The following is a 69,450-nucleotide window of genomic DNA, read 5'->3' on the forward strand; positions in this document are numbered from 1 at the left end:
TGCCCCCTTCCGGCTCTGGCTGCCTGTCACCGGAGGGGGAAGGTCTGCAGCCGGCTATCTCTGTTCAGTCCTTTGTTTCGTGCGCGGGCCTGGCGGTCTTAGGTTAGGGCTGGCTTTTCGCGTGGTAGGTATCCCACAGTCTGGTTTGCTAGCCCAAATTATTTCACTCAGATAGCGCTCAGGGTATTCAGGCCAGATTCTTACTCTCAGCGATGCAGCCCACGCCGCGCCTCCCTGCCCAGCCCCGGCTTGCTAATGGCGGATGCAGGCGTCTGCGCTGCTTCTCTGCTGGGGGAGTTACTGTAGGGCTCGCAATCTGTGAGTTTTAAATTGTTTATTTATTTCTTCTCCCTGTTATGTTGCCCTCTGTGCTTCCAAAGCTCGGCACAGATTCGGCAGTGAGAAGGTTTCCTGATGTTTGGAAACTTCTCTCTTTTTAAGATTCCCTTCCCGGGACGGAACTCTGTCCCTCCCTCTTTTGTCTCTTTTTTTTTGTTTTTAATATTTTTTCCTACCTCCTTTCGAAGAGTTGGGTTGCTTTTCTGGGTGCCTGATGTCCTCTGCCGGCATTCAGAAGTTGTTTTGTGGAATTTACTCGACGTTTAAATGCTCTTTTGATGAATTTGTGGGGGAGAAAGTGTTCTCCCCGTCCTACTCCTCCGCCATCTTGGCTCCTCCCCACCTTTAGATGTATTTTAACCAATCCCCTGACATCTACTGTCAATTTATTCATCAGAGTTTTTTTCTCTGAAACTGAATATTTATTTGAGGCACCAGAGTCTCAGAAAAGGATGAGAAAATGCTAAAAATTGAGGTTAGAGAGAATAGAAAAAACAAATAAACAAAAAAGCATAGAATTTGGCCCCAAAGCTAATTGGTATAAATATAATATATTTATGGATTTGCATGGTCACAATTAAAGATAAATTCTCAGATAATAAAAAATTTTCCTTTAGACCTGAAACAGAATTATTCTGGGCTTAATGATATTCCAGTTAATTTTCCCTGGTATAATTATTCCTGCTACTGCTAAGTTGCTGCTAAGTCACGTCAGTTGTGTCCGACTCTGTGAGACCCCATAGATGGCAGCCCACCAGGCTCCCGTCCCTGGGATTCTCCAGGCAACAGTACTGGAGTGGGTTGCCATTTTCTTCTCCAGTGCATGAAAGTGAAAAGTGAAAGTGAAGTCACTCAGTCGAATCCGACTCTTTGCGACCCCATGGACTGTAGCCTACCAGGCTCTCTGTCCATGGGATTTCCCAGGCAAGAGTACTGGAGTGGGTTGCCATTGCCTTCTCCTTAATTATTCCTAAAAATATATAATTAATACTGACATATCAGGGAACATACACTTTTCAAAATTACAGTCTAGTTTTGGCTGTTGTTGAATCTCAGCAGCTGTGCCTTCTACCATGCTTTGTCAAGTCCATGGCCCACTTTTCTTTGGCAGTAATGTCTGGAAAGTGTTCTCTCCTCAGATCAGACTCCAAAAGTTACAGAACTTTGTAGCTCATAAAACAAGAAAAGAACTTAGTCATAACATTATGGACAAGGAACTTTGATCCTACATTTCTGCCATGTCCTAGTTAAAGTGTAAGAGGCAGAGAAAAACTGAGACTCAGATTTTCATCTTCCTTATACAAAGCTCTTTGCTTCCCTCATGACCAAGATGCCATCTTATCTAGATGGATAGATTACACACAAATTCCTTTTCTGGGTGAGTGTTCTTGCTCACTGATACGGAAAACTGAATGATTGACTTTTATTAAGAGAAAGTTTATGGTAGCTTTGCCAGTGGTGACCACAGTGAAGTTTTGGATGTTGTTGTTGGTTTTTTTTTTTTTTTTTTTTTATTGCTTCTAATGATTCTGTGAACCAAGAAAAAAGCTCACATATATTGTTAGAAGAAGAAAAACTGGACTTCATTTATTTCATTACTATCTTTAGGTGTCATCATTTCCTGGGAAGAAAGCTACATTAGATGTTGGAGAAACTTTTTGCTATTTCAGATTCAGTCTCTGAGCTGTTAGGATAACTTCAGAAATATGTGTTCAGATTTTAAAATTTTCTTTAACATTCCCCCAATCCATTGGTAAACAATGAAAAAAAAAGCCTTAGAACTATTAAAGTGAATTAGAATATTTACAATACTTGAATCAAGCAGATATTTTTTTAACTTGTGAAGATACTTTCTCTTTTCTCAGTGTTCTCACATTCACTCTGGGTCCCAAACCACAGCCTCCTCTCCAATCTCCTTCTTAACCATTGACATTTATTAGAAAAGGCAGAGAAACCAGATCAAATTGCCAACATCTTTGGATCATAGAAAAAGCAAGATAATTCCACAAAAACCTCTACTTCTGCTTCATTGACTATACTAAAAGCCTTTGACTGTGTGGATCACAACAAACTCTGGAAAACTCTTAAAGAGATGGGAATACCAGACCACCTGACCTGCCTCTTGAGAAATCTATATGCAGGTCAGGAAGCAACAGTTAGAACCAGACATAGAACAATGGACTGGTTCAAAATTGGGAAAGGAGTACGTCAAGGCTATATATTGTCACCCTGCTTATTTAACTTATACACGAGTACATCATGCAAAATGCCAGGGTGGATGAAGCACAAGTTGGAATCAAGATTGCTGGGTGAAACCAATAACCCTTGATATGCAGTCGATACCATCTTTATGGCAGATGCTGAAACTGAAGCTCCAATACTTTGGCCACCTGATGGGAAGAGCTGACTCATTAGAAAAGACCCTGATGCTTTGAAAGATTGAAGGCAGGAGGAGAAGTGGGTGACAGAGGACAAGACGGTCAGATTGCATCACCAAATCACTGGACATGAGTTTGAGCAAGCTCCAGGAGATGGTGAAGGACAGGGAAGCCTTGCTGCTACAGTCCATGGAGTCCCAGAGCTGGACACGACTGAGTGACTGAACAACATAGCAAATGTGAAGTAGGTTAATGACCTCACTTGTTACTACAAGAATATAAGAGACCTGGGTTCGACTCCTGGTTTGGGAAGCTCCCCTGGAGAAAGGCATGGCAACTCACTCCAGTATTCTTGCCTGGAGAGTCCCATGGACAGAGGAGTCTGACTGGCTATAGTCTATAGGGTCTCAAAGAGTCAGACACTACTGAAGCGACTTAGCATTCACACAAGCACATGAGAAATAAACTAGATTTGCTATAAGGATATTGAAGTTTGCTGCTGCTGCCGCCAAGTTGCTTCAGTCATGGCCGACTCTATGTGACCCCATAGACGGCAGCCTACCAGGCTCCCCTGTCCCTGGGATTCTCCAGGCAAGAACACTGGAGTGGGTTGCCATGTCCTTCCCCAATGCGTGAAAGTGAAAATTGAAAGTGAAGTCACTCAATCGTGTCCGACTCTCAGCGACCCCATGGACTGCAGCCTAGCAGGCTGCTCCATCCATGGGATTTTCCAGGCAAGAGTACTGGAATGGGGTGCCATAGCCTTCTCCTATATTGATGTATACTTTTTAAAAATTTATTTTCAGTGGAGTATAGTTGATTCTGTTTTATTGACTATGCCAAAGCCTTTGACTGTGGATCACAACAAACTGTAGAAAATTCTTAAAGAAATGGGAATACCAGACCACCTGACCTGCCTTTTGAGAAATCTGTATGCAGGTCAGGAAGCAACAGTTAGAACTGGACATGGAACAACAGACTGTCCAAATAGGGAAAGGAGTACGTCAAGGCTGTATATTGTCACCCTGCTTATTTAACTTATATGCAGAGTACATCATGAGAAACGCTGGGCTGGAAGAAGCACAAGCTGAAATCAAGATTGTGGGAGAAATATCAATAACTTCAGATGTGCAGATGGCACCACCCTTATGGCAGAAAGTGAAGAGGAACTCAAAAGCCTCTTGATGAAAGTGAAAGTGGAGAGTGAAAAAGTTGGCTTAAAGCTCAACATTCAGAAAACGAAGATCATGGCATCTGGTTCCATCACTTCATGGCAAATAGGGAAACAGTGGCTGACTTTATTTTTTTGGGCTCCAAAATCACTGCGGATGGTGATTGCAGCCATGAAATTACAAGATGCTTTCTCTCTGGAAGAAAAGCTATGACCAACCTAGGCAGCATATTCAAAAGCAGAGACATTACTTTGCCAACAAAGGTCCGTCTAGTCAAAGCTATGTTTTTTCCAGTAGTCATATATGGATGTGAGTGTTGGGCTATAAAGAAGGTTGAGAGCCAAAGAATTGATGCTAATGAACTGTGGTGTTGGAGAAGATTCTTGAGAGTCCCTTGGACTGCAAGGAGATCCAATCAGTCTATCCTAAAGGAAATCAGTCCTGAATATTCATTGGAGGGACTGATGCTGAAGCTGAAACTCCAATACTTTGGCCACCTGATGCGAAGAACTGACTCATTTGAAAAGACCCTGATACTAGGAAAGATTGAAGGCAGGAGGAGAAGGGGATGACAGAGGATGAAATGGTTGATGGCATCACCAACTCAAGGGACGTGAATTTGAGTAAACCCTGGGAGTTGGTGATGGACAGGAAGGCCTGCTGTGCTGCACTCCATGGGGTTGCAAAGAGTCGGACACTACTGAGTGACTGAACTGAACTGAATAGTTTCTTTACCATGTTGTCTTTATTGCCATTAATGCCTGCTACTGCTAAGTTGCTTCAGTCGTGTCTGACTCTGTGAGACCCACCAGGCTCCCCATCCCTGGGATTCTCCATGCAAGAACACTGGAGTGGGTTGCCATTTCCTTCTCCAATGCATGAAAGTGAAAAGTGAAAGTCAAGTCGCTCAGTCGTGTCCGACCTTCAGCGACCCCATGGACTGCAGCCTACTAGGCTCCTCCGTCCATGGGATTTTCCAGGCAAGAGTACTGGAGTGGGGTGCCTTTGCCTTCTCTGCATTAATGCATGCTTATGTTCAATTCTTAAAAGATACCTGTATGGCCTATGGGCTTGTACTCAGACGCACTCTAGTCTCACTGGTGTCCACCAATTGCTTTCACAGGATATAATAAAATTCCTATGCAGGCTAGCGGAAGCTTTAACCACAGCAGAGCCTTCAGAAATGTCTTTTACAATCACTCCTGTATGCTTTTCACCCTTATTGATATGTGTACTCCAGACCTCATTCTGCTAATGGAAAATTTACATAAACCATGCTCATTATAAAATAAGTGTGACTGCACCAAATCATCGAATTGTTCTCTCCCTCTCCTGCTCCTACCCTGGAGGATATCTTAACATCCTAAGTATTTCAGGTCCATCAGCCTCAAGGGATGTATGATATCACAGGTGTAAATTGCCTGACCTGAAAAATAATATCTAATTAATTAACTATACTGAAGGAGACCTTAACAGCTGGGAAATACGACATATGGCTACTATCAGAGGTATATATTCTTATAGCTTATTCCTGCCGAGGTAGAGAAAATCCTATTATTTACCCCTTGAAACCTGAAAGTTTCAGCTAGTCCTTTTCTGACCCTCAAAAACAGATGCAGGTACAGGTGCAGGTACTCTAAATCTGCAGTATGGAATTTTAGTATTCATAAAATGTTTCTTAATCCTTTCAGATGGAAAAGCTTCATACTCTGTATATGCATACGCAGGTAATTGATGGCATGGAACAATTAAATTGAAGAGACTTTTGAGGGACTTTTTCTGTGTACAAGGATACACTCTAAAATCTGTGAGAAAACGACAATAAATAGTCCATGTGCATAATTCACATTTACTACAAAAACAGGATAAATGAGATACCACTTTATCTTGAATCTTAATTGATACTCAAATTGAGATACCCCATAGAATTGCCATTTAAAAAAAATAATCTTAACTAGTAACAAAAACTATGATTGTCTTTGAAGAGAAGAATGAAAAGTTTCTCTCTTCATTTTTCTTGTTTCATTTAAGACATTTTACATTTAATAACCTCATTTATTCCTTATTTCCATTGTAATGGAAATCACACAGGCAGGCTTTGTGATTCACACCTGGCTAGATGCAAAGATAGCAATAGGTTCGCCTGCAGAAGTGTCACAGTACTTCTATAAACATTTAACAGATTCCCTCTTAAGACAAAAGACAGGTTTTTCTTCAAACCCTGGAAGCATTTCCTATAAACAACAAATCTTAAGCATCCATTTAGGCAAAACCCATACAATTTTGATAGCAGGACAGATACTGAGGAATGCTCAGGATTCAATAGATTTGTGGTTTTCTCTCTTTTTTTTCTTCTTAATAATGGTATTAGTTATTCCTCTTACTGCTCCCTTATCCTATCCTCATTTTAATCAGTAATTATTTACCATTTTTTAATAATTCTGAGGAGTCACAGAAATACAGATAATTTCTGTGAATATGAATTGTTTCAGTGGGCTCCAACAAAAATAAAACTAGTTTCCTCAATTTTCCTGAATGATTTCTATACTCCTAATTTCAAGAAAATAAATAGTGCTACTTTGGGGGGGACTGTATAACCAACATTCTTGGTGTGTTTTTCTTGTTTTTTTTAGATAAAGATGTTATTCATAATATGGATTATTTGTTACTAGTTCCCTCTACAAAATCAATGACTATGTATCTTTACTACATGTAAGAATGCTGGCTCTGTAATTAAAGTCCTTAGTGGTCATGGACTTGATTTTAACAGAGACATTTCTTTTTTAGTTTCTAAAACTTCCCATTATAAGATCCAGTCTATTAACTTTCTGACACCACATGACTTAGACCTTTGTGGTATTCACAATGCTGATGATGATTTTGGAAAAAGAAAGTGCAACAGGGAAAGGAAGAACAAACTGTAATGAATCTGTGTATTTGTCTTGGCTTTGTTACTGAATATCAAATTATGCAACTATTTTTAACCTCTTAATTCATTAATGGTGGTAATAATAACTCTCATGTTTTCTGAGAGGACTATTTTACAAAATAAGTGAGATAATATGTAAAAATGATTTTTTTTAATTGTTAAAGGATACACAGATATAAAATGGCTTCATGATTCTGTATTTCCATAAGAGACAAAGTACATATAGTTTGACTAAACATTCACATGTTCAGGAAAAGTTGGGTCTTAAATTATTGAAGTGCAGTCAAACAGGTCGGACTCTGTTAAGCTGCATAATAAACTCAAACCACAGAGATTGAAAACAAAAGGTTTATTTTTCTCTCAAGGTACATGTCTTTTGAGAATTGTCTGGGAGCCCCAGGGCAGTCAGCACAGCTACCTTCTGGAACACTATATGATCAGGTCAAAAGGAAAGAGGACAACAGAGAACCTTCTATGCTCTGACTTAAAATTGGCACACACAATTGATATTCACATTTCTTGGCCAAAACTAGTCATATGATTCATTCAGCTAGTATCATCACAGGACATACACTCCTATGAAAAGCCTAGAAACTAGACAGCAGGAAATATTTACCTCTAGTAATTATCTTAGGGTCTTTCCTGCTGGCTCAGCAGTAAAGAATCTGCCTGCATTGCAAGAGTGGTTGATCTCTGGGTCAGGAAGATCCTCTGGAGAAGGAAATGACAACCCACTTCAGTATTCTTGCCTTGGAAATCCCATGGACAGAGGAGCCTGGTGGGCTACAGTCCATGGGGTCACAAGGGTTGGACATGACTTATAATAACATAAACACACAGGATGATAGAAATCTGTTAATTAATTCTTACTCTCTGCTCTTAGGAATCTGGGAATTTTTTGAAGGGGTATTTTTAAGCAAGTTAGTTTCCCCTTCACAGCTCAGTTCAGTTCAATTCAGTTGCTCAGTGGTCTCCGACTCTTTGCAACCCCATGGACTGCAGCACGCCAGGCTTCCCTGTTCATCACCAACTCCCAGAGTCTACTCAAATTCATGTCCATTGTATTAGTGATGCCATTCAACCATCTCATCCTCTGTCATCCCCCTCTCCTCCTGCCTTCAATCTTTCCTAGTATCAGGGTCTTTTCAAATGAGTCAGTCCTTTGCATCAGGTGGCCAAAGTATTGGAGTTTCAGCTTCAGCATCAGTCCCTCCAATGAATATTCAGGACTGATTTCCTTTGGGATGGACTGATTGGATCTCCTCGCAGTCCAAGGGACTCTCAAGAATCTTCTCCAACTCTACAGTTCATAAGCATCAATTCTTTGGCACTCAGCTTTCTTTATAGTCCAACTCTCACATCCATACATGACTACTGGAAAAAACATAGCTTTGACTAGATGGACCTTTGTTGGCAAAGTAATGTCTTTGCTTTTTAATATGCTGTCTAGTTTAGTCATAGCTTTTCTTCCAAGGAGCAGATGTCTTTTAATTTCATGCCTGCAGTCACCATCTGCAGTGATTTTGTTGAAGCCCAAAAGAATAAAGTCTGTCACTGTTTCCACTGTTTCCCCATCTATTTACCATGAAGTGATGGGATGAAAGTGAAAGAGGAGAGTGAAAAAGTTGGCTTAAAGCTCAACATTCAGAAAATGAAGATCATGGCATCCAGTCACATCACTTCATGGGAAATAGATGGGGAAACAGTGGAAACAGTGTCAGACTTTATTTTGGGGGGCTCCAAAATCACTGCAGATGGTGATTGATGCCATGAAATTAAAAGACGCTTACTCCTTGGAAGGAAAGTTATGACCAACCTAGATAGCATATTCAAAAGCAGAGACATTACTTTGCCAACAAAGGTTCATCTAGTCAAGGCTATGGTTTTTCCAGTGGTCATGTATGGATGTGACAGTTGGACTGTGAAGAAGGCTGGGCACCAAAGAATTGATTCTTTTGAACTGTGGTGTTGGAGAAGACTCTTGAGAGTCCCTTGGACTGCAAGGAGATCCAACCAGTCCATTCTGAAGGAGATCAGCCCTGGGTGTTCTTTGGAAGGAATGATGCTAAAGCTGAAATTCCAGTACTTTGGCCACTTCATGCAAAGAGTTGACTCATTGGAAAAGACTCTGATGCTGGGAGGGATTGGGTGCAGAAGGAGAAGGAGACGCCAGAGGATGAGATGGCTGGATGGCATCACTGACTCGATGGACGTGAGTCTGAGTGAACTCCGGGAGTTGGTGATGGACAGGGAGGCCTGGCGTGCTGAAATTCATGGGGTCACAAAGAGTCGGACACGACTGAGCAACTGAACTGAACTGACTGATGGGACCAGATGCCATGATCTTCATTTTCTGAATGTTGAGCTTTAAGCCAACCTTTTCACTCTCCTCTTTCACTTTCATCAAGAGACTCTTTAGTTCTCTTTCTGCCTTAATGGTGGTGTCATCTGCACATCTGAGGTTATTGATATTTCTCCCGGCAATCTTGATTCCAGCTTGTGCTTCATCCATCCTGGCATTTCGCATGATGTACTCTGCATATAAGTTAAATAAGCAGGGTGACAATAAACAACCTTGACATACTCCTTTTCCTATTTGGAACCAATCTGTTGTTCCATGTCTAGTTCTAACTGTTGGTTCCTGACCTGCATGCAGATGTCTCAGAATACAGTCAAGTCGTCTGGTATTCCCATCTCTTTAAGAATTTTCTAGTTTGTTGTGACCCATACAAAGGCTTTGGCGTAGTCACAGTTCAGGTCACAACAATTAGTTTGCCCCTTTATGAAACAGGATGTTCAAATAGATGTGTTCAATTTTCATCATTATTTAAAAAATTGAACAGCACTACTCCGTGGATTTGTGAAGGGGTCCAGGGGTACTATTCTGACTGAGAGCTTGGAGGCTACCATTTCAGGGAGTCAATTAAAATACTGACTTAATAGAATAAGAAGGTAAAGTGAAACAAAGCTACTGTTTTCATTCATTTGCTCTTGTTTCAGCTATTGTTTAGCCAGATGGTTCACCTAAAGTGTTGTGGTTTTTTTTTTTTTTTTTTCTTTTTTTGGAAAATAGACTTTTTTCTTTTACTGTTTTATTTAAAAATAGTGTACACTTGATAGTCTCTTCAAAAACATAAGCATGTAATATCAATTTGTTTCATAATAAACAACCTCTTTCACTCTTTATAAACTTTTGTGATTTTTCAAAGTTGAACATAAACAATCTAAGCACAAATAATATTTGTAGAAAATTGTTCAAGATGAAGAATGATTATTTTTTATCCCAAGTAATATGTAATATGGCAAGAGTCTCCCTACTTCCTTGGAAGCAATGGCAGTTGATTGGTATACAGGACGGTAGTCTCCAGTTCTCTAATAGCCTATCAGATAACAATTTAAGAGAACACACAGTTTTACAGGACTAGGGCAAGTGAAGGCAAAAGTTCACAAGTTAAACATGATATGTAATATTTTTAGGTAAGTTGGGAGTGTAGGGGTGGGACAAATATTATGACTCAATGAACATACATGACAGACACAATAGAAAATGTTTAAAACGAAGTCTCTCTGCTCCTAAATAGCAAATCAAACAAGGATAACAAGTGTTCACCTCTAGCTTCTATTTTCAAAGTCTAGCTTCTCGTTTCATATTAGTTCAATATGTAAGTTTGCATTTAATTTTTTAAAAAAAGTTTTTAATTGAAGTATAGTCAATTTACAATGTCGTATTAGTTTCAGGTATACAGTAAAGTGATTCAGATATCTATCTATTCTTTTTTCAGGTTCTTTCCCATTATAGGTTCTTATAAGATGTTGAGTAGAGTCCCCTATACAGTAGGTCCTTGTTGTTTATCTATTTCACATATAGTAGTGTGTATCTGTTAATCCCAAACTCCTAATTCATTCCTACTTCCCTCCCCTTTGGTAGCTAAGAATTTGTTTTCTATATCTGTGAGTCTATTTCTGCTTTGTAAATAAGTTCATTTGTATCTTTTTTCTAGATTCCATATGTAAGTGATATCAAATGATATTTTTTCTCTATATGACATACTTCACTCAGCATGATAATCTCTAAGTCCACCCATGTTACTGCAAATGGCATTATTTCATTCTTTTTATGGCTGAGCAATAAACAATATGTTACTGGTAAAAAAACAGACATATAAATCAGTGCAGCAGGAGAAAATCCCAGAAATAAATCCACTTATCACTAGTTAATGTATAACAAAAGAGGAAAGAATATACAATTGAGAAAAGACAGCTACATATAAAATAATGAAATTAGAACACTCCCTAACACCATACACAAAAATAAACTCAAAATGGATTAAAAATCTAAATGTAAGACCAGACACTATAAAACTCCTAGATGAAAACATAGACAGAACCCTCTCACATAAATCAAAGTGTTTAAAAATTAATAGGATTGCTTTTAATCAAGATACATCTATGTTTAATTATTTATATACAATTTTCAAATTTCTTAAATGTCTAAGTTTAGCATAATGCCAAAAAGTTTGTAAAGAGAAGAGCTCTCATTTTTACAGTAAATTATTTATTTTATTGTTATTAGTATTGAGTACTGCATTACTCTTTCAGGTTTATAGATCCCTAGGAGCTCTGTGCCAACCTGATGTTTTATTTAAAGTACTTTTGTTTGCTTTATGGTGAATAATTTAAAAATTAATATAAGCATACTCTATCATATCAGAAGACACCTAATGACAAAGTTCATGTCTATCATCTTGAGAAGTTAAATTTAAATTATCACAACATAGAAATGATTAGCTTTTATGACTAATGAGGTAGGCAGAGGTAAAGTCAAAGGATGCTTCCTTGGGAAAGAAAAAAAAAAAGTGATAGCCAAAGGGGATAAAAAAACATGCTGTTTCTCATTCCAAACTCCAACGAATTAACTCACTACTTCTCCTGGGGGAAGAGTTAATGTGAAGATAGAGAAAGGCTAGTAGTGTTATTACTCAATATAGTTTCCTCCAAACGACAAAAAAAAAAAGGAAAAATAACACATACAGCAAAAAAGCATTAACCACCACCACATTCAAACTTCATATTAAAAATGAAAAAGAAAACACCAATTTGAACAATTTTTTGTGCATGAAAATATCTTACCAAGACCTATGAATACAGGTAAGGGATTATACCACCTGAGTGAAGCATAGCAATAAGAGAAGATGTACTGATGAAGGTGGGAAAGGTAGTTTAGCCCCACCATCCCTCCTCCAAGCCCAGGCAGCCTAGTGCAGAAGCAGACATTCTCCCGACGGGAGGAGAGTGAAATGGAAACCCAACTTCACCACAGGCTAGCCAGGGACTAGCAGAGGTGGACTGTTTTAGAAAACAGTATGAAGTTTCCTCAAGAAAGTAAAAATAAAATTATGATAGAATCCAGCAATCCTACTTCTGGGCATATAAAATAAATAAAATTACTACCTTGAAGAGGTATGTGAACCCCCATGTTCGCTGTAACATTACTCACTGTAGCCAAGATATGGAAGGAACTTTAATGACATTCAAGAGAAGCTGGATAAAAAGTATGGGGTATATATCCAATGGAATATTATTCAGTCATAAACGTGAAGGAAACCCTGCCTTTTATGACAAAATGAATGGACCTTAAGGGCATTGTACTAAGTGAAAAAGTCAGAGAGAGAAAGAAAAATATTCTATGATCTCACAGATATGTAAAATCTAAAAAATCCAGACTCATAGAAAGAGCAACCAGAGGAAGGAGGTGTGTGGATGGGGACAGGTTGGTCAAAAATTACAAACTTCTAATTCTAAGATAAATAAATTCTAGGGACTTGAAGTACACTTTGGGGACTTTAGTTAACAATATTGTACTACATACTTGAAAGTTGCTAAAAGAGTATATCTAAAATGTTATCACTATAAAAAATTGTAATTACATGAGGTGATAGAAGAGGTTTAACCATATTAAAATAATAATTCTGCAATATACATATGAATGAAATGATCACACTGCCTACCTTAAACTTATATGTATATGCTATATGTCCATCAGTTCAGCTCAGTCACTCAGTCATGCCCAACTCTTTTGTAACCCCATGGACTGCAGCACACCAGGCTTCCTTAACCATCACCAATTCCTGGAGCTCACTCAAACTCATGTCCATTGAGTCGGTGATGCCATCCAACCATGCCATCCTCTGTTGTCCCTGTTTTCTCTGGCCTTTGATCTTTCCCAGCATCAGGGTCTTTTCCAATGAGTCAGCTCTTCACATCAGGTGGCCAAAGTATTGGAGTTTCAGCTTCAGCATCTGTCCTTCCAATGAATGTTCAGGACTGATTTCCTTTAAGATGGACTGGTTGGATCTCCTTGCAATCCAAGGGACTCTCAAAAATCTTTCTCCAACTCCACAGTCCATAATCATCAACTCTTTGGCACTCAACCTTCTTTATGGTCCAACTCTCACACTCATACATGACTACTGGAAAAAACATAGCTTTGAATAGGCAGGCCCTTGTTGGCAAAGTAATGTCTCTGCTTTACTGTCTAGTAATGCTGTCTAGGTTGGTCATAGCTTTTCTTCCAAGGAGCAAGTGTCTTTTAACTTCATGGCTGCAGTCGCCATCTGCAGTGATTTTGTTGAAGCCCAAAAGAATAAAGTCTGTTACTGTTTCCACTGTTTCCCCATCTATTTGTCATGAAGTGATGGGACCAGATGCCATGATCTTAGTTTTCTGAATGTTGAGTTTTAAGCCAACTTTTTTCACTCTCCTCTTTTATTTTCATCAAGAGGCTCTTTAGTTTTTCTTCACTTTCTGTCATAAGGGTACTATCGTCTGTGTTTCTGAGGTTATTGATATTTCTCCCAGCAATCTTGATTCCAGCTTGTGCTTCATCCAGCCCAGCATTTCGCATGATGTACTCTGCATAGAAGTTAAATAAGCAGGGTGACAATATACAGCCTTGACATACTCCTTTCCCTATTTGGAACTAGTCTATTGTTCCATGTCCAGTTTTAACTGTTGCTTCTTGAACTGCATACAGATTTCTCAGGAGGCAGGTCAGGTGGTCTGGTATTCCCATCTCTTTCAGGATTTTCCACAATTTGTTGTAATCTACACAGTCAAAGGATTTGGCATAGGCAATAAAGCAGATATAGATGATTTTCTGGAATTTCTTGCTTTTTCAATGATCCATTGGATGTTGGCAAATCGATCTCTGGTTGCTCTGGCTTTTCTAAATCCAACTTGAACATGTGGAAGCTCACAGTAAACATATTGTTGAAGCCTTCCTTGGAGAATTTTGAGCATTACTGTGCTAGCATGTGAGATGAGTGCAATTGTACGGTAGTCTGAATATTCTTTGGCATTGCCTTTCTTTGGGATTGGAATGAAAACTGACCTTTTCCAGTCCTGTGGCCACTGCTGCATTTTCCAAATTTGCTGGCATATTGAGTGCAGCACTTTCACAGCATCATCTTTTAGGATTTGAAATAGCTCAACTGGAATTCCATCACCTCCATGAGCTTTGTTCGTAGTGATGCTTTCTAAGGCCCACTTGACTTCCTATTCCAGGATGTCTGGCTCTATGCGAGTGATCACACTATTGTGATTATCTTGGTCATGAAGATCATTTTTGTATAGTTCTTCTTTGTATTCTTGCCACCTCTTCTTAATATCTTCTGCTTCTGTTAGGTCCATATGATTTTTGTCCTTTATTGTGCCTATCTTTGCATGAAATGTTGCCTTGATATCTCTAATTTTCTTGAAGAAATCTCTAGTCTTTCCCATTCTACTGTTTTCCTCTATTTCTTCACACTGATAACTGAGGAAGGCTTTCTTATCTCTCCTTGCCATTCTTTGGAAGTCTGTATTCAAATGGGTCCCATCATTTCAAATGCATACAAAAGCAAATTCAAATTCAAGATTCAAAGAAAATCTTTCCTTTTCTCCTTTGCCTTTTGCTTAGCCTCTTTTCTCAGCTATTTGTAATGCCTTCTTAGACAACCTTTTGCCTTTTTGCATTTTTTTTCTTTAGGATGGTCTTGACCACTGCCTCCTCTACAGTGTCTTCAACCTCTGTCCATAGTTCTTCAGGGACTCTATCTGTCAGATCTAATCCCTTGAATCTATTTGTCACTTCCACTGTATAATCGAAAGGGATTTGATTTAGTTCATACCTGAATGGTCTAGTGGTTTTCTGTTTCTTCAACTGAAGTCTGAATTCATGATCTGAGCCACAGTCAGCTCCTGTTCTTGTTTTTGCTGAATGTATAGAGCTTCTCCATCTTTGGCTGCAAGGAATATAATCAATCTGATTTAAGTATTGACCCTGTGGTGATGTCCATATGTAGAATCTTCTCTTATGTTGTTGGAAGAGGGTGTTTGCAATGACCAGTGCATTCTCTTGGGGAAACTCTGTTAGCCTTTGCTCTCCTTCATTTTGTATGCCAAAGCCAAATTTGCCTGTTACTCCAGGTATCCCCTGACTTCCTACCTTTGTATTCCAGTCCCCTATAATGAAAAGGACATGTTTTTTGGTTGTTAGTTCTAGAAGGTCTGTAGGTCTTCATAAAACCAGCTTCTTCAGCATTACTGGTTGGGGCATAGACTTGGATTACTGTAATATTTAATGGTTCCTTAGAAACAAACCTCAGATATGCAGATGACACCACCCTTATGGCAGAAAGTGAAGAGGAACTAAAAAGCCTCTTGATGAAAGTGAAAGAGGAGAGCGAAAAAGTTGGCTTAAAGCTCAACATTCAGAAAACTAAGATCATGGCATCTGGCCCCATCACTTCATGGCAAATAGATGGGGAAACAGTGGAAACAGTGTCAGACTTTACTTTTTTGGGCTCCAAAATCACTGCAGATGGTGATTGCATCCATGAAACTAAAAGATGCATACTTCCTGGAAGGACGGTTATGATCAATCTAGAGAGCATATTCAAAAGCAGAGACATTACTTTGCCAACAAAGGTCTCTCAAGTCAAGGCTATGGTTTTTCCAGTGGTCATGTATCGATGTGAGAGTTGGACTGAGAAGAAAGCTGAGCGCTGAGGAATTGATGGTTTTGAACTGTGGTGTTGGAGAAGACTCTTGAGAGTCCCATGGACTGCAGGGAGATCCAACCAGTCCATTCTAAAGGAGATCAGTCCTGGGTGTTCTTTGGAAGGAATGATGCTGAAGCTGAAACTCCAATTCTTCGGTCACCTCATGCGAAGAGTTGACTCATTGGAAAAGACTCTGATGCTGGGAGGGATTGGGGGCAGGAGGAGAAGGGGACGACAGAGGATGAGATGGCTGGATGGCATCACCGACTCAATGGACACGAGTTCGGGTGAACTCCAGGAGTTGGTGATGGACAGGGAGGCCTGGCGTGCTGCAATTCATGGGGTCACAAAGAGTCGGACACGACTGAGCAACTGAACTGACTGAACTGACTGTATGGAAACAAACAGAGATCATTCGTTGTCTTTGAGATTGACCCTAAGAACTGCATTTCAGGTTCTTTTGTTGACTATGATGGCTGCTCCATTTCGTCTAAGAGACTCTTGTCCACAGAAGTAGATAAAATGGTCATCTGAGTTAAATTCACCCATTCCAGTCCATTATAATTCACTGATTCCTAATATCTTGATGTTCACCCTTATCATCTCCTATTTGACCACTTACAAGTTACCTTGATTCATGGATCTAACATTTCAGATTCCTGCACAAAATTGTTCTTTACAGCATTGGACTTCCATCACCAGTCACATCAACAACTGGGCAGGTTGTTTTCACTTTTGCTCTGTCTCTTCATCTTTTCTGGAGTTATTTTTCTACTCTTCTCCAGTAGCATATTGGGCACCTATGGATCTGGGGAGTTCATCTTTCAGTGTCCTATCTTTTTGCCTTTTCATACTGTTCATGGGGTTTTCATGAACAGTAGGGGAATGTAATGCAAAAGCAGGAAGTCAAGAAACACCTGGAGTAACAGGCAAATTTGGCATTGGAGTACAGAATGAAGCAGGGCAAAGGCTAATAGAGTTCTGCCAAGAGAATGCACTGGTCATAGCAAATAACCTCTTCCAACAACACAAGAGAAGACTCTGCACGTAAATATCAGGAGACGGTCAACACCAAAATATGATTGATTATATTCCTTGCAGCTAAAGATGGAGAAGCTCTATACAGTCAGCAAAAACAAGACCAGGAGCTGACTGTGGCTCAGATCATGAACTCCTATTGCCAAATTCAGACTTAGATTGAAGAAAGTGGGGGAAAACCACTAGACCATTCAGGTATGACCTAAATCAAGTCCCTTATGATTATACAGTGGAAGTGAGAAGTAGATTTCAGAGACCAAATCTGATAGACAAAGTGCCTGATAAACTATGGTTGGAGATTCATGAGAGTGTACAGGAGACAGGGAGCAAGACCATCCCCCCAAAAGAGAAATGCAAAAAGCAAAATGGCTATCTGAGGAGGTCTTACAAATAGCTGTGAAAAGAAAAGAAGTGAAAAGCAAAAGAGAAAAAGAAAGATATACCCATTTCAATGCAGAGTTCCAAAGAATAGCAAGGAGAGATAAGAAAACCTTCCTCAGTGATCAATGCAAAGAAATAGAGGAAAACAATAGAATGGGAAAGACTAGAGATCTCTTCAAGAAAATTAGAGATACCAAGGCAACATTTCATGCAAAGATGGGCTCAATAAAGGCCAGAAATGGTATAGAAGATATTAAGAAGAGGTGGCAAGAATACACAGAAGAACTGTACAAAAAATATCTTCATGACCCAGATAATCACGATGGTGTGATCACTCACCCAGAGCCAAACATCCTGGAATGTGAAGTCAAGTGGGCCTTAGAAAGCATCACTAGGAACAAAGCTAGTGGAGGTGATGGAATTTCAAATCCTGGAAGATGATGCTGTGAAAGTGCTGCACTCAATATACCAGCAAATTTGGAAAACTCAGCAGTGGTCACAGGACTGGAAAAGGTTGTTCATTCCAATCCCAAAGAAAAGCAATGCCAAAGAATGTGCAAAATACCATCCAATTGCACTCATCTTCAGTTTAGTTCAGTCGCTCAGTTGTGTCCGACTCTTGAATTGCAGCACGCCAGGCTTCCCTGTCCATCACCAACTCCTGGAGTTCACCCGAACTCGTGTCCATTGAGTCGGTGATGCCATCCAGCCATCTCATCCTCTGTCGTCCCCTTCTCCTCCTGCCCCCAATCCCTCCCAGCATCAGTCTTTTCCAATGAGTCAACTCTTCACATGAGGTGGCCGAAGAACTGGAGTTTGAGCTTCAGCATCATTCCTTCCAAAGAACACCCAGGACTGATCTCCTTTAGAATGGACTGGTTGGATCTCCCTGCAGTCCATGGGACTCTCAAGAGTCTTCTCCAACACCACAGTTCAAAACCATCAATTCCTCAGCGCTCAGCTTTCTTCACAGTCCAACTCTCACATCCATACATGACCACTGGAAAAACCATAGCCTTGACTTGAGAGACCTTTGTTGGCAAAGTAATGTCTCTGCTTTTGAATATGCTCTCTAGATTGGTCATAACCGTCCTTCCAGGGAGTAAGCATCTTTTAATTTCATGGATGCAATCACCATCTGCAGTGATTTTGGAGCCCAAAAAAGTAAAGTCTGACACTGTTTCCACTGTTTCCCCATCTATTTGCCATGAAGTGATGGGGCCAGATGCCATGATCTTAGTTTTCTGAATGTTGAGCTTTAAGCCAACTTTTTCGCTCTCCTCTTTCACTTTCATCAAGAGGCTTTTTAGTTCCTCTTCACTTTCTGCCATAAGGGTGGTGTCATCTACATATCTGAGGTTATTGATATTTCTCCCGGCAATCTTGATTCCAGCTTGTGCTTCTTCCAGCCCAGCGTTTCTCATGATGTACTCTGCATAGAAGTTAAATAAGCAGGGTGACAATATACAGCCTTGACAAACTCCTTTTCCTATTTGGAACCACTCATCTTACACGCTAGTAAAGTAATGGTCAAAATTCTCCAAACCAGGCTTCAACAATATGTGAACTCTGAACTTCCAGATGTTGAAGCTTGTTTTAGAAAGGGCAGAGGAACCAGAGATAAACTGCCAACATCTGCTGGATCATGGAAAAAGCAAGAGAGTTCCAGAAAAACATCTACATATGCTTTATTGCCTGTGCCAAATGTTTTGACTGTGTGGATCACAACAAACTGTGGGAAATTCTGAAAGAGATGGGAATTCGAGACCACCTGACCTGCCTCTTGAGAAATCTGTATGCAGGTCAGGAAGCAACAATCAGAACTGGGCATGGAACAAGAGACTGGTTCCAAATAGGGAAAGGAGTACGTCAAGGCTGTATATTGTCACCCTGTTTATTTAACTTATATGCAGAGTACATTATGAGAAACTCTGGGCTGGATGAAGCACAAGCTGGAATCAAGATTGCTGGGAGAAATATCAATAACCTCAGATACACAGATGATACCACCCTTATGGCAGAAAGCAATGAAGAACTGAAGAGCCTCTTGATGAAAATGAAAGTGGAGATTGAAAAAGTTGGCTTAAAGTTCAACATTCAAAAAACTAAGATCATAGCATCCAGTCCCATCACTTCATGGCAAATAGATGGAGAAACAGTGGAAACAGTGGCAGACTTTATTTTTCTGGGCTCCAAAATCACTGCAGATGGTAACTGCAGCCATGAAATTAAAAGACGCTTGCTCCTTGGAAGAAAAGGTATGAGCAACCTAGACCGCATATTAAAATGCAGAGACATTACTTTGCCACCAAAGTCCGTCTAGTCAAGGCTATGTTTTTTCCAGTAGTCATGAATGGTTGTGAGAGTTGGAGTATAAAGAAAGCTGAGCGCCGCCGAAGAATTGATGCTTTTGAACTGTGGTGTTAGAGAAGACTCTTGAGAGTTCCTTGGACTGCCTGGAGTTCCAACCAGTCCACCCTAAAGGAAATCAGTCCTGAATTTATTGGAGGGACTGATGTTGAAGCTCCAATACATTCACCACTTGATTCAAAGAGCTGACTCATTGGAAAAGACGCTGATGTTGGGAAAGATTGAAGGCAGGAGGAGAAGGGGATGACAGAGATGGTTGGATGGCATCTCTGACTCAGTGGACATGAGTTTGAGTAAACTCCTGGTGTTGGTGATAGACAGGGAGGCCTGGCGTGCTGCAGTCCATGGGGTTGCAAAGAGTTGGACACGACTGAATGGGGTTTTCAAGGCAAGAATACTGAAGTGGTTTGCCATTCCCTTCTCCAGTGAACCATATTTAGTCAGAACTTTCCACCATGACCTGTCTGTCTTGGCTAGCCCTACAGGGCATGGCTCATAGTTTCTTCCAGTTAGACAATGCTATGTTCCATGTGATCACTTTGATTAGTTGTCTGTGATTTTGGTTTTCATTCTGTCCACCCTCTGAGATAAGAATAAAAAGCTTATGGAAGCTTCCTGATGGTAGAAACTGACTGTGGGGGAAATTGGTTCTTGTTCTGATGGTCAGGCCATGCTGAGTAAATCTTTAATCCTGTTCTCTGTCGGGAGGGGCTTGTTTCCTCCCTGTTGTTTGACCAAACTATGGTGGAGGTAATGAAGATAATGGTGACCTCCTTCAAAATATCCTGTGCATGCACTGCAGCACTCAGTGCCCCCAACCCTGCAGCAGGCTGATCGATGCCTCCGCCGGAGACTCCTGGATACTTACAGGCATTCTGGGTCAGTCTCTTGGGTCACTGCTCCTTTCTCCTGGGTCCTGGTGCACACAAGGTTTTGTTTGTGCCCTCCAAGGGTCTGTTTCCCCAGTCCTGTGTAAGTTCTGGGGGCTCTATGGTGGGGTTAATGGCGACCTCCTCCAAGAGGGCTTATGCCACCTCCAGGTCTATTGCACTCAGATCCCCTGCTCCTGTTGCCAGCCACTTCTGTCCACAGGAGACACTCAAATACTCAAAGGTAGGTCTGACTCAGTCTCTCTGGCTCAGTCTGGATATATGTTCATTATTTGTCAATAAAGTTGGAGGAAAAGAATTTCCTGCACTTACGTATTACATTCTAATGAGGTAATTTTTTCCAGTGACTAAAATATTTGTGTGTGTTGTTCTGTGGTTTTCCTTCCCAGTGCAAAGGTACTAGGAATTCTAAGTTGGTAATCAAAATGTTGCTTTGTGAATATTGTCTGAAAAAACAAAGAGAGATGATGCTAAAATTCATTTCATTTAAGCTATGGGTAAAGTCTAAGAAATTATGTATTCTCTAGAACAAGTGTACTCCCTAATGATTAGTTTAATGATGTCCTTTAGGTTTAAGATTTCACTATCTTGGTCATTGCTGGATAAAAAAGTATAGCCAAATCCTTGCAGATCCCTCTGTTTGGGACCCAGCTGAACCATTTCAGTTTTAAGATCCTTTATTTTTTCCTTTATAGCATTATAACAATTGTAATTATTTATTTGTGTTACAAATTGTTTAGTATCCAGCTCTTCCACTTAACTCTGTGGACCATGAGGATGAAGACTGTCTTTTTTGAATTGTATACTCAGCACCTGGCTCAGTTCTTGACACCTAGTAAGTTTATATTTAATTATTCTCAAAATAGTAATTGAGTGAATTTATCTCTCACCCAGCTTTGGGGAGAAAATATGTAGTAGGCAGTGCTAACAGGCCTCCTTGTATCAATCTCAAATTTCTAAAGAAAGATGAAAAAATATTTTTCATAGGTAAGTCAGATGTCATTTGTATATTTGAGGCAATATGTAAATTAACCACAATAACTTTCCTAGAACTCGAACAGAAATTGCACATATTACCTGAATTATAGCTTTCAAATATATGTCTTGTACACTCCTGATTTCAGTTACCAGAAAATTTCTTTTATTCCTAGGAAGTTGGAATAATATGTTCTCTTCTATGCTGTCAGAAGGGGCTGATTTTGACAATGGAATGTAAAGAATCTATTTTTATTCTTCCAGAGCTTATTTCTAACCTCTGGCAATACAGCTAGCTTTAAAAAAGAATGTTAAGCCTTGGTAATAGTGTTTCCAAGGAGCACATCTAAACTGTTTAACAGAACAAAATCTAAAGATGTTATTAATAATTAATAAGTCATGATAAATGAGAAAGTGTATAAATCATTCCCTTTTATCTGTTGTTAGTGCTTCTTTGGACATTAGATATCATTTTGTTAACCTATTTTTATATCTATGTGAGCACAATAAAACCATAATTCTTTATAATATTTTTTGTGATTCAAAATTCCATCAGTTTACTGTTATTCCTCTTTCACTAGTGCAAATTAGTAAAATTTTACTGTAATTTTGCTACTAATTAAGGGCAAAATAATAATGATAATTTTATTTCTGTATTTATTATATCATGGGATTATTAAAGACAATAATAACTATGATTAGATTATTGAGAAACTTATATTAAACATAGGCTTCATAAAAATCAATAGATCAAATATACATATAGTTTAGAATTAAATTATTTAAATTGGATTTTAATTAATAAGCTGATATTTTTTATAGTATTTGCTATTAGCCAACATTTTATTTTAATGTACATATATACATAAGTGTATATATATAATATACAGACTAAATATTAATTAAAACATCAACTGGTTATATGTCCCGTTAAAAATTCTCTAGTAGGACTTTTGTGTCTTTCTATGTCAGATCATCAAAACAGACATTTTCAATTTTTCATGACTATATTAAATAAATGAGGTTCACACTAATTTGTTCCATGTAGTCAATTAGCCTAGTTAAATTTCTCATGGATGATAACATGAGTTTTATTGGAATGTTCTAAAAGATGCGTATAGGGTTGCACATAAGAACATTCTTAAGTTTTTGCCCTACTTGATCATGCTAGTGACAGATGTAATAGTTTAGAAGTCAGGGCTTTGTGGCAAAAAAAATAAGACTATATATTATAATCTAGTTGAAATTGTAAAATTGTTAGTTTCCTCTGATTAAAAAATTGTAAGCTTGTTTCAGCTATGGGGAGGTAAATGTTGCTCAAGTCAAGAATAGCAATCCATGAAAGTATAATAAATTTTCTAGACACAAATAAATTATCCTTATGAGGAAACATTCTTTTCATTGTTTCTATTTATTATTTCAGTTTGTAATGAGTACTATAGTCAATTTGCTTGCAATGTAATGAAGTTTTATAATACCAGTGAAAAGGATACAGGCACAGTTTTTAAAAATGTAGTTTTACATAAAATCTTTTATTGTCTAGAAATAAGAAACAATTTTTTAGCTCTAGAATTTATCACAAATCTCTAGAAATTTAGCCTTTTCCACCTTTCAAAATACATATGCAAGTCTGCATCTTGTTGGGTGTTATAGTATTAAAATGTTTGCAGTGTTTGCAAGGTACCACTGTCACCTGCTAAAACATTAATGCTAAGTAAATATACAGAAGAGTAAAAGCACCGAGTCATTGAATTATGGTTGTAAATATGCCTTTCACAGGGGAGATATGGTCAAGAAAGCTGCTGAGATTGAATATGTTCTTATTAAATCTATGTGGAATGAAAAAATGAATACTATGATTGGGTTAGCTTGAACTGTGTCTTAGTCCTTTTGAACTGCTATTACAGCCCAAAATATCTTAGACTGTGTGTCTGATTAACAAAAAACCATGTATTTCCCACAGTTTTGAATGCTGAAAGTCCAAGATCAGGGTGTCAGCATGGTCAAGTTCTGTAAGAGCTCTCTTGCTAGTTAACAGACTTCGGTCTTCTTGTGTTCTCAAGTGGCATAGAGAGATGGACAGAGAGAGAGAGAGAGAGAGAGAGAGAGAGAGAGAGAGAGAGAGAATAAGCCCTCTAGTGTCTCTTCTCATAAGGGCACTAATCCCATCATGGGTGCCACAGCCTCATGACCTGATTTAACCCTAATTACCTCCCCAAAGACCATCTCCAAAAACCACCACAGGTGGCTTCAACATTAAATTTTGAAAGGCATAAACATCCATCCCATAATAGTGATATAGTCCAAGGAAATTGTTTTAGCAAATGACATGTGTCATTTAGAGAAAGAGAGAGGGATTGAGAAATGGATCTTTGCCTTTTATAATGAAGGATGATTCTATTTGCAAGCAATTAATACCTCTCATCAATAACAATGCAATGTCAGGTGATGCTAGATATATATGTTTCCTGCCTGATAGAAAAGGTACTGAGATTTACTAAAGAGGAAATTCACAAACTTGTATCAGCTGTACCATGTAAAGGGACGTCATTAGTATTTTAAAATAACCAAATTTTTTTTTACATTTTTAAAACAATATTTCTAAATTAAGTATCTACTCCATGGATTACTAGCAGCAACACTCCTTAACAAGATCTTAAGACCTTTTTATCCTAGCTTTTAAAGTGACTGGAAATAAATATAACAACATTTTTTAATAGAATTTTGAACTAGAATGACTTTATTATCTAGCAGGAAGTTAAGACTTTCGTATACACTTGAAGATGTTAATTATGCTTTCCAAGAGTCTTTTCTTGTTAAAGAAGTAGGGAAAATAGAGCAGTGAAAAATAGCCCATGGAAGAAAAGAGATCAATTGGTAATAAAGAGGAAAACAGGCAAATGCCAAGAGAAAGAACTTTCCCATAAATTATAATCTTTTTCTTGTCTGAAAACTAAATAAAATCAACTTGTGTCTTTAGATTCTTTGCCTTAATTTCTAAGAAAATATTAGAATTCTGAATAGGCATCTGGTCAAGTGTATTTGGCAAGATTATTATAAATTATATTATTACTTAATGGAATTTAGTGTTCATTTAGTGTTCATTTAATTTAGTGTTTCAATATGTAATTTTCTTATAAATCAAAAAGTAGCAACGTTATGCAGTTTTATTAAATGAGCTTGTCTTATGTTGACCCATGTTTGTTTCTCTCAGGTTCAGAATAAATTCTGTTCACATATGGATTTGCTATATTGGAGACAATACGTGGTAATCTATAGCTTTACTTTCCAACATTATTATATTCTGGTTTATAAAATGGTAGACTTTATGTGACTGGAGATCAACTAAATGAAATTCAACAAATTTAAAACAAAGATAGAATTCTCGTAATTATATTGTAGAAGACATAGTAATTATTAGTAATAGCAGGACTGTAATGTAACTTTTCAGTTTTCATTTAAAAGTGTAGAAAAATTAGGAATATTGGACAGCTTCCCTAAAGAATTAGTATGGTCATATTTCCAGAATTGAGTACTATATTTTAAGATAAAATATTTAGAATGAGACAAAGAAGAGAAGCATTCCAGCTGTGATTTTTATGTCTCCTGTAGCTGTGGCCCACCTGCCCCAAGCATCAGTGGTTCAAACAATGGGCTTTCTTGGCTCTGTAATATATTTGTTGGAAAAAGCTGAAGCAATTAGCAGAGGCAATTTCAAATGAGAAGACTCAAGAGAATTATGTCAGTGAGGCTATTGAATAAAACATATCTTCGGTTATATTTTCTGTATAATATTAGCACAGTTAAAAGAACTTGCTCAGTTTTGCCTGGAGTGGGCTATCTTTAGTCCCTCAATCTCTATCCCAATAGTTAATTATCATTATTAATATTTCCATAACAATATATGCTTTTTAACATAAGTGCTTTCTAAAAAGTTTTTTAAGAAATTTCTCTTCTCTGTGGTTGATGAGGCAAAAGTTAATTCAAGTAAGATTCACAGGAAAACAACAAATTATATGGATCCTATGTCTCAGGTGGAAACCACCTGCAGTTAGCTTTGACACAAGTCAACAGATTGCAGTTCATGCTGATTGAAGGGAAAGGTAACTAATTTATGGAAGGTCACCTCTCGGAGTGAGCCAAAAATCCAACACAAACCTCTGTCCTTATTCTCCATGATCTTGTGCCCCCCAAATAATATTATAAAGATTTAGAATCCAATTGGCAATAAAACCGTAATGTGAACACATACAACTGAATGTAGCATTAAAACTGCCAGCTATCACTATTCTTTCTTAATGTGCGGCAGCCAGGACACAATGAGAAGTGAGATATGATCCCCAAAGGTCCTGAGCTTTAGCTCCAGGATTGAATAATGTCCTATTGAGGATTGACTTTCTGTTACCTGAGTCAGGTTAGATTGTTAAAAGCAACAGACTGCGTCTCTGGTGGGATTTCTAATACAAATTTGAAATAGCAATAATCAACATACATACATGCCAATGGCTGTTTAAAAGTCAAGCTCGTTCAATTAAAAAAAAAGTCTCACAACTTAGAAATGTGACTTAAAAATCTCGAGGGCAATTCCTTCCCACACTCACAACTATTTGCTCTCCCCTATCAACTTCTCTCTTTTATCTTTACTTCTCAGAAGCTTTCGGGGTGCTAAGTGTTTCCTGAATCATACGCTCTCCCAAAAGACCTACTTTGGCTCTCTTTTTTCTCTCACTTTACATCAGTAGGAAAGATTTGCCTATATACATAGGATAAATCTTTAATCTCTTTCCTTTGCTTTTCACTTTAATGAGAAACACTGGGAGACTAGGAATTACATAGTGATATTCTAGCTGTTATTTTCTCACTGAAAAATACAATTTTGGAAATCATTTAATTTTTCTTTGTTTTCATACAAAATGCCCCATTTCTGGAGGAGAAATGTGCTCTATCTAGGAAGCAAAATGTGCTGAGTAGAGCAGAAAGTAAGGTATCTGGGCTTGGCGTGTACTAATATCACCCCCTGTTCTAGTCACTAAAAACTGAAAACATTTAAAGATTCCCACTCTCATAATTTTCTAATGGATTATTGTAAAAGATACTAATACAATCCATACTAAAATGGGAAAAAAGGGAGGAAAGAAAGATGGAAGATAAGCTAGTATAAAATATTCAAGCCCACAATCATTTTAAAAAGCTGAATTCAGCAAAGGGCTGTTGACCCATGAGACATGAATCTGTTTTCAAAGACATCTTTCATGTCCCACACCTTAAATTCTCAGCTGCCATTAACACTTGGCCTATTGTTTTACCCATCTTTACACCTTTTGTCTAAAATACAAAGAAAAGTTTCCAATTTGACAGAGGATTGCCAAACGCACGTAGAAAGTAGTCAAAGACGGTGAATTTCTTTGAGTTCAAGGCCTCCTGACAGAATCTCCAGGACCAGTCCTCTGCTTCAGAACCCCGAGCAGGTGTTTGCATACAAGCTTCTGTTGGTCCTAAACATACCCCAGTAATGACCACTGTTCTCCTGAACTGCTTCCTTAATTCTCTTTAGTACCAATCAGACACAATACCCAGAACAACCAAGGAAAATGCTTGTGTATGTGCATAGTTCTCCCAAATCCTAGTGTCCTCTTCCTTTTTACAATGATAAGGTTGAGTTCTACTGCTGCATTTCCACTTTGGTCTCTATTTCTAAGTTTTCACTAATTTCACTCATGATGCCTCCCTCGCTTTGAGGGACTGGAACTCTGTTTAGGTCTAATGATTGAGAACTCCTGTTTCCTGCTTCTCACCAGGTCTGGAGAGTGAGGTGTTACCAAGTCCCCTACCTGGGACCTTGACAAATGGATAGACTTTCTAAATGGAAATACCTGCCACTGAAATTCTGCTGAGACTCTTGTTATTATTAATTATTATAGTATTATATAGTATATTATAGTATATTTCAGAATCACTATTCCAGGTGAATTGTCTCATAAATAAGATAGCTCTCTGATTCCCTCATCTGATTTGACACAGTCTAGACTGTAAAATTCTTGAAATAGAGAATATAGCGTTCATTCTTTTTTATACTCCAGAGCCTGGCATAGTTAATACTGTAGCTAGAGGCAAGAATGAATTAATTCCTCTACACAGCAGGCTGAATCATGATTCTCCAAAGTTGCCCCTGTTCTAATCCCTGGAACCTGTGAATATATGATGTTACATAGAAAAGGAGGAGTTTGCAGATGTCATTGAGGCTATGGACCTTAAAATAAGGAGAGTAATTTAGATTATCCAGGTGGGCCCAGTCTAGCCACATGATCCCTTAAAAGCAGCAACATTCTCTGGCTGGAGTAAACAGATACAGTGAAACGAGGAAGGCAGAATAGGAGCAGCAACAGGTAAAGTCAGAGAAGGATCTGGTATAGGTGGCTGTTTGTATGAACTATATAGGGGCTTCTAGGAGCAACCTCCAGGAACTGAATTTGGCCAACAACATGAATGAACCTGGAAGTGGATTCCTCTGCAGAACATGCAGTAAGAAATGCTACTCTTGTGAACTTCTTGATTTTAGCCCACGAAGAGCCATGTGAGAACTTTGATCTATAGAAGTTGTGAAATAATTAAGCTGTGACCTTAAGCTTATGGTTATTTTTTTATAAATCCATAGAAAACTAATACACCTCTACATTCATAAGTTTCTCTGGTGTAGTTCCCTGGTGTGGATCATGTCTCACATCTATTCTCCTCCATATGTTCTTGAATACCATGCCTAGGAGGAATTGCTATTAGAGCAATTAAAGATTTCCCCAATGCAGGCCAATTTAATATAAAATATTTCTTTCCTTTGAACATACTCATAGCAGATGAAACTCAGATTCTCTAAATACATCAAATTCTTAAAGCATTCACTCCTTGATGCTTTAATTCCAGCAGTTGTCAAAGTTTTAAGTATACAAGAACCACCTAGAGGGCTTGTTAATATAGGAATTGCTGGGCCCCAATCCCAGTGTTTCTGATTCAGTAGGTCTGGAACCAGAGATGTTTATTTCTAAAATAAGCTCCCAGGTGATGCTGTGCTGCTAGTTAGATGAATATCCTTTGAGGACCACCATTTACTAAAGTCAAGTGATTTCTTCTGTTCATAAGATATTAATTTATTTTATTCATGATCCTTCTTAAACCTATTTATATACATAGGAAATATTCATCTCATCTAGGTATGAATGTCTTATTCTCTTCCATAGGAGAGTAGAAAAGTTCAAATCAGCAAATTTTTCTGATGACAAAGTAGATTATTGAGGTCCCTGGTTAAAGTAGGGACCAGGGACTTGGTGGGTTAAAGTAGGTTAAGAAACCCATCTACCAATGCAGGAGACACTGGTTCTGTCCCTGGTCGGGGAAGATCCCACATGCCTTTGAGCAGCTAATCCACAGTGACACAACTATTCAGCCTGTGCTCTAGAGCCCTGGAACTGCAATTTCTGAGCCCATGGACTACAACTACTGAAGCCTGTATGCCTAGAGTTGTTGCTTCACAGCAAGAGAAGGCACCACGAGAAACCCACACACCACATCTAGAGAGTAATCCCTGCTTGCCGCAACTAGGGAAAGCCTGCAAACAGCAACAAAAACCTGCGCAGCCAAAAAATGGGTTACTGAAATTTGAAGATTACTTATGCCAGTGTTTCCGAAGAGAGAGGCTATTGGTATGTAAGTTAGGATAATTCTTCACTGTGTCAAATTTTACTGAAGTCCAATGTACTACTTCTGGTTCTTGTCCATATATTGCCCATAGCATTCCCTGGTCATTGTGATAACCAACAATGTTTCCACACATTTCCAAATGTCCCTGTAGAGGATGTACAGCACAAACTGAGAACTATAAATCTATGTTATTAACATTTACATGCTATTCTTCCCTAATACTAGTAAGGATTTTCAAATTTTATTCTGTTTTATTCATAAGTACTGGTTATTCTAGATACTTTAATTAATAGAATATATTACTATGTTAACTCCCTGAGGCCAAAACCAAGAAAAATATGTGGCTGGTACCATGAATTGGCTCACACAAAAACCATATTCCTTTCACTTGTAAGGATGCAGAGGCCGGAAAGTACAGGCAACCATTTACCAGAGTTCCTGAAGTTTCGCTGTGTGATTTAAATTCCACCAATCATTGGATCCTCTTGACCTGGAATCAGGAAAAAGACATCTATGAAGAGGAACTAAGCAAGAAGCATCTATTTTAGTCATATACATTATAGTAATAGTGATATATTTTGAAGTCAGAAACTGCAGCAATAGCTTCCAAATTTACTAGTCAACTTCCTGACTCCACAGATTCCCACCATTTTCAAGCTAGTAGATTCCTGAACTATCCAGTTCTACTGCATAGCTTTAGGACACTTTCCTGGAAGCTATGACTTTAGGACTCAAACCTCAAAGTTCAGCCATAACTCAATTTCTTTAGCATTCCCCCAAATTCCGTAAGCCGTATCATAGTAAGGAATAAATCCTCTTATATTCAAACTAGCTAGCAAGGGGGTGTTCTCTCTATCATAAAATACAGATAAAATCTCTACTCAATACAGAATACAATTAGAAGTAAATAATAATCAGAATAAAATGGTTTTTTGTTTGTTTGCTTTAAAATCTAGAATAAAAGTAATTCAGAAGTAATTCTTCCCAGATGTATGAATGAAACAAAAAGGTTATAGTAGGTACATAATACTTTTGCTGGATGGAAATCTAGTGGCAGTTCAAGAAGGCAAAAATAAAAGATATCTGACTATTAATGGTGTTTGAATTACAGATAAACAAAGTAGTTTTTATCCTGGTAACTTCTCTTTATTCTCTCTCTACTTCAAGCTGTCAAAGTGGAACATATTTTGTCATTTTATGATCTATTTGGCTTTTCTCAAATTTTTCATTCAAAATGCAGTTGTATAGAATTTAAAGACTACCAGGTAGAATTTACCACTTTTTACCAGTGTCCCATATGGAAGAAAAGAGTTGCATGTATGGATTAATAGAAGATGCTGAACTAGATCACTGATAGTGAAAGTTGGGTGCAAAGGTAACTATGAGAGCTTATACAGCCCCACTTGCCTCAGCTTAAAGCAGACACACATCCACAGCCACAACTGCTGGCCTCAGGGGAGGCAGAGACATTCTGGTGACATTATTGAACATTCTAAATATTGTAAAACTGATTTATCAGCCAATCTATCTAGTGTTTAATGGCCAGGCTTATGCCATAGTGGTGTCTGGTTTTCCTTTCTTAATCAAACCCAAAATTTAATGCTGGCTTTCCCATAGGGAGCCAGCACCAGGGAAGCATTATATTATATATATATTTTTAATGTTTAACTTAGTTACTTCTTCAATTTTTCATTTGATGTTCCTCATGTTTTACTAGTATTCAAAATTCATCATTTAAAATATACACATCTATCCATGTCTAGCTATTCCTTTGTTTCCAATTTACAGACTCAAACATATGGCACCCCGCTCCAGTACTCTTGCTTGGAAAATCTCATGGATGGAGAAGCCTGGTAGGCTGTAGTTGATGGGGTGGCTAAGAGTTGGACACGACTGAGCGACTTCTCTTTCACTTTTCATTTTCATGCATTGGAGAAGGAAATGGCAACCCACTCCAGTGTTCTTGCCTGGAGAATCCCAGGGACAGGGGAGCCTGTTGGCTTCTGTCTATGGGGTCGCACAGAGTCAGACACGACTGAAGCGACTTAGCAGTAGCAGTAGCAGTAAACCACAGTTAGCTCACAGAAATCCTTTCTGTGAATAAGAGATCACAAAAGATGTGGAGCTTGAAAATTTTGTATTACATTATTGCAGTACAAATGAAATTGAATATTAAATATAATTTCTTAAAATTTCTACAGGTATTTCCAAAACTCATGCTTTCAGTTCAGTTCAGTTCAGTCACTCAGTCATGTCCGACTCTTTGAGACCCCATGAATCGCAGCACACCAGGCCTCCCTGTCCATCACCAACTCCCAGAGTTCACTCAAACTCATGTCCATCGAGTTGGTGATGCCATCCAGCCATCTGATTCTGTGTCATCCCCTTCTGCTCCTGCCCCCAATCCCTCCCAGCATCAGGGTCTTTTCCAATGAGTCAAATCTTCGCATGAGGTGGCCAAAGTATTGGAGTTTCAGCTTTAGCATCAGTCCTTCCAATGAACATCCAGGACTGATCTCCTTTAGAATGGACTGGTTGGATCTCCTTACATTCCAAGGGACTCTCAAGAGTCTTCTCTAGCACCACAGTTCAAAAGCATCAATTCTTTGGTGCTCAGCTTTCTTCACAGTCCAACTCACATCCGTACATGACCACTGGAAAAACCATAGCCTTGAGTAGACAGACCTTTGTTGGCAAAGCAATGTCTCTGCTTTTGAATATGCTATCTAGGTTGGTCATAACTTTCCTTCCAAGGAGTAAGTGTCTTTTAATTTCATGGCATCAATCACCATCTGCAGTGATTTTCGAGCCCCCAAAAATAAAGTCTGACACTGTTTCCACTGTTTCCCCATCTATTTCCCATGAAGTGGTGGGACCAGATGCCATGATCTTCGTTTTCTGAATATTGAGCTTTAAGCCAACTTTTTCACTCTCCTCTTTCACTTTCATCAAGAGGCTTTTTAGTTCCTCTTCACTTTCTGCCATAAGGGTGGTGTCATCTGCATATCTGAGGTTATTGATATTTTTCCTGGTAATCTTGATTTCAGCTTGTGTTTCTTCCAGTCCAGCGTTTCTCATGATGTTCTCTGCATATAAGTTAAATAAGCAGGGTGACAATATACAGCCTTGACGTACTCCTTTTCCTATTTGGAACCAGTCTTTTGTTCCATGTCCAGGTCTAACTGTTGCTTTCTGACCTGCATATAGGTTTCTCAGGAGGCAGGTCAGGTGGTCTGGTATTCCCATCTCTTTTAGAATTTTCCACAGTTTGTTGTGATCCACACAGTCAAAGGCTTTGGCATAGTCAATAAAGCAGAAATAGATGTTTTTCTGGAACTCTCTTGCTTTTCTGATGATCCAGCGGATGTTGGCAATTTGATCTCTGGTTCCTCTGCCTTTTCTAAAACCAGCTTGAACATCTGGAAGTTCACAGTTCACATATTGCTGAAGCCTGGCTTGGAGAATTTTGAGCATTACTTTACTAGTGTGTGAGATGAGTGCAGTTGTGTGGTAGTTTGAGCATTCTTTGGCATTGCCTTTCTTTGGGATTGGAATGAAAACTGACCTTTTCCAGTCCTGCGGCCACTGCTGAGTTTTCCAAATTTGCTGGCATATTGAGTGCAGCACTTTCACAGCATTATCTTTAAGAATTTGAAATAGCTCAACTGGAATTCCATCACCTTCACTAGCTTTGTTCCTAGTGATGCTTTCTAAGGCCCACTTGACTTCACATTCCAGGATGTCTGGCTCTAGGTGAGTGATCACACCATCATGATTATCTGGGTCGTGAAGATCTTTTTTGTACAGTTCTTTTGTGTATTCTTGCTACCTCTTCTTAATATCTTCTGTTTCTGTTAGGTCCATACCATTTCTATCCTTTATCAAGCCTCCCACCATTCTGTTTGACTTTCTTGTTAACTCTTTTGCTGTCGTTCTGCTGTTGCTCTGGTTCTCCTTCCATCTTTCTCTCTTTCTATATCATTCTTCCTTTTCCCCCCTCCTTTTTTCTTCAGTGTTCCTTCCCTTTCTTCTCTGCCTCACTCAGAGCCCTCTCCCCCTAAACCAAACACTAACCATAAATCCTTACTTTTCTTACTTATGCGTTCACTTTGGTTCCTACTCTTAAATTCGGCAGACTCTGAATATTTTAAGAGTGTATCTAAAGAATTCCAAGGTCTTCATCTTGTATTCTTTGATATTTGGGGTTGGGAGGTTGGAGGGTTGGAGGGCTGTGGGTGCTGTAGAAAGATTTAAAGAACATGTCATGTTTTCTGGTTACATAGAGATTTATATTTCAGTTATTGGTGTTGGAATAAAATAAATATTAGTAATTGCTTGGTGAGATTAAAGTGAAAGTGAAAGTTGCTCAGTCATGTCTGACTCTTTGCAAACCCATGGACTATAGAGTCCATGGAATTCTCCAGGCCAGAATACTGGAGTGGGTAGCCGTTCCCTTCTCCAGGGGATCCTCCCAACCCAGGGATTAAACCCTGGTCTCCTGCATTGCAGGCAGATTCTTTACCAGCTGAGTCACCAGGGAATAAATATTTCAAATTAGAGAATTTGGGGGAAGATATATAATTATAAGCTTTATATTTCCAAGGCATCAAATTAATTTTAGCTGATATTGGTTGACTGATTTCTTCCATCATATATCTTTCCATTAGCAGCTGAAATTAAATCTTGATAACTGTATGTATATGTTTTGAATACATGTTTTTATATCAAGTAAATTCTAAAAGGATATTAAAATCTTAATTTATTATTCTAATACTCTAATGCTTTTTACCTGCTTTATAAAGTTTAGTTTTTTCTTTTTTCTAGCTTCTTGCTTCACTGTATCTATTGCTGTCCTATAATTTCTCATGACTTACATTATTGCCAAAATCATTTTCTGTTTCCTAATCACACAGCTTGACAGTGCTGTCACTCTTCCTCCCTTCAATACTCCATTCCAGCTGCATTTGGAATCCTCACAGATAATAAACATGAACTTAATAGACATGCTCCTCAAGACTGGTAATGAGAAGGAAAAATGAAACTATCTCATTCAGGAGCTGAAATTATTAACTCTGAATTTCCTCATTTGTCTCATTTAATGTGGTAATTCATGTGCTAGCACATTTAAAACTATACAGTGTTATGCAAATATTGGTTATTATTTACAATAATAATAAAAACAAAATACTTTCTCTTCCCTACCTCCGTAGTCTTCAGAAGCTAGTTCAAAGCATAAATGTTATGAACTGTGATTTCACTCACTAAAGGCTGGTCAGAAAAGAGGCTAACAAAAGCTTAGTTTTGACAGTAAAATGTAGTAGAAAATGCATCTATGGATGACAGCCATTTACAAGGATTTTTGAGATCCTGGAAGATACTTCCCAGATGAAGATGTAAACATAAACAAATCATAAGATGGCTACTCAATGAGAAGATTTGCTTTAGGCTTACATGAAAGAACTAGTTGCCATAACTCATTTAGATGGAGTCATAACACAGAATTTACAGTAGTAGACACATTTGACTTTTATTGTATTTTCAGAGGAAAAAAAAAAACCTATTTTATCGGTGAAGTGAAGCAGGGAAAAAGTAAGTTGGTATAGAAAGCAAGCAAATATTTATCTGAAAACCTTCAAAGTTGCCCCCAAACCTAGAGGTGTCTGGTAGGGTCATTGGCAAGGGGTTGGTAGGAAGGGCAGAAGGCTTGGGAGAGGAAGTTTGCCAAGAAACTCACAAAAATGTCAGGGAGAAGTGTCAAAGCATCGTTTTCCATCTCCTGGGACTCACCAAAAGTCAAGATAGCACACTGGCAAAGTATGGTGAAAACAAACAAATAATCAATCAAAAAGTCTTCATGATACATTTCTTTTCCTAAAATAGAACAGTTAATATCTATAAAATAACTTAAAGTATTTCAGAAAGACCATAATATGTCTGATCATTCCTTAATTCATTAATTCTCTAGGCAGGGCTTTCACTTCATTTCTGGTACACGCATAAAAGTAGAGCCAAATACAAAGACTATGGGCAAAACAGCAATAAGAACAACAACAGTAAGATAACATGGCTGAAAGGTAACAATCTGGCCAGTATTCCACCTAAAAGATCTTTGTGACTCTGAATGGGCAGTTTATTGACAGTTGGATTTTTCCCCTCTCTTGTTGATTTTCCTCTCTACTGTTTTGTCAATATGTTACTTCAGTTTCAATATGAATTTTAGGTACATGTTATATCCTGAAATCTACTGTTTGACTCCCCTCAGTCCTTAAATCTCCTTTAGAATGTTATTAAAGCTATTTAATATGATTATTTCGGATCTAAACACCTACAGCATACAAGCTTTTTATGATCTACTCAGGTATAGCTACGCCCTGGTCTTTTAAATATAAATTGACTTCAGTTGCATAAAAAGTTATAACATAAAAAGATTAAGGCAATCAATAGAAATAAACATAGCTAGATCAGGGAAGAGAATCAAGAAAGGGGAGGCTCATAGATACATGCAGGAAGTAACAAATTAACAAGGATTTTTATAATGGCATAATTAATGAACTGCAATTTTACATTAGTCTTCAGCAAAAGAAATATGGAGAAGGAGTAAGGGTAATTATGCATTAATGAAGACTATGATAATAGAGTAGCAATATTGGAGAGCTGTAATGGAATTCAATTTTGTAAAGGAAAATTCCAGAAAGACAGTTGATAAAGCAACATATTGATATGAGCTGGTCAATTGTTCTCAGAAAATTACTTTCTAACTTAACTACAGTATTAAAATTTCAATTTTACTTATAAAAGTACAAAGAAAAAGAGAATGTTATCATAATATAAATATATTAGTCATTTCTATGTATAATTTAATTTTTGTTATTCTTTTAAAGGCTTTTATTTTTATTTAAAAAAAAATAAGTATTTATCCCAAAACAACTATGAAAAGAGTTACAAAGCTAGAGGCTCAGAGGAATTAAATAATTTTATAAATGTGCACTCATCTATTAAATAGAACCAAAGCCACAGATAGCACCTGGAGTGTTTCTCTTGATGCTAACTTGTTCTCCTACATCACCACCTAACCTCAGCCCTGGGTGTTAACCTGAATAATATCTTTCTATTTACACTTTCTTTTTAATTGTATTTAAGATGAATTTATTCCAACATTGCCAGACTTTCTACTTTATGCCATGCTGAAAAAAATTCACTTTTAAATACAATTTATTTGTCATTAGAAATGAAGTCAATAAAGATGATTTACTCTAGTACTGCCTTTGGGTATTTCTCTTTTTCTATTTCTAGAAGTAAATAAATCATCACTTTTTGAAGGAGGTAAATTGTAACTAGAAGGAAGTCAGTGATACATGACTGGTTCTTTCAGTAATACAGTGGCCACTCTTCACATATATTCCTACTTGTACTAACATAGTTTCTCTCTTTATAGGCAAGGATCGTAATATGAAGTTTGTTGGCTTTTGGGAGTTTGCTTTGGTAAAATAAAAATATAGAATAGAAGAATAAAATTTAGAAAAATGAGATACAGTTAGCTAAGCAGATGAGGCCATTTGCTGTTTTAATTATCAATTCAGTTCAGTCCAATTGCTCAATTGTGTCCAACTCTTTGCGACCCCACCGACTGCAGCATGCCAGGCTTCCTTGTCCGTCAACAACTCCGGGAGCTTGCTCAATTAATTATCAAAAGTTTTCAAAATAAAATTGCATTTTAAAATGAGCTAATGATACAACTTCTCTGTACAACTGTTTTCTTGATTAAGATTTTATAGTAAGTAATAAATGAGAAAATTCAAGAATATGATGTATTGTTATTGAAACATACAGGAATTAGAATTTGAAATGGGTCTTTAATAAGTGATTATTTTTCATCATACAGGCTCCCTGAGGTAAATGGTTTATATATTAAACTAGAAAAGTAATGAAAAAGAAAAGCTATTGTTTTTCTCATGCAATCAAAAAGAAATAAAATTTAACAATATGGACTTTTCTCTTAGGTACTTACAATAAAAGACCTTGACTGTCAAAATGTCATTATCATTGAAAGGAAGACATTAGTCAAAAGAAACAATAATATTTGAGCAAGTTATTTCTTAGCCTCTGTGACTACTTCTGTAAGCATTTTAATTTTTGGATTAGCTTTTCTCCAAAGACTTTAAGACAACATATATAAAAGTAAACAGACCTTAAGCATTATAAAATATAAAATATTGAAACAAAAAAGGGAAATAGGGAAGAAGGAAAGTGAGAAAAAAGCAACCAGTATGAGACATAGTAGTCAAGAACCCTACTAACCTGGTAAAGATCAGTAAATAAAGCAATACTACCGTCTATTTCCTGAGTGAATATGTTTTATGTGAATATTGCTTTCAGGTTCCTCTCAGGAAAAAGGGTGGGTGAGAGACTCAAATTATATACTGCCCTGTGCCCAGTAGCTTCAGTCATGTCCGACTCTTTGGGACCTTGTGTACTGTAGCCTGCTAGGTTTCTCTGTCCATGGGATTCTCCAAGTAAGAATACTAGAGTGGGTTGTCCTTCCCTCCTACAGAGGACCTTCCTGACCCAGGAATCAAACCCCTGGCTCCTGCATTGCAGGCAGATTCTTTACCACTAAGCCACTGGGGAAGCCCCACTTTAACTCTCTTTGAAAATGAATTGGTCAATACAATCCTCCTTTGTTTATTAGGAAGAAGGGAAGAGGTCAGGCCATTGAGCAGAAACAAAAGCAGATGGTAGAGTCAACAATTCCCTTTCCTCCCCTCATCCCCTTAAAGAAGATTTAGGAAAGGTGAGGAACGTATGAGTTCTCTTGATTTCAAATAGTTTCTATATCAGGAGAAACTGGTGTAAAGACGCTTTATAAATGTTACAGGTGTTTGCATTCAAGTGTGATCACACAGATGCTGGCTGTGTTGGGTTGCAAGTCATCCTCAGAAGTAACATGTCACAGATTTTCCCTAAATCCCCAAGCCGAACATCAGCTGTGGCTAAGTTTTGCATTTTCCTTCCTGGATATGAAGATCTCTCAGCTCATGCCCATGATTATCACTTTGTTACTTGAATCAATTTAAAGTAAAGCTGGAAAAAATAAACATCATCAGAAACTGATTTACTGTGAATAAGACTTGTCATACTGTGGACAAAGAGATAACCAGTTCTATCAGGCCTATTTCCACTGGCTTAATCGCCTTAGAATTTGGGGCCTCCAAGTCCACTCAAAACAGTTCTGCCAAGTGCAGCCTAAGGGAAGACCTATATCTGCCTTAATCCAGACAATTTTTATGCTAAGTATTTCTTCATTTCTTCAGCATAAACACAGTGTGCAAGAGACTATTAATGCCCATTTCTTGCGGATCCCAAAATGGAAAGCCAACTACTCTCTGACCACCCTGCATCTTCCTCTGGATTTTTCTCATATGTTTTATTTCTGGGGCAACTGCTCCAAGAAAACGTAAATTTCAAAACATATAAAATCTTCATCTGCTGCTGCTACTGCTGCTAAGTCGCTTCAGTCGTATCCGACTCTATGCGACCCCATAGACGCAGCCCACCAGGCTCCCCCGTCCCTGGGATTCTCCAGGCAAGAACACTGGAGTGGGTTGCCATTTCCTTCTCCAATCTCCATCAGTATACTCTAAATTCCATGTTGAAATATTTAGGTAGGCTTTACTAATATTTATCAGTTAGTAGAATTCTTGAATACTGTGTCCTGTACTGGGTCCTTTTTTTTCTCTGACACTTTTTGGGCTCCCTATGTGTGCATTCATATTAATTTTAATAGTAACTAGGTGGAGTACCTATTATTAGCTGTATTTTTTTTTTTTTCTGAGATGAGGGTTATTTTATTTACTTGAGGTCACAGAGCTAAGAAATGAGGAAACCAAGTTAAGACCACATTGTCTGACTCCAAGGCTAGGCTGTTTCCTATAATTAGGTTGCCATCCAGAAATTTGGGCTACAGTTTCCATAAGCACTGATTATAAAGAACTTAATAACTGGATAGAGATTGGGAAAGTGAATTTGTTAAGGAAATATGGTTAGATGGTGTTCATGAATTTAAATTCAAATCAGTTGTCAGGACTGCATGTATCCAAGGAAACCATTTCACAAAATCGTATGCACTTGATATCTTATAGCGTCTACTAGAAAAAAAGGTCCTTAGTACAACTAAATAGATGTATTATATAATCGGCATGACCTTAATATTTTAATTGTATAACTAGCATGCATGGTGCTATTCCTTTCAGTTCCATTCCCTACCTCAAAAAGACATGTTATCTGTCCATATTCACCACTTATGACACAACTGAGGAATTCCTCTCTGTTCCCTCATATCTTCATTACATGTAGGTCCACCCTGTGCTAACTTATCTGTATCTAACTCTCTGAATAATTGTAAAACCTAAAATTTCTATCCCAATGTAAAACTTGTTAAAAACAGATCATAAGGCATTGGCTTAACAGATCCATTTCCTGGTTCAGAGCAGATACTCTGAGGAGTGGCTTTGGGGCCTGAGGTGACCTGGCCCAATCAGACTGCTAGGAAAGGGAAGATGAATTTAATTCAATACTTAAAGGTAAATTTTTTATCCTAGTCAGTCAGATAATTGTGTTCAGGAAAAGTTATTTGGGTGCACTATTCAAATTATTTCACCAATGTTTAAAAAGAAGAGAAAAAATACAGCAAAGGAGAAGATGTAATAAAACCACCTCAGTAAAAACTGAGACATTACAGTATGTGACAACTGACCAAAATAATATAAATTGGTTAGTGACAGAGGCAACTTAAAATCATTTCCTCAGAATGACAAAATGATATTTGCAATTTCAAGGCAAATATTTTTGTATATATTTTATATGGCTATATAATTGCTATTGCTTTTTCCATAAAATAGACTTGCAGTTGATCATGTTTGGGTAATATTTATAAATTCTAAAATCATTAGTTTAATCTAAGATTAGGTTTTCAAACTGTTCATTCCTCAGAGTCCTATGGTCCTGAGGAAAGGAACAACTAACTACAAGACGGCAATGTGGGGATGGACATCAGACTCTATAGTCGTATGTCTCAACAGTGTCCCACATAGAAATCTATCCAAAGAAGGTTATAAAACACAATCTTTCTGCTAGTATTTTAATCTAATTATGCAGGTTATTTTTCCATTAAAATGTTACTCAAATATTCTTAAACACTTAGTGAATTGTAATCCTCTTACAGATTTAAAGACCTTTTGAGTTGTTCAGTTAGTGGAATATTTAATAAAATACTTAATAACTTTGTAATAATATTTAGTGATTCAAATTTAGAATTATATTTCTGAAAATATTACATAGTTCATGAATAAACTAGCATATTCAACATTTTCTATATCTTGTAGCTTAATAGATTGTAGCATTAGTTCTGCATCAAGCTATATGTTGCATATGACAATTACAATTGAACATGATGGTTAACAGCTCAGACTCTGTAGAGTCAGTTACTTAGGGGACTTTGATTGTGATGATTGATTTTATGTATCAACGTGATGGGCCAAGGAGTACTCAAGTTAAACATTATTTCTGGGTGTGCTTGTGAAGGTATTTTTGGATAAGATTAGCAGGTCAGTCAGTGGACTCAGTAAATTGCCCTCTCCAATGTGGGTTGGCATCATCCAATCTGTTGAGGGCCTGAATAGAACAAAAAGTAAAGAAAGAAGAAAAATTACCCCTTATTTTTCTGCCTCACTGCATTACTCGGAACATCTCATCTTTTACCCTTGGACAGGGATTTGTACCATTGGCTCCCCTGGTTCTCAGGCCTTTGGACTTCAACTGAGTTACATACCCCCTTTCCTAGGTCTCCAGCTTGAAGACAACAGATTGTGAGACTTCTCAGCTTCCATAATCGTGTGAGCCAATTCCTCATAATAAATCTCCATATATTTATGTTTCCTATTAGTTCTGTTTCCCTAAAGAACCTTGACTATTATCTTGGTTAAGTTACTTAACCTCTCTATGTCTTAGTTTACTCATCTATAAAATGGTACTCAAAAAACACTTTCCATGTAGAGTTATTGAAGGATTTCAATAAGAAATTTTATGTAAATCATTCTTATAAATTAATAGATGACTCAGAACAGTATCTTGCAAGTATAATAACAGTCACTTTGGGAGTGTTTGCTATGTGAAAGGAAGGTAAATGTTAGCTGTTTATCATTACGTATTTATTTATTCAAAAGAAAATGATGACACTGTGATCATTTCCTTGTCAATAATCATTGGCAGCAGTGTATTAAACAGTGCTAGAGCAATCAGGCACACGGGAGATTACAAGTAGTAATGCAATAATGTCTTCTTGTGATAAGGAATGCTTAGCTGAAGGTTTGTAGTTAGCCGTTAAATAACTTTGCATGTGCTTTGGTTCTAATTTACTTTATCTTTTAAGAAAATTAAATATATTATATAGGAAATTACTCTTCAAAATAAAAGTATACCTTTGTGTGAAACTGGAGGAAATTTTTAGATGATAGTTCAGTTGTCTTGCATTGAGTTGAACAAAGATGATCTTGCCTTATAGCACAAACATTTTACTTTCCATTATGGTAAGTGACATGGGATTTGTTGGACATCTATTTCAACCTTAGAATCATATTATTACCTCCTTAATATTCATGGTCCCTTTGAGAAAGTCAATATTATTAACTTTTACAATGGGGAAATCATGTGGCAAAAAGTCTTAGTAATTTATCCATTGTTTTGTGTTGTTTTGAATCAAAGAGAAAGGCAGACTTCCCTGGTGGCTCAGAGGTAAAGCATCTGTCTACAATGTGAGAGACTTGGGTTCCATCCCCGGGTTGGGAAGATTCCCTGGAGAAGGAAATGACAACCCACTCCAGTACTCTTGCCTTGAAAATTCCATGGACAGAGGAGCTAGGTACAGGCTACTATCCATGGGGTGGCAAAGAGTCGGGCACGACTGAACGACTTCACTTTCTTTTCTTTCTTTGCATTGTTTTGAATCAAAGAGAAAGGCAGACACTTTAACTTCAACAAAGTGGTTATACTCAGTATTATCACCTTACAAGTAGTACAAACTAATAGTTATCTTTCTTCTTAGAAACTAATATAGATATATGTGTAGGTCATCAATAAGAAACCTCTAAATTGTTTTCCTTTTTTTATTGCAGGACATTTGGCTATGACTGACCATACTACATTCTACCTACCCACCTGCCTATCTATATATGTTTATCTATTTTTCTATCCTTCTATTACCAATATTTTCATTTTTTTACTTATGAAAAATCTAAATATGTTAAGAATTTTTTATTTCTTATTTTTTATTTTTATGCAATTTTTATTTTATGCAATATTTTATTTCTTCTTTGCCTTTTCCAAAAACAAATAATATTTTTGGTCTACTTTTATTTGCTTAGTTTCATATTCAACACAACTTCAAATCATTCCATGGAGTAATTTTCTAAATTATTGCAAATATGTTAAAATTTCTGTCTTACTATATCTTGTATAAAACTTCCTTCTGTCAAGAAATAAGGGGTTTTCATCTTTCCCTTTACAAACTGTATTTCTCCTTTCATATACAGAGATACGTTCTTAGGTAAATTTTTTGTTGGCATACTCATCAGCAAAAGCTTCATTCAGTTGGATGGATATTAAGATGGGAATTATTTCTGAGTAGTCTCTAATTAAGGTTACTAGGAAGACTTAGAGTGTCTTTGGGTGCATATGAAGCCAAGGACAAAGATATAAATGCATTATCATGAACACCCTGAAGGACCAATGAGATGTGGACAATTAGGCCAATATATTTTTATACCTCTTTTGCCATCCTACCCTTTCCCCCACCCTTTAGAAGCTAAAAATGAATGAGTAACGGATAAAGCAAAGCACAATGTTCTACTTAATTTAAACAGGATTTTCCCAGGATAATGAAATTACAGCTTTCTCATTATGTCACATGAACCATTAAGAGCTATCAGACACTTGAATTTGTGTTAAGAATTCCAGATCACTCATCAAGGATGTTTCTAAAACACAACCTCTGTTATTTATTGCTACATTACTAGAGAATAGGAACTCTGGCTGCTTTGCTCAGATATTATAAACTCATGTCATTGCCATTCAAAGAGGTTTTTCATGATGGTGATGACATATTCTCTTCTTTATGTGTCTCATGCTTGTAGTATCCAGTTTCGTGCCTTCCTCCCCTTCAAAGAAATACGTGGTGCTGAAAACTGTTACTGAAATACCTAAACACACCTGACCAATCCTCTTAACACAAAAGAGTGTCTTTAAATGAAGACTATATAGTTAATAATAAATAAAGATAGAAAACAGAAAACTGCTGCTTTATTGGCTGTGTGTATTCATGTGCGTAACTATATATGAATGAGAGCAGGAAACACCATTGTTTTTCTTTTTGATTAAACAAGAACAAATATCCTTAAATTTTCTGTCTCTTGCAAGCACTTTTTCCTGGTTCACCAAATGGAGGGAAAGGTAATAGTATAACATACCCTGTGTATGGGTTACTTTGATTGTCTAAATTTTATGTAATTCATAAGTTTCTAGTTTTAAATCGAATATAAATTTATTATGTAATTGTTATTTATTATAGTGTTTAATTCAGGCACATATCCTGATAAATACTTATTAATTTTGTACTTCTAGGATTTTACATTTTAATATATATTCAAACAATTCCTTGCTGTTTTGCACATTTAACTGGAACCTGGGCATGAAATAAAAATGTTTGCTAAATTGTTGGGAAAAAACCTTAGAAATTATAGTCATGTAAACATTTTAATAAAAATATTAAAATTATCTTAATATGTTCTAGAATCAACTAGAATTGTATATTTGATTATTTAGTTAAAGAAAGTCAATCCAAAAAAATCTCATGAGGAAGATAACATTTTAGACTTTCATGCTGACATGTATATATATATATATATAGTTTACTTATTGACAGGATAAACCTGATAAAAGCAAATTGGAAAATGCAAATGACATTCAATGAAAGATGAGATCTCAAGACTTTGAAACTGGAGTGGCAATGAGATATTTGGTTTTAAAATTTTGTTTTCAGACTTCTTTATCATAAAGTTTTGTCATAATAATTCCAATTGATTTTTGACCAAGGAGAAAACCAACACAATGGATAACAGGTAGTCTTTTAACAAGTGAAGTTGGAGCAACTAGACATACACATCCAAAAAAAAAAAAAAAAGAATCTCTTTGGAACATACTTGACTATCAGTTAAGTATTTGCATCTACTTAGTAAAAATTAATAACAAAAAAACCTGTGGCCATATGTCCTACATGTTATACTCAAGATTTTAAAGAATCTGCTTGCAATGTAGAAGACACGAGTTCAATCTCTGGGTCGGGAAGATCCGCAGGAGAAGGGAATGGCTACCCTCTCCAGTATTCTTTCTTGGAGAATTCCATGGACAGAGGAGCTTGGTGGGCTACAATCCATGGGGTCACAAAGAGTCAGACATTATTGAGTGACTAACAGTTTCATTTTTCACACACATGTGTGTGCTCAGTCATGTCCGACTTTTGTGGTCCCATGGACTGTAGCCGAACAGGTTCCTTTGTCCATGGGATTTCCCAGGCAAGAATACTGAAGTGGGTTGCCAAGTCCTACTCCAGGGGATCTTTTAGACCCAGGGATCGAACTTCATCTCTTGTAGGCAGATTCTTACCACTAGCACCACATAGGACACAAATATACAAACATACATACATATGTACATATATATATATACACACACACACATATATATATACACTATAAAGTCTTTGAAAGCACAACCTCCAAAGCTAATGAGAGTAATAATCATAATCCCAATCATAAGCCTAGTAACACAGGGGTGATTAAATGTCACTCTCTGGGGAAGAAATAGATTGATTCTGTTTCATATGTGGTGGGGGGGAACCTACATCTTCCTCAACTATGGCATTAAATATATATATATGTATGTGTATATATATATATATATATATATATACTCCTATGGTATCTTGCTAGAGCCAGCATCATGGGCATATGACCTATGCAGTCTCTTTTTGTTTAATACATATCTGTCTCTATCTTAAAATTCTTAGTTTTTGAACAAGGAACTTCTTAGTTTCATTTCTCACTGGGCACCACAAATTAATGTAGCTGACAGTGTATGTTTGCCCTATATTATATTATCCCAAAACAATGGAACATGTGTGTATGTGTGTGTGTATGTTGTTTTTTGAACAAATAAATGACTTTTAAAATTAATTACCAAAGAAAACATAGCAAATAGTTAAATTATGCTAGCAGTGAATGTTTCAGTGTTTGTGTTTATTTTGGATTGGTTTATTATAATTTCAGATCTTCTTTTAAAAAGCAGAAATAGGAAAAACTAAATTTAGATAGAGAATGGAAGAGGGTAGATTCATTTTCAAAAGTAAAAACAGTAAAGTTCTGGAGTTATACTACTGATGTCCAAAGACAGGATAAATCATTTATAATCTGTGTGACTTTGGGTAAATCCTCTGTGTCTCAATTTTCCCACCAATGAATAGAGATAATAGTAATACTTACTTTCTGAGGTTATTTAAGAAAAAATGAGATATAAAACACTTAGTGCAATGTTTGCCAAAGAGTAAGGGCTTACTACTGAGATGTTTTTATTCCCAGATGCCTAAATTCACTAGTACAGTGCTTTGTAGGTGATAAAATAAATATTAATTGAATTGTCAAAAAAAAAATCCTAAAAGACATGAAAGAAAAACTTTTTACTGACAGAATTAAATAATGCATTTTCTACTATGTTTTATTTGATACATTAGTCTTTCAATAGTGACTCAGTTAAATAGGGAGGCTGAGATGATCAGATAGCATCACTGACTCAATGGATAAGAATTTGAGCAAACTCCGGGAGATGGTGAAGGACAGAGGAGGCTGTCGTGCTGCAGTCCAAGTGTTTGCAAAGAGTTGGACATAACTTAGTGATGGAACACAATAGGAATCTTAGAATATTGATATTTTTATTACATATAAAGCTCTTGGATTTCCTTTAAGTATACATAAATTCTTAGACATCAGACAATATTATTTATCCCTTTCAAGTAATTTTCATCCATTTTTAAAGCATATAAAATTAAGAGGATATTTCAAAAACCAACAATCTTGACCAAAGTGTTATTTTTAGATATCAAATGTATGATGTTGATTCAGATGTACAATTAAAATTTAAATGTGTTTGTGTGTGGCCTGCATCTATTCCATATAGAATAAAAACAACTTAAAACCATGCACTAGGAAATATTAAGAAGTTTGTTCAGGGGCCACTTGATAAAGCATGCTGGAGAACTGGTGATCAGTGGACATCTCTGTGTGGGTATGTGATTTGCTATAAAGTCTTTGAAAGCACAAAGCCTCCAAAGCTAATGAGAATAATAATCATAATCCCAATCATAAGCCTAGTAACACAGGGGTGATTAAATGTCACTCTCTGGGGAAGAAATAGATTGATTCTGTTTCATATGTGGTGGGGGCAACCTACATCTTCCTCAACTATGGCATTAAATATATGGCTGAAGTTGGATTTCAAGCGGAGACTAGTAAATTGAAGAGAGATAATTAACTGCTTCTGTGAGGTATAAGCACTTACCACATGCGGTCGTGGTTATATTGACTAAGCATCTAATTTGGTATTAATACATTTTAGTTTCTGCAAGTGATCTTCCTTTTGTTTCCAACCTTCTAGCAACCACCTAATTAGATTCTATCATCACACCTCTGATCATTACTGCTAAAAATGCCCTTCTATCAGCCTCAAGGTATACTTTCCATCTTTTAAATAACAGACCTTTTAAATAACAGACCTAATAATAAGGAACCTGCAACCTTCCGTTGGCCAGGAGAAAGTTCACCTGTAGCTGGGGACCTCCATAATGCTTTCTCTGCCTTCAGCCAGCTCTATTTCTTTAACTTTAATAAACTGATTTAAAAAAAAAATTGGCAAAGATGCAATACTTCCTCTTCCATACAGAGTACTTTGTGTATGCAAAGTACTCTGGAATTCAGTATTTATTTACATAACTATCATAAACCAATTCTAACCTATATTTTCTCATTTGACCATTTTTAGAAAGGAAAGTATTAAACTAATTTTATTAATTCATGTTATCTCTTTAAACATTTTATCACACTGTAACTATAACACATATATTGTACTGTTTAATCATTAACACAAAGTAATTCCCATAGAGGTAACTGAATACCCACTTCTGTATAACAGGTTTAGTTTTCATCAAGGCAGATTTGAGATAGGACAGAAATAGATATGTGTCCACAGTATTCACCCTCTTCTGAAAGGAACAATACCTCAAAATAATATGAATAATAAAAAAACTTTCCAGTTAACTAAAGACAATATTCTTTTTTTTAGCTCTTTCAGGTGAAGGTATTAATTAACTTGAGTTATCCACTTAGGATTGTGGTTGGTTCATACAACCTGAGAGGTTAAAAACAAAATGTGAACAATAATAATTTAAAAACAAATTTATTGGTTAGAATGATAAATGCATTTGTTTAATTGGGGCAGTATCAATGTTTATGTTCTAGTTCTCTTTCTTTATTTCACAATGAATCACGTAATGGAAAACCCCAGCATGTTCATACCTTAAGGACTCACCACAAGTTTCAGTTTCTTCCCACTTCCTTATTGATAAAGGAGAAGTCAATTGCTGCACATTTGAAATGTGTACAAATTTTAAATAATTTATATTTACAGTGTCAATTTAAGCATGTTGTAGAAATATGAAGCATACTTTGTTGTTCTGTTCTTTTGCTTCAGTAACAAAGTAAACAGACTTTTAAAAGAAAGATGATTGGTTGGTCCACCTGCATAGTGTAAATTACAAAAAACTAGGAGAATTGAGTTCTGGTCTGATACCTCTTCCATTAGGCCTTAGTGCCTCATGGATGCCATTGTATTAGCATATTAATTTTCCATGATACAGTTCAGATTTTAAAGTAAAATGAATGACACCTAAGATATTAGCTGTAAATTTAGCAAACTATGATACTATAATCCAGCTTAGCAAAAGGAGAAAGAAAAAAAGACAGGAAAAAGTAGAAAGAAATGAGGACACAGAGAGAAAAAACAATGGCACCAGAGAAGCGTTGTTTTGAACTGGATATTTGTTAGCTCTAAAGGAAACAATGCATATGTACTCATGGTGTGTACAATCTGTTTCTTTGTGAGGCACTTAACCTTTCTGATTATTCTGTGTTCTTACAGTTTATTTCTCTCTTTTATACTCAGCATTCCAGTTTCTGTATGTCAGACAGATTCAATGTTTTAAGACTGTGTAGAGTCTCTAATTTTAGTAAAAACAGAGAGAGAGACTAAAATATTATGGGCTACAGACACCAGTTTTTCTTTAAAAATCATAATTAATCATTATTACTTACAATTGTAAAGAATACACCTTCCAATGTAAGAAACACAGGTTTGATCCCTGGGTCAGGAAGATTCCCTGGCGAAGAAAATGGCAAACCACTCCAGTATTCTTGCCTGGGAAATCTGATGGCCAGAGGAGCCTGGTAGGCTACAGTCCATGGCTTTGCAAAAGAGTCAGACACGACTTACTCTCTAAACAGCAACAACGACTTGTAATTATATATGTAGATGTTAAGTAAAGCTATACATAAATATGTAAAATTTAAAACCGTCAACATTTTTAATTGCTTAAGAATTTCAGCCCTGCCAAAATGTTTACTATCATTAATAGTAACCCCAGCAGCCTTACAATTGGGGTTGCCATTGGTATTGGGCTCTACGGGAAGTCTTTATTTGAAAAAAGCCCTCCGTATGAATGGAAATAGCCTTATATTCTCAGAGTGATTTTGCTTCCTTTGTCTGGCATGTTCCAGACAAACTCTTCTTCTACAAAAATCACTTTTAATTATCTTTTGCTAGAAAAACTTAAAACAGCAGAATCTAAGCTTTGAACAGAACTCTTATGTTATCATTAGTATTTTTCTGTATTTAAGTTTCAAATAACTTATTTTTTAAATTAAATACAAAGTGTCCTGATACAGACGTCTCAAAAAAAGAAAAAAATCACAGTAGTTTTTGGTCCACATAAACTAAAGTTTAGACTAGCCTGTAAAGGTTATTAATCATCTTGATCTAATGCATTAGAATTTTGTAAAAGTTAATGTAGCATTTGAACCTTCATTTCTGAGTTCTTGGTTAGGTTTTGGTGCAAGTCAGGCTGTAGAGTGGCTTATACAAAATCCTTAAAATTTATGCTGCTGCAGATAAAAGTGAGCACATGAGCCTCTGACTTCTGCTTTTCAATATTTCTTTTCCATTTTAAAAGCATAACCTTTTGATGCAACATATCTGCAATTATATAATTACATGATGCATATGCATAATGTTGAAATTACAGATGCTCCACTGTGCTCACATAGCTGACAGTGTAAAAATGCTACCATTTTATCCGTTCATTGTAAGCAACCAGAAGATTAAAATGTTTCTGAGTGTTCTTAAGCCATTAACCAAAATGGTCAACAGACTGATTTTTTATCACTCCTCTCAGAAACATTTAAATAACTGTTCAATTAAATTTAATAGTCTGCATAAGTGTTTATTATAGCAACTTTAGGCTAAAACACAGATTATTTGTTGTTTAAATTTCTGCTAATTCTACAAATAAATGAACACATAAATAAATATTAGTTGACTGCTTCTTTGTTGATTCTAAGTCCCAGATCAAATACTAAAAGCAAAAGGGCCAGATCAAAATATGACCCAAACAAAATGAGCAGTAAAATCACCAACCAAATTTCACAGGGCAAAAACAGATACTTAATTAAACTGATATTCTGTTTCAGTGGCAATAGTACTCCAGTGTCTTTTAGTTTTTATTGAGGCATCAAACTTTTAAGAGAAAATCTGAATGTGCTGTTTTGTTTTTTCAATTAGACTCAGTTCAAATATGGTAATATGTTATAGAGCTTTAAATGAGACATCTTAAAAATTTCCTTTTTGTAGATTAGAAGAAACAAAGAAGGATATGTGTATGTGCCCTCTGCTGGCAAAGCAAAGATCAGAATCTCTTTCTAGAGACAATAGAAACAAAATCCTGGAAGCAGAACACCACATTATATTCAAAGCCATTTTACAGAGGGAGCAAAACATATTTGAATTAATTAAGTAAATGCCTTGGAAGAACTACAAGCAATTTTGGTATTGCAGTTTATAGCAAGGTTAAGTGAAGTTATTGGAAAATAACATAACATTTTTTACTCTTCAAAATTTTATTAATATATTAAATTGTTGAAAAACAATGAAGCTTATGGACCTAATTCAGCTAATTCCATAAAAGTTCTAGGAGACAATATAAAGCTAAATTACTTTATAAGATTAATTTAAGCTTTGTAAGCTTCTGAAACTAATTATAGTCCATTTGTCTCTCAGTCTTAAAACTTGACAAATTTGGTATTTGTAGAATCAATAGAATATTGATTTTTTTTAAATTGAATTGAACTGATCTAACATTTCCTTCTTTTTAAAGTCTTGAAAGTAATGTAAAGAATAAATTTGTATAAGCTCATCAGTTTGAAGAAGGAAACATTTTTTACAAAATGTAAAGATATAGAAAATAAAATTAAAAAAAAAAGAAAAGAAAAGAAAATTAATCTGCCTCAGGAATTTTGTAAACATTGACAGACAAATATCCCCCCCAAACTGAAAACACTTGCAAAGAATATAAATGAGTAATGGGGATGGGATCAATGCATTAGTGTCAACTCAGCAGAATGTGACAAATGGTGTCTTAGAAGAGTTGATTTGGGGCCTGGTGTTGTCTTCTCATCAAGTGTCTAGATGATAAACTACAGAACATATTTTTAAAATCTGAAAGTGACATTAAGGAGTTGAAGATAGATTCAGTTCCAATTCTGACAATTTGGTGTTTTGAAGGTAAACAGTATCTCAGGAGTTAATCCGTTCAAAGTCCTTTATTTTGCTAATGAAGAAATTGAGGCCCAGTAAGATTATGTAAGATCATAAAGATTGGAAGAAACAATAGTTTAGTAAAGAAATAATCAGATACAGAATGTAGTTCAATAAAGACAATAGTGGAGCTGTGCATTAGGAGGGTAAACAAAATATCCCATAAGTCTGGCAGAAAAACGGGTTATGATCATAGTTCATAACAAGTTGACCATGAAGCATTAGTCTGAGAGTACAGTATAAAATTTTTTCCTTAAAAAATCCTAACCCAACAATATTAACAGAATGGAGGGAAATGTGTAGCAAAAAATATATAAAGGGAATCAATTCCTTTTGCTGTTACCAAATAGTTAAAAACTTTGATCAGTTACAGATTAATCTATTTGATCCTCAGTTTCTAAATATATAAAATGAACAGACCAATTACAGGATCATTCCCTATCATTAGCTTTTTAGAAACTATGCTGTATTGGCTGATATGTCTACCGAAAATGGGTTTCCTGAGGGGCACACACAGTAATACATTATTTTTAATTAAAAATTATATAACTTTATAAATTTGAAGAATAGTCACAAAACTAATTAATGAGTTAGAAAGAAACAGGATTTTTAGAGAATTCCCCTGGTGGCTCAGCTGGTAAAAAATCTGCCTGCAATGCGGGAGACCTGGGTTTGATCCCTGGGTTAGGAAGATCTCCTGGAGAAGGAAAAGGCTACCCACTCCAGTATTCTGGTCTGGAGAATTCCATTGACTGTACATATAGTTCATGGGGTCACAAAGAGTCAGACATGACTGAGCAACTTTCACTTTCATTTTCAGGGTTAAGGGAGAAGAAACAGAAAAGGAGAAATGTGGAGTAGTCATGTCATCACAAGGTTATATATATCTAGGATATCAAATACTACAATTCTTTCATTTTAAATATAAAGAAATAGGGAATGAGAAAATTAAATGATATGCTTATAGTTAAAAGTTAACAAATGACAGAGAAGTATAGTCTGAGTCTGAATCACACATTGCCCCTAACAGAGTAACAAGCTGTACTCCTTTACTGTGGTTAGAATGATAGGGTTGAAGAATAAGGAATTTAATTTGAAAGCATTCTACCTATAAGTTAAAAACCTATAAGTTAATGTCTAGCATCTAACAGTCTGGATAATAGATGGAAACTGACAATCTATTTCTTATATTTTAATTATTTTTTTTTTCATTCTTACTTCACCTGCATATTTTCATAATGACATTGGGTATTTATTACTGGAAATTAAATTGTGAACATTAAATAAAATTTTCTGACAGCGTTCTAGATTCTATTTGATACAAGTACACTGAGTTTACCATATAGCCACACTAGTAGTGAATCAGAGTGCAACAGACAGTAACACATATGTTCATCAGTGAATTTTCTTATTGGTCTAACATCTTTAACAGACAGCAAGCTTATTCAGGTTTCACGTTTATATTTCCTCAAAAAAATGCTATCTACCAAAGAGTAATGTTGAAGGGACAGTCAATGATTTGAATACATATGGAAATATATATACAATAAACAAAATCTTCTCAACAAAGGAGCATGCCTTTCTTGATAAGTAAAATATCATAAAGGACCATTTGCCAGATGGAAGGGTAATACTGCAAGATGTAAAAGTGTCATGAGACGAGGAATTACACCAAGAGATATGACACAGTTGGATCAGAAAAAAGACCATGCAGATGGAGGCCAAGTTCTGACGAATATAACAAAATACGGTCAAACTGTGTACCATATAAAGGAAATGGAGCTTATGGAGTAACAACTTAGCATTACATGGCAAAAAGCACAAAAAAGAAAATTACAGATATAACCATTGGTATTCACATTCTTTGTGAAGATGTTGGAGAGGCTGAAAGCCAAATTTGAAACAATGTGTACAATCTACTAACAGCCCAGAGTGCCTTACTGAGGCATAATCAGATTTTCACACTTGCAGGTTATCCACTCCACTTGGAATGAAACATAAACTGTGGTAAAATCTAATAACATGGAGATAAAGGGAAGTAATGGCTGCTATGTGGGAACGAGAAACAAAAACACAGTCTTCCACTTAATACTATATACAGAGCTGGACTTTCTAATATAGCTAGACTTCCTCTTGGGACAGTCATTTCTTTAGGAAGGATATGGATGAGAGGCATGCTCTGGAGTAGTATATTTTTCAAAAAGAGGAAGCTAACAAGTCTTACTGCCAGTGTAAATGTTGCTAGTGGCCAGTTTTAGAGGACCTTTTCTAGTTTTCTGTGTTAAGACAATGTGACTGCTTTTTAATCTCTCTTCAAATATCCAAGAACCACTCTGGGGAGCCATAGCTGGCCATCCACATCAGAATACTATAGGCAGTTCCATGCTTTATTAAGATAAAGGATTCTGGGTTTTATCCCCCCACCTTTTTTTTTGGTCTAGGTTATTTTGGCTTTCTATGAAATTCAATGGTACAGTGTACTTAGTTATCATAATATACATTGATAGTGATTTTCATATTTCTTTAAAAATAAATTATAATGTTCAAATAAGATAAGCATCTATAATCAGAAGTGATTTTTTTATCTTTAAAAATTAATTTTATCAAGCTTCTCTGGTGGTTCAGTGGTAAAGAATCTGCCTGCCAATGCAGGAGACATGGGTTCAATCCCTGATCAGGAAGGCCCCACTTGCTGTGGAGCAACTAAGTCCATGCATCACAGTTATTAAGCCTGTGCTCTACAGCCCAGGAGCCACAACTACTGAAACCCACGCACCTTAGAGCCCTTGCTCCACAAGATAAATCACTTCAATGAGAAACCCAAGCACCCACAACTAGAGGGTAGCCCTTGCTCTCTGAAACTAGAGAAAAGCCTGCGCAGTATCAAAGACCCAGTGCTGTCAAAAATAAATGTTATTTGAAAAGCTGATTATATCAAACAGCCATTCATAATTGGAAAAAACCATGGCCTTGTGTATTTAGGCAATCTATCTCTATCATATAATTTTCCTTGTAAGATGCATACTGGAGGTACAGGAAAACTTTAGAACTGAAGTTCTGTAAATTTTGATGATCAGCACTAGTTGTTTCAAAGATCTCCGATTTGTTCCTGCGTTATTCCTTACCATATTTCATTGACAGTTTCCATACAGCAACTTGATCACACTCTCCCCCTGGCTAAGCCCCGATTTGTCTTTGTTTTAGGAAGTCAACATATATATTTTGGAAAGTTCCCAATTTGGCCCATAGCAAATTTTATTTAGAATAATAGTGTAACAGAGCACAGTGAGCACAGCCCTTAACACACAGCCATCGCTGTGCATCGTTACTCTGCACCCTGTTACCAGGCAACAGGTCCTGCTCAGCCATTGGTTGGTGCCTCGGTTGGCCCTGCCCACAATCAACCAACTGTCACTGAGTGACCGTTAGTAGTACTGCTCTGTTATTGGTCGGTGCTGCAGTGTAATGAACTGTCAATGAGGAAGGATTAGTGAAGCGATTCAGCCAACGGTCGTCAGGTGGAGAGTGAGGTAAGAGAGAGTCAGGCCTTCTCCCAGAGACCCTTCAGCTCACCTGGCCTTGGGCCAGCAGGTGAGCTGGGGGGCCCAGGGAACAAGCTAGGGGCTGTGTCTCATGCAGCTCCCGAGCCCTTGCCTTATCACTGCCCTTGAGGTAGAAGCAGAAATTGGCCTGGGTTGCAGTCTGCGGGACCCGGCCCGCCCATCCTTTGGGAGGCCTGAGGAGCCTGAGGGTCAGTTGGGCGGGCACCTGGGTCCCCCAGCGATGAAAGCTGGGCAGGTCTAGGGAGCTGGCCCTGAGGAAGCTGCCAGCTAAGATCTGACTCCTTTTAGCAAGAACCGCACGGGCTGGTACCTCAGAGGGGAAAGTTGTGCCTTGGGACCTTGCCCTTTCTTGTCAGAACAGAGTAACATTTGGTAGAGATTTACAGTAACTTCATTACTTGGCTATGACCTGACCTCAAGAACAAAGGATCTGACACCAAAAAGTTTGTAACAACTCACCATGCCCCTCCCTCACTTTCCTAGCAAAGGGCTTTGCTGCAAGTTTTCAGGGAGTTGGATTTTTAAGGCATCTCCTTGCAGGGCCCTGTAATAAACCTTTCTCTGTTTCAAACTCCAGAATTACTGTTTGGCCTCACTGGGCATAGGGCACAAGGACTTGTGTTTTCGGTAACAACATCTCTTTGTAAAAGCATTAGAACTAGGACTATATTAACTCTTTAATACATTATAAGGCAATATATTAAATCTTTCTCACAGAATCAACAAATTATATAAACTCATGTGATCTGGAGATAACTCCCCATTTAACATGGAAGAAATGAAAGCCTGGCCCACAGAAGTGATTTGTTCAAATTCACTCTGCTGTATCACTCCATAATAAGTGCTTGTGCTGTGCTGTGTGCTTAGTTGCTCAGTCCTTCTGACTCTTTGTGACCCCATGGACTATAGCCCTCCAGGCTCTTCTGTCCATGGGGATTCTCCAGGCAGGAATACTGGAAAATGCCACGCCCTCCTCCAGTGGATTTTCCCAATCCAGGGATCGAACCCAGGTCTCCTGAATTGCAGGCGGATTCTTTACCATCTGAGTCACCAGGGAAGCCCAAGACTACTGGAGTGAGTAGCCTATTCTTTTCTACAGGGGATCTTCCCAACCCAGGTATCAAACTAGGGTCTCCTGCATTGCAGGTGGATTCTTTAGCAGCTGAGCTACCAGGGCAGCCCATAATAATTGCTTAGTATACTTCATTACAGGGCTTCCCTTGTAGTTTAGTCAGTAAAGAATCTGCCAGCAATGCAGGAGACCTGGGTTCGATTCCTGGGTTGGGAAGATCTCCGGGGGAAGGAAATGGCAACCCACTCCAGTATTCTTGCCTGGAGAATCCCCATGGACAGAGGAGCCTGACAGACTACAGTCCATGGGGTCTCAAGAGTCGGACACAACTTAGCGACTAAACCACCACCACCATACTTCATTACTCATCTCAACACAATTTAGTGCACATATATTGGATTTTCAACACTGTGATAGCGCTGTTGAGTTTGTGGCAGACACAGAAAGAAATAGTTCTGGTCCTTATGGAGCTTACAGCCACAGAAAAAGTACTAGTATTACAAAATAATCATGTCAAAAATATAGAGCACACCTGTGATAAATACTACATGAGAGTCTCATAGTGTGGTAAGAATCAACAATAGGGTGACTTATTTGAGTTAATTAGGATGATTTCCCAGCAGAAATAAACTTGAGCTAAGGGCTGGATTTTGAGGAGGAATTACCAAATAAAAAAGGGAGAGAACTTTGTAAGTAGAAAGGCCCCATGGCGGTGGTCTACAAAGCCCTACCTTGTGTGTAGCCTCCATTATCTCTTTGACATCTCTCCTCTGCTCACCCTCCCCACTCAGCATCAGTCGTGCTATCCTCTGAGCAGGTAGAGCTTCCGCTTAACACTCTAGCCCTCATCCACACGATATCTCCTCAGTCACGCGGTATCTTCTCAGCCAGCTCCTTAACATTCCTAGTGAAGCCTCTCCTGACCATCTTATTTTCCATAACACTAAAGTCTGCTCCACTATGTCCTCCAGTATTATGAGGCTTGATTAATTTTTCTTTTTCTCCTCATATTGCTTTTTCACACAGTTTGTAATTTATATGTAATATGTATTGTGATTGATTCTTCAGCTAGAACACAGGATCTGTTGAGTGCAGTGGTCTTTGTCTATTATACCAAATAACACAGACAGATACATAGTAGCTGTTCAAAAAATATGTATTGGTGGAACTGACTTACTGATTGCTGAGGAAAGGCTTATGTCTGGAGCATGATGTTTATTTTAGAGAAGTAGGGGCCAGACCTGGCAATCTTTTGATGTTTTGTAATTGAGCGGGAGAGAGAGAGAGAGGAGAAAAGAAGAGAGGGGCCATTAAAAGATTTTAAGAAGGGGAACGGGAATGTGAGTAGATCTAAATTTTGAAAAAGTACCCCTGGTATTAACCGCTGTAGTGATCCAGGCAAAAGCTTAGGTTAGGGTGACAGAGGGCAAGATTGAAAGCAAAGAATGGAGTCAACAGAAATTTAGGAGGTAAAATGTTGGTTACATGAAGAAAGTTTGTGTAGCCAAGAATGCATCCTTTTTCATGATTCCTCCCATGTTCTTTCTATTAGAGAGAGAGAGAGAAAAGAGCATGGATTTTATTTTTAGTAGGATCTCAGCATAAATTCTGATTTCAAAACATACTGAGTGACTCTGGACAAGTAACAACCCCTGAAACCCTCAAATTACTGTCTATGCACAAAGTGACACTCTTGCTGGCAGACTTTCTGTAAATATTAAATTAGAAAATGTATGTCAAGCACCTGGTAGTCAACAAATAGAAGCTGTTCTTAATAGCATCTTTCTCTGTAGAATAACTTTCTTTAGAAAAAAAAGGTGTTTTATAAGGTTTGATCTGCATTTTGGCTTTTCTTCAAATTGTCACTTATGAATATTGCAATATTAAATGTCTTGTTGCTACTACTATAAAACAGAACATCTACTATAATTGTCACCTTCAGAAATGCACCATATATGACAAATGTAGTAGTAACAGTCTCTAATTGTCACCTCCCTCCTTGACACTGGCTTGGCCGTATGATTGATTCTGGCCAATGCGATAGCAAATATGACTTAAGCGGAGGCTTGAAAAGCACTCCCACTGTGGGACTTCTGTCTTTACTGCTCCTGCATTCACTGTGACTGTCCTCTGTCAAGAAGTACACTCTAGCCTCCTGGAGGATGAGTGACCACATAGAACTGAGATGAGCTATCTCAGCTGTAGCCCCCAAGCTCAAGCAGAGTGCAAGTGATCATTTTTATGAGGTCAACCTAGACCAAACAGCCCCAGTTGAGATATACTACCTGACCACAGAGATCACCCAAACTGATTCAGACCAGTGGAATTGTCCAGTAGATCTTGTGGCTTGTGAGAAAGGCTAAAAGTTTCTTGATTTAGGCTACTAAGATTTTGAGTAATTTATTATGCAGCAAAATCATTTGATTGACATATCAATGTATCTCCAGTCCCTAGCAAGATACCTAGAACATAGTGGATGATCAGTAAATACTCCAAGAAGTCTGAATCTTTATTTAATGACCTTAAAACAATGTGTGATTGGATCAATTGCTAAAAGTTAATGTTTTGAATAAAAAACTTTTCTTCAGTAATTATTATTACATGAATTATCTGATACAAATTTTTCTGCCGTGGTAACAGTGTTACAATATTATTTTCTTAAACTTTTGTGTGACTTATAAGCCATAAAGATCAAATACCATTTTGGTTCTGTTTTAATTGTGAAATTTTAGTTTGCATGAATTAATAATTAATTATAATGTCAGGAAAATATTTTACATATCTAAGTATGGACTTAAAAGTACATTTATATATAAAAGTACATATATATTTGTGTGTGTATGCATATGTGTGTATGTATATATATGGACATGAGTTTGAGCAAACTCCAGGAAATAGTGAATGACAGAAAAGCCTGGCGTGCTGCAGTCTATGAGGTCACAAGTAGTTGGACACTACTTAGCTACTGAACAATGACACATATATGGATGCAAGTGGTTGAATTTTACATTGGGAGGATTAAATAAAATTATATGGCTTGGAGAGCAGTCACAGTTGAGAGAAAGAGTCGGCTAAGACCAGCTGTGGAGAAATTTGAATATAACTTGAAGACTGATATATCACTTAGAATAAACACCACAGTCCTTACAACACTTATTGTGACTTATGAGGCCCTACCTATACTGTTACATGTTACTCTCTGATTTCATTTCTAATTACCTCCTTGTTCTCTCCACTACAGCTCTGACGGTCTTTTTGTTCTTCAAACTTCCCAAACATGTTCACCTCAGGGCCTTTGCACTTACTAATTCCAATGCCTGGGTGCTTTTTCCAAATAGTTATATGGTTAGCTTACTCACTTTCTTCAGGTTTTTGCTTAATAACCACTTTATCAACAAAAACTTTCTTGATTGTCCTATTTAATGTCTCAACATCCTTTCAAGATGTCTCTGATCTATCCCACTTCTCTGATTTCAGTTTTCTCCTTAACATTCATCACTGTATCAAGTACTGTATGTTTTACTTATTTATTTTCTTTATCATTACCTCCACACACTAGAATATAGCCAAATAAGGATAGAGATTTTATCTAAAAGTTTGCTACTTTATCCTCAGTACTTAGAACAGTGATTTACATATAGTAAAAGCCTGCTAATAATAAATAAATGAAAGACAAGTGTTCTTATTCCTAGGTGTTCCACAGTGTCTGTGGATTACCTGGACATTTTGTAGAACTTTGGTGTAACTGTAGATATAATTGCAGTTTTATTGGGAGAAGGTCCATGACTTTTAGAAGATTAACAGATTACTTAGAGCAGAAAAACCAAAATGCTACAAAAGAATTGATCTAAAGAATTTAAAATATTTTTTGAAATGGAGAGGTGAGAGGTACTGAAGCTTTTTAAGAAGGGGAGAAATAAAAGAATGGTACTAAAGGAAGATTAAGCAGATAAAATGATGGATTCAAGTAAGGATAGATTAAAGGCAAAGAGACCAGTCAGGAGATTATTGTAGTAAGTAAAACAAGAATTAATGAGGTCTTGAGCTGAAAGCATGGTTTTGGGGAAAGAAAAGAAATGTTCAATCTCCTTATGTGCAAATATCAGCTGTAATGGCTACTATGTTACAGTGATAGCATTGCTGAAATGGAAATCAAGTATCATAGTAAGAAAAATATATTCCTTTTTAAAACTTAAACAAAACTTCAAATAGTGAGATGCTATGGGCTGAGATAACCTCACTACATTAAACAGAGAAAACTTTCACCATAATGCCCCAACCAATTTCAACTTTAATCCACAGGTCATCTTTTCTATCTGCCTACTAAGGCCATTGTGAGTGTTTTTGATTGTGAGAAAGATGATGGGCATTATTTGATTAGTCTCATTACAGGGACTGGAGTAAGAAGAAACAACACATTCAGTTTTACTCTTCTGATTTAATTAGCCATGAATATATTTAAATATTTTCACTTTCAGCTAGATAATTAAAGTAACATTATTGGAAAGTATCTTAATAGAAATTATTTGAAATGTTTCATTGAATATTGTTCCCTGCAGCAGAGAGAAATAAACACATAATCTTGAGAACTGACTTCTCACACTAAGTTAATTCTTAGTCCTATGTTTTTTGTGCATTTTGTGTTCTTATCGATAATTTATCTGTGTAATTTTGGTAGAAAATAATACTTTAAATTATCCATTGGTTAAATTCTCATGGAAAAATTCTTTAAGAATATTGATGCTATCTTTATAAACCTCCAGTACCATGCTAGATACTCAATTTTGAAGACACAATGGTAAAGAATTATTTTCATTTTCTCAAATTGTTCCAAAGGGGCCAGAATACATGGTGAATCATGAGCTAATATAGTGAATAATCAGAAATTGAATAATACAAATATTAGCTGCTATTATTTGAGGAATTGTTAGTACTGTAATGCAATTCAGCAATTGGGGATATGCTCTTCACTCTTGAATTTCTTTGCACATGCTGTGAATTTGATGCCCTTACTGCTCTGTTCCTAACAGGCCCAAGGCAGATGTCCCTTCTCTTCCTTGAACAAACCCTAGATTCCGATCTTAACCTTTATTTTACCAATCTTGATAGTACTATATTCCTTCAGTTTCTGCAATTGGATATGCAACTGGTCCAGTGCGTATATCCCTTATACAGTGTTCATGGATTTTCTTCCAAAGGAGGTTCCCACTGCAAAACACATATACTTCCCTTCCTGAATGCCTCTTACTCTGGCCCTTCTTCTCCCCTCTCACAGTACTTCTCTGTCTCAATCAGCTCTTTGCATCCAGGTCCAAACTGTATTCTCTGTCCTCAGGATTCAAATTTACCTTCCATGTTGCTGAAGATATGATCATACTACTAACTTTCTCATTTCCCATTACTTTCACAGGTTGTGCTTTTTCATTCTTTTCACCATGCTGCTCTCTCTACCTGCTAAATGTTCTCATTCCTTGTTTTAGTTTCACTGAATCTCTTCTCTTGCCTAGGAAGACTCCTCCTTCATGTATTTTTACTGAGTATTCTTTCATCATATAGTAATGGTATACAATTCCTTGGTCATCTTTTATCTCCAGTGTCTAACATAGTGATTGATACATAATTTGTTTTTACAGTGATAATACTTTCAATCAAATGATGATTCTAATGATGGAAATTTCAGGTTACATAAGTGAAAAAGGAAAGAAATGTCTTTTAAACTGTGCCACATAAGTTCAAGGTAGGCTCAATCACTGCTATTCAACCACTATACTTAGAAACCTTAATCTGCCTTTGGGGCTTTCCCCGTGGCTCAGAGGTAAAGAATCTGCCTGTAATGCAGGAGCCTCAGGAGACATGGGTTCGATCCCTAGGTCAGGAAGATCCCCTGGAGTAGGGCATGGGAACCCTCTCTAGTATTCTTGCTTGGAGAAGCCTATGTACAGAGGAACCTGGTGGGCCACAGTCCATAGAATCACAAAGAGTTGGACATAGCACACACACTTGAAATCTGCCTTTGGCTGAGTCATTCTCTGGATTCTGGCTCCCATAATAAGGCCATGTGGACATCTAGAAATGAAAGAAGAGAAAAGGAAAAAATTTCAGGAAAGAATCAAGGAAACTGCAACTTGGCTTCTAATGACTTCTGGAACTATAGACAGCTGGGCAGGAAAAGGGCTGGCTCTCAAAGGATATACACAAATGCCAACCATTTAAATCCCTGCCGTGACTATGCAGGTTAACAAAAAAATAAAACAGCAAAAACATAGCCTCTCAAAAAAGAAGAGGTACTTGGCTCCCTCTGTAACAAAGGAAATTTCAGTAGCCATGACAGATGCCTTCATCCAGTGCCGAGGACCAGCCCCGGCTGATCCAGGGTATTCGAAGGGGAGACGGCGTCGGCGACTATTTATATGCTAATTAGAGATATAGAGAACAATAGAATGAGGATAGCTCAGTAGGAAATTTCAGTGGAGAAAAGAAGCTGAGTAGCTTGGTTTACGCGGGAGACCAATAAAACTTCAAGACAAGAAGTTTGCACCACTTACGTAGGCCGCAGGCGCCCTCTCGAATAGCGGAAGGTGTCTCACCCTAGACACCTTCTCGAGTGGGTCTTAGAAGCCCAGGCATGATTAGTAAGCGTGGTGGGTTCCACGCTCCAGATGGAGACTCAGCTGGAAGTTAAAAGAATGACATGGGGAGACCAAGCGTTGGTGAGCAAGGCCCGTAGCTTTATTTTTAACAGGGGCTTTTATACCCTAAGTTACACATAGAGGATAATAGGGGATGCAAAGTCAGCAGTCTTTGATTCTTATCAAAAACCAAGGTTTCTTTCCTGCAAATGTATCGTATACAAATGGTTTAGGTGATTTACATCATCTTCTGGCCAGAAGGCCTACTAACATTTTATGACTCTTGACAAGGACTTATCAACAAAGACTTACTTTCTCTAAGAGTAATTATTTCAAGGTTTGGCACCATCTTCCAAAGATAAAATTGCATTCCTATAGGGCGGATGTGTAATGGGTTTACAACAAAGAAAGAATTTATTACCTTAAGGGTCTAAAGTTACTAACACCAAGGCCACTACTTATTTTTTCTACATACCCACTATTAATTGATACATATTCAAGGATACAATTCAGGGGATGTGAAAACTTGGCAACAAGCATTGACTCATCAATGAAATCCTTTACTAGTTTATTCTGACAGTTTTTAACTCTCTGAGAGGCTCTAAGCTATTTGAATATCTTAAGCTTCCCATGCCTCTCGAGGCTGGGAGACTGTAAACAATCGTATGCATAGCTGCAGGAGTCCAGGTAAACTTGTCAGGCAAGTTAGAGAGCCATCAGAGGGGTTTGGATTTAAACACTCCTAATTGCCCAGGAACTTTATTAATTGGAGCTGTAAGTTAACTCTTTGACAGAGAGAGAGCGAGATGGTGGTAGGGGAAAGCCCCCAGTAAAGTCAGAAGTGAGAGCACAAAGCAATAAAGTAGGCAGACTCTGGTTTTTTGGGGGAAAATGCTCGAGAATATCCGGGGGGACTCCTGAGGCTCGATCCCGCCTTTGCGTATGCCGAGCCTCCTTCCTCATGACCTTTGTCACGAGTGGAATGCCTCACCGGCTCCCCGCAATCCAGCTATTACATTCTAGAACACAAATACTGGTCCATCTCAGGAATTCTTGGCTGCCTGACAAGAGAGTCATCAAATCTCACTGTCTACTCAAGCTAACCATTTGGAAATGAACCTTCACGCTAAGATGAGCCACCTTGTGTATATACATCCAGACACACTGCCACTGTAGCCCTGATTCAAAACTAGTATCCCTGTGTCTTAAACCTAGAAGCATATAATGGGTCCAACTGCTAGAGTTACAGAAAATGTTTTAAGTTCTGAAATGAATCCCTGATACCTATGAACTAATATTGGACTGCATTTCATTTAAGGGGTCAAGTTTCATTAAATGAAAGGATAATTGTTATATAATTAGAAATAATGGCATTTAAACATTAATGTATATATGTATTATAGATGATCTTTAACATTTAAACATATTCTCAGTATTTTTACATAAAACCAAACTAGAAATGTACAGTAAATCTACTTTTCAAAAGCAAATTCATATTACTAGCTCCCTTTTGATTACTATTTTTATCTAAAGTGATATACCTTTAATATAATTTCTATATCTTAAAGTGGAGAAGCAACTAAGCCATTTCATTAACAGTACTATTGAAAAAATGTTACATGTGTCCCTCCCTTCCTCACAATCTCATGAGAATTTGAGGACAATATGAAAAACAAAGTATTCAGTGATTATTGATTCAGTGATTCCCTCTCTCCTTTCTCTTCCTGGCAACATCTATAAATCATGCTTCATATAAGATTTGAAAACAAGGGGAGGGCACTAAAATAATTCATATACATAAACATAACTGTATTATTTGATCTTTAAATTTTGCCTACCTTGTGTTTTATTATGCTATCATTTGTTTATATTTTGAAATGGGTCTGTTTACATCTAAGAAATAGATTCTAAAATAGGATTACCAGAGTATCACCCAATAAAAGTAGCACCAATTAAGGAATCTATTTATCTAAAATTCATCTAGCTCTACTCCATTAGGAAGAGAAAGATACATTCTTGGCTCTTGTCCTCAACATTTTAAAGAACCCTATGTCCTTTGGAGAGTATTCTGTATTTTTAAAAGTTTGGGATCCTATTATAAAATTACATGGTAACTATATTTCCATTCTGTGTAAATAGCTTAGCATCTAAACATATTAATTGAGCAATAGTTTCCTTGATAAAGGAAGAAGAAAGGAAGGGAGGGAGGGAGGAAGTAAAACTCAATCTGAACTAAGAAGATTTGCCATTATGGTCCAAAGCCAAAGCCACACCATCTTCAGTGAACGGCAGCAGAAATTGTCTCATTGTGAGCTCTAGTGCTGGCATTTGTGGGTTTTGCAGGCACCCGACAGGTCAGCCTCAGCAAGAAGCAGAGGTGATAGAGGTGTTAGTAGGTGGCAGTGAGGAGTGGTGCTGGTAGAGGTGATGAGCAGGTTTCATATGGGTTACTCAGTAATAGAGGTCTCAGAACACATGGCTTATCCCAGAGCACATGCAAGCCACTTCTTGGGACTCTGCCTAGTATGCAAAAAAGTCTTTGAAGAAGATATAGATACTATGTTTTCAAAGAAATAGTTTTGCTTATACTGAATATGACTGCATATTTATATGTAAACTGGAATCTCTAGTAGAAATATAAGTTACATTTTTTTTTCCGAGAGGAAATTAGACTGATAAAAATGAGACATAAGCCTGAAAGTGATTTTTTTGGGAAAAGTATTTATTTAAGGAGACCACAAAATCTAAAGCCAAAGGGGGAAAAAAATGGTCAGGTTTTGAGATCACTTTTATTAATAATCAGTATAAGATATTTGTGAGAGACACAAAGATTCTTTGATTGCTTGTAAAATCAGTCTCAATTTCCTCTGCCCCAACCGTTCTTAATGGTAATAGTCACATGAAGTCTACTAAATGGCATGTTTTCCGGTTGATAATTTGTTGTAGACTTTTCTTTATAGAGAAGCTCTGTACAGTCAGTGAAAATAAAACCAGGAGCTGACTGTGTCTCAGATCATGAACTCTTTATTGTCAAATTCAGACTTAAATTTAAGAAAGTAGGGAAAATCACTAGACCATTTGGGTATGACCTAAATCAAATCCCTTATGATTATACAGTGGAAAAGAGAAATAGATTTAAGGGATTAGATTTGATAGAATGCCTGAAGAACTATGGGCAGAGGTTGGTGACACTGTACAGGAGACAGGAATCAAGACCATCCCCAAGAAAAGAAATGCAAAAAAATAAAATGGAATTCTGAGTAGGCCTTACAAATAGCTGTGAAAAGAAGAGAAGTGAAAGGCAAAGGAAAAAAGGAAAGATATACCCATTTCAATGCAGTGTTCCAAAGAACACCAAGGAGAGAAAATAAAGCCTTCCTCAGTGATCAGTGCAAAGAAATAGAGGAAAACAATAGAATGGGAAAGACTAGAGATCTCTAGCTCCCTTAGAGCTACCAAGGGAATATTTCATGCAAAGATGGGCACAGTAAAGGACAGAAATTATATGGACCTAACAGAAGCAGAAGATATTAAAAAGAGGTGGCAAGAATACACATAAGAACTATACAAAAAAGATCTTCATGACCCAGATAACCACGATGGTATGATCACTCACCTAGAGCCGGACATCCTAGAATGCAAAGTCAAGTGGGCCTTAGGAAGCATCATTATGAACAAAGCTAGTGGAGGTGATGGAATTCCAGTTGAGCTGTTTCAAATCCTAAAAGATGATGCTGTGAAAGTGCTGCACTCAATATGCCAGCAAATTTGGAAAATGCAACAGTGGCCACAGGACTGAAAGGTCATTTTCATTCCAATCCCAAAGAAAAGCAATACTAAAGAATGCACAAACTACCGCACAATTGCACTCATCTCACACACTGGTAAAGTAATGCTCAAAATTCTCCAAGCCATGCTTCAATAGTATGTGAACTGTGAACTTCCAGATGTTCAAGCTGGTTTTAGAAAAGGCACAGGAACCAGAGATCAAATTGCCAGCATCCGTTGGATCATCATAAAAGCAAAAGAGTTCCAGAAAAACATCTACTTCTGCTTTATTGACTATGCCAAAGGCTTTGACTGTGTGGATCACAATCAACTGTGGAAAATTCTGAGAGTTGGGAATACCAGACCACCGGACCTGTCTCTTGAGAAATCTGTATGCACATCAGGAAGCAACAGTTAGAACTGTCATGAACAACAAACAGGTTCCAAATTGGGAACGGAGTATATCAAGGCTGTATATTGTCACTGTGCTTATTTAACTTATATGCAGAGTACATCATGAGAAACACTGGGCTGGATTAAGCCCTAGCTGAAATCAAGATTGCCTGGAGAAATATCAGTTAACTCAGATATGCAGATGACACCACCCTTATGGCAGAAAGTGAAGAGGAACTAAAGAGCTTTTTGATGAAAGTGAAAGAGGAGAGCGAAAAAATTGGTTAAAAGCTCAACATTCAGAAAACTAAGATCATGGCATCTGGTCCCATCACTTCATGGCAAATGGGGAAACAATGAAAACAGTGACAGACTTTATGTTTTTGGGCTCCAAAATCACTGCAGATGGTGACTGCAGTCATGAAATTAAAAGGCACTTGGTCCTTGTGAGAAAAGTTATGACCAACCTAGACGACATATTAAAAAGCAGAGACATTACTTTGCCAACAAAGGTCCATCTAGTCAAAGCTATGGTTTTTCCAGTAGTCATGTATGGATGTGAGAGTTGGACTATAAGGAAAGCTGAGCGCTGAAGAATTGATGCTTTTGAATTGTGGTGTTGGAGAAGACTCTTGAGAGTCCCTTGGACTGCAAGGAGATCCAACCAGTCTATCCTAAAGGAAATCATTCCTGAATATTCATTGGAAGGCCTGATGCTGAAGCTGAAACTCCAATACTTTGGCCACCTGATGTGAAGAGCTGACTCATTTGAAAAGACCCTGATGCTGGGAAAGATTGAAGGCAGAAGGAGAAGGGGACGGCAGAGGATGAAATGGTTGAATGGCATCACTAACACAATGGACTTGAGTTTGAGTAAACTCTGGGAGTTGGTGATGGACAGGGAGGCCTGGTGTCCTGCAGTCCATGGGGTTGCGAAGAATCAGACACGACTGAGCAACTGAACTGAACTGATTCATTCTTCTCCCTGTTTGAAAGTTTATTTAACAGTTTTAAGCTTATTAAAAGAAAATAAAATCCTCCTTTCTCAAAATATCTTACAGCTACTGATTAGAACTAAACTTTACTCATAAAGGGAAGAAAGGACTGGTAAAAGCCAGTGGAAGCACTTCCCCTTTTGTGTACTCATTTCAACTCAGGTGAGCTTTTTAGTAACTAAAAGCAATTTCATTTGACCTTCTCGATGACCTTTCTGAGATTGTGTATTGGCAGCTTAAGGTACCTCATAAAGGAACTGGCCATCTTTCAAAAGCACCAACATAATTGGCATTCCTTCCAATAACCTGTTTAGAGTCACAAGAGTAAGTGAAAACAGAGCAAGCCAAACATTCAAAATGGTCTTTCTTGGGCAAGGTCAAAGTCTTTTTTTGTTTGATTTTTGTTGTTTTGTTTTATTGTGTAAGTGTTTTTCATAAGAGGAGCTGCACTTGTAATTCTGTCAATCTAGAACCTTTTTTAAATATGGAGATAAAACAAAGTAAATCTGTCATTACATTTATTTCCTGTACTAGTAACAATCACTGTAAGAGACACAGATAAAAATATTTAGTGATCAAAATTTGAACACAAAAATGCGCATTAAGTCTCTTCATGGTCAAAACACTACAAATGATATAGCTAAGCGCCGAATGCAAGAAAAATCAGGGGCGTTTTTTTCTTAACTAGTATGAATATCATAGGGCCGACTGTGTCATTCTGTTCCTCCATGATCTGCTAATTACTGGAATACATGACAGTAAATTAATTGGGGATATTTTTGTTTAATCCTTGGCATGGGGAGAGTTGAATTGCTCCTGCTTCTGGCCCACTGTGTTTCACCATCTGGAAGGCCACAAACTGCCGGAAGTGCCCCCTTCCTCCCAAAGAAAAAATGAAAGATAAATGCTTTTGAACATTACCTTATGCCTGTGTAAACATCAGTTTCTGACTATACACAGTAGCTTATTCTACCCCTCCTCCTTACTCTTTTCATTTCCCTCCCTCCAACTCTCCTGACAAAGGAGAAAGAAAGAAGGAAATCTTACATGTTCTACAGTCCTATTATGATCCCCAGTGTGGTGCCATTAAACAGTACCCTTCTGAGTGGGTCTAATTGGCCAATATATGGTGCTTTCTATTGATGCTTTTCAGTCACTGAAGAGTTCGATGTACTTACATGTATATAATTCGTCATACGAAGGTCATTTTCTTCACCCTTACTGTTCTGCCATTTAAATAGTTATTCTATGTGAATCTCCATGTAATTAACTGGTGTGGTAGCAATTTCAAGGACTTCAGATAGACAAAGGGAAAACTGAAAAATGCCACATTTGTGAATTGGTTTGCATTCAGAAGCATTACTTGTCGTTTCCCTAGACCACCAGATGTCAGCCTAAATTGAAGAATGGAAAAGAAACCGTGTATCAGAGTGTTAGTGTCTAGTGTGCCAGATGGAGTTTTACACAACCCTGCAGGAATAGTTAGCCAGCAGTAGTTAAAATTCAGTGTTAGATATAGCACAAGCGACACTGCATGCACTGTAGCATTTTTTGATTATGGAACTTAATTGTACCATAGATCATTGATAGCTTAATTTATGAGGATTGATTTTGTTAATTCAAGCAGTTCAAAAGTCACTGTTAAAGCTTCAGTCCATTTAATTGTATCTGACTTAAGCTTTACTCATGCTCTCAGAAGACAAATGGTTGCATAGAGGTAATACATTTTTATTTTTTCTGCTGTTTATCCATTCATTTCTGTGTATATACTTTTCCGTGATTTACATTTCGATGAGTTTCTC

The 69,450-nt window shown here is 37.2% G+C and overlaps 1 long non-coding RNA gene across 1 annotated transcript; it reads right to left on the bottom strand.

Annotated features, from left to right (window-relative positions):
- Positions 1 to 23,054: 23,054 nt before the first annotated feature.
- Positions 23,055 to 54,671, bottom strand: LOC132345486 (uncharacterized). Its single transcript, XR_009494838.1, has 3 exons — positions 54,354 to 54,671; positions 34,940 to 35,011; positions 23,055 to 29,695 (listed from the first exon to the last, which is right to left on the bottom strand). It is a non-coding gene; the product is annotated as an uncharacterized lncRNA (long non-coding RNA).
- Positions 54,672 to 69,450: the final 14,779 nt, after the last annotated feature.

Source organism: Bos taurus, chromosome 6 (genome assembly GCF_002263795.3).
Source record: "Bos taurus isolate L1 Dominette 01449 registration number 42190680 breed Hereford chromosome 6, ARS-UCD2.0, whole genome shotgun sequence".
In the NCBI taxonomy this organism is placed as follows: Eukaryota; Metazoa; Chordata; class Mammalia; order Artiodactyla; family Bovidae; genus Bos; species Bos taurus.